The sequence below is a fragment of the Phascolarctos cinereus genome, unplaced genomic scaffold (assembly GCF_003287225.1).
Source record: "Phascolarctos cinereus isolate Bilbo 61053 unplaced genomic scaffold, phaCin_HiC Scaffold_5;HRSCAF=322, whole genome shotgun sequence".
Taxonomy (NCBI): Eukaryota; Metazoa; Chordata; class Mammalia; order Diprotodontia; family Phascolarctidae; genus Phascolarctos; species Phascolarctos cinereus.
In genome coordinates, this window is record NW_027555958.1 from 480,174,688 (window position 1) to 480,246,776 (window position 72,089).

The 72,089-nt window shown below is 41.7% G+C and overlaps 1 protein-coding gene across 2 annotated transcripts; it reads left to right on the plus strand.

The window, feature by feature from the left end:
• Positions 1–16,190: 16,190 nt before the first annotated feature.
• PTGFR (prostaglandin F receptor) lies at positions 16,191–57,109 on the plus strand. 2 transcript variants are annotated; one of them, XM_020968562.2, is made up of 3 exons: positions 16,191–16,464; positions 19,543–20,418; positions 28,290–29,456. In XM_020968562.2, the coding sequence occupies exons 2-3, from the start codon at positions 19,621–19,623 to the stop codon at positions 28,404–28,406; spliced, it is 915 nt and encodes a 304-aa protein (XP_020824221.1). In that variant the 5' UTR covers positions 16,191–16,464; positions 19,543–19,620; the 3' UTR covers positions 28,407–29,456. The 2 variants fall into 2 exon arrangements, with proteins under 2 accessions (XP_020824221.1, XP_020824220.1); XM_020968561.2 differs by lacking the exon at positions 28,290–29,456 and adding an exon at positions 54,069–57,109 and having other exon boundaries at positions 16,192–16,464.
• Positions 57,110–72,089: the final 14,980 nt, after the last annotated feature.

Consider the following 72,089-nt stretch of genomic DNA (forward strand, 5'->3'; position numbering starts at 1 on the left):
ACACAGATGTCCTCTGAGAAATTTGGTCTGGTTGAATTGTTTTCCCCATTTTTGTTCTTTAATGTTATTTGACTCCATCATATTGCATGTTCCACTCTTTCATTAATAAAATGATTTGGTATAGAAATGGTGACTGATCTGTTCCATTTTTTGTCACCTTGTTGTCTTTCCATTTTTGTCTTTAAATGTTGTTGGGACAACTGGATTGACTTCAGTCTCTTGCCAAGCTTTCAGCAAATGTGCTTTTCCTTCCACTGTTCTTTACTGTTTTAGTTGGTGCTACAACTCTGAATTTCCTAGCATTCTCCTCTTTAAGGTTTAGTCAATGACTTCATATTCTAAACTGGTGTTGTACTTGGCTACCATGTCTTCACCTGGCCAGGATGGACAATATTTGTTGGCTCCTTTGGGCTCCTTCTTTAGGTGATTGCCTTTTATCGGTTAAACTTCCTTAGGAAAAGGACATTATCCACATTGATAACTTTTCCACATCCCATTTTCTATTTTTTGATATTAACAATGTATTTGAATAGGTCAGGTTGAGGCTGTTATCATCCTACTCTATATCTTCTTCTCTGAGGATGCTGTAGCTGAATGAGATGGGCCCAGATGTGAATAGGAGGAAGAGAAGAGATAGGATTGGTTTTAGAGAAATGACAGAGTGCTTACAATATCCCAAGCATGTCTCCTAAACATAAATCCATCTTTATAACACTAATCTTCTGGAGACTCTGTGAATTATAGAATGCCACAATCTCTAAATAATCAAAATTATAGAAAATGTGAATACCAATAGAGAGACATATGGTGAGCCCACATAGGCCACAGCAAGTTGTCAATGATAGTTACAAAAAAGTGGCATTGAGTATATCCCCTAGGAGATACAGGATTGGAGAAACAAGGCCAAGAGGTTACTAGGCATTGGCACTAGGTGCCAAGAGCTGCATTGGTACCCCAGATGTTAAAAGAGGTAGAGAAAGATCCTTCTGTGATTTGTGAACCTTCTGTGGAGGTTACAAGAGCCCATGGATGAGAGCTGCAGAGGATCAGAAGTCCTGTTTGTGTTGAGGACCACGAGGAGAAATGTCTGAGCCAGTGAGATCTCATAGTCATCAAAGAATTGAAGGATGATTTTGTGACACATTGTTGAGCTAGTGTCCAGTTTATGAAAATAGATTATTTTCATATGAAACACAAGGACTTGGCAAACACCACGGCTACTTCATGGGCAGTTTTCCATTCCTTGAGCAAACACACACACACGTATATATATAACCATGTGTATTTGTCTACATGCACATGTATGTCCACTAGATCATGACATTCAGTTCAATGGGTTAAGCGGTTCATTGGTTAATCTATCAGTATAAATATCTTCTATAGGAGCTAAGGATAAACAATGACCTGGGACCACAATTGAGAGAAAGAGATTGAGCTGCTTTGGAGAGACAGACTGCAGAGAATCTTCAATGAGCCCATGTTGCCCATTGTTGCAGAACACTGATCTTTTCCAGGTGGAACATGTTCACTTTGGAAGAGTCAAAAATGCAGCTGATCAAAGGAAGAATGAAAAGATTCATGGCAGCAGTGTATTAGCTACTATGTGAAACAAACAATTAGTTATCTCATATTAGTAACCAATCATTAATTGGGATTAAGATTTTCCCTTTTCTATTTCCTCATTCAGAAATAAACCACTGTGGGTTATTTAGCCAAGCCCAAATCCCCTGGATACGTGCTTCTTGCCCCACCCAACTAGAAGAACTTACAAGGAGAATTCTTACCCCATCACCATTCTTTTTTCAGGGACTAGGTGGAGGATGTATCCTTTTGTATAGATTGACCCTGGACCTGAGTAGTCTGGCTTGAGATGAGTATCTCTTTGTCCATGACTGACAGGATCAGAGTCACTTACCTGGTTCCTCATTAGCATAGGTCCACCTCTCATTATAATATTCATTCTCTTATTAATTGTTAACCAATCAGAGTTGATTTCTGCCTGTCAGGAACACCCACTCTTCCAAGGGTATGTAAGTGTCAAGAGGCCATTATGAGGGGTCTTTGATTTATAGGAGAAAGCCAAATGACCTTCCTTTTTGTTAATTACTCACTAGCCATAATTAATAAAATGATTAATTACCATGAAATTGTGTCTCTCAGACTTTTCACACTTCACACATGGTTTGTGCTTAAGAGAGATAAAAAAAACATAACATCAAGGCAAAGATCAGAAAAGGCAATGGGTAGGTCAGATAAGCATGTTGCCTTAGTACTAACATCCCCAGGAAGGCCTTGAGCACTTTGAGAGTGTTCTCCATTGTACAAAAAGACATAGACAAGATCCCCCCAAGCTGCAAAGGCCTGAAGGGGGAGTGACCCAGACCAGGAAAAGGAGTGACTTCATTGTGAGATAGATCCTGGAGTAGTGGAAGCCTGATTGCATTTCTTCTGCAGAAGGATTAATTCTTATTTAATTTCTTGCTCTTGGGTTTATTACAAGCAATTGAAGTATATACATTGTCACCTGAAATGGAGAAACTGAAGCCAAAGCCCAAGGCTTTCACTTTAAAGCCCAAGGTAATTTCAACAGGTTTCCCTGAGAACATCATAGAGTCTTCTGGCGTTTGCACATCAAGTATCTCAGTCCCCATTGGTCACATTGTTATACGACATGCGGAGATTCAATAACATGCTTCCAATGAACATGAATAAGAATTACACACCTGAGTCCACAGATACTTCATGGAGAATTGACCCTCAACTGCTGTTCTATTCCTTAGCTGGATTTTATAGGTCTATTTTAAGGCTTATGAGAAGAAAATTGGGGAATGGAGGGAGAATTGGTTTCAGTTAGAAAGTTCTGGGTTCAAGTCCCACCCTTCACACATACTGCCTGTGGGACCCTGAACAAACTATGGAACCCACCCCACCAGGGGCCCAGGAGACTCTAAGTTGTAGAACAATAGCTGATCTGCTTTGGAAGAAGGAGTTTCCTAATGGGGAGTTCCCAGTTCCAACAAAATCATAGGTTTGAACCCAAATCAAAATAAATTATTTGGGGAAATTATAATTCATGTTTAATCTCAATCAAGCTCTTAGAGGTCAAAAATTAAGAGGAAGTATTTCCCAAGTATTATCATCAATAGTAATGAGAATAATAATTGTTGTTATTTTTTTAATTAACATGGATAAAACACTTCAAGGTTTGCAAAGTGCATCACAAGTCATTTAATTCTCACTGCAACCCTGTGAGTATGTTCTACAGGCATTATTATCATAGCCATTTTACAAATGAGGAAAGAGCCTCACAACTAGCAAGAGTCAGAGAAGGGATAAAAGTGATAAAAGTAAACAACTCTTCTTAGAATCATGAATCTTTTAAAGGACAAGAAGCACTAAATAAAAAAAAAAATTTAGAATAACCATTAGATTTCAGCAGGACATTTTTTCATTTAATTTTTATCTTATTTTTTCTCAATTATATGTAAACAAAAAATTTTAACATTTTTTAAAAATTTGAGTTCCAAGTTCTCTCCCTCCCTTTGTACTCCCCTCCTTGAGAAGGCAAACAATTGATATAGATTATACATGTGTAGTCATGCAGAACATTTTAATATTAACCGTGTTGCAAAAGAAAACACAGACAAAAACATAAAAACAAGAAAGTGAAAAAAAAGTATGTTTCAATCTGCATTTATACACCAACAATTCTTTTTTCGTCATGAGTCTTTTGGGATTATCTTGACTCATTGTAGTGCTGCAAATAATTAAGTCATTCACAGTTCTTCATTATACGATATTGCTGTTACTTGGGTAAAGTGTTTTCCTGGTTCTGCTCATTTAACTTTTCATCAGTTCATGTAAGTCTTTCCAGGTTTTTCTGAAATCATCCTGCTTGTCATTTCTTATAGTACAATAACATTCCTTTAAAACCATATACTAGGGCATCTAGGTGGTGCAGTGGATAGAGCACCGGCCCTGAAGTCATTAGGACCTAAATTCAAATGTGGCCTCAGACCAAACACTTGACACTTACTAGCTGTGTGACCCTGGGCAAGTCACTTAACCACAATTGCCTAAAAAAACCAAAACAAAACAAAACATATACCACAACTTGTTCAGGCATCCTGTTGACTTCCAATTCTTAGCCACCACAAAAAGAGCTACTATAAATATTTTTGTACATATAGGTACTTTTCTTTTTTCTTTGAAATACAGACCTAGTGGTAGTATTGCTGCGTCATAGTGTATGCACAGTTTTTATAGCCCTTTGGGCTATAAAAATTCCCAAATGCTCTCCAGAATGGTTGGATCGGTTGACAATTTCACCAACAGTGCATTAGTGTTCCAATTTTCCCACATCACTTCCAACATTTATCATTTTCCTTTTCTGTCCTATTAGCCAATCTGCTAGGTGTGAGGTGGTACCTCAAGTAATTTTAATTTGCATTTTTCTAATCAACAGTAATTTAGAGCATTTTTCACATGATTATAGCTTTGATTTCTTCTTCTGAAAACTATTTGTTCAAATCCTTTGACATTTATCAATTGGAGAATAGCTTGCATTCTTATAAATTTGACTTAGTTCTCTTTATGTTTGAGAAATGAAATCTGTCAGAGAAACTTGCTGTACAATTCCATATCCCCCTCACCCCCCAGCATCCTGCTTTCCTTCTAATTTTGACTGCATTGATTTTGTTTGTGCAAAGCCTTTTTAATTTAATATAATCAAAATTATCCATTTTACAAGCTGTAATGCTCTCTGTCTCTTTTTTGGTCATAAATTCTTACCTTATCCATAAATGTGACAGCTAAAATATTTCACGGTCCTCTAATTTGCTTATGATATTACCCTTTATGTCTAAATACTGTACCTATTTTGACCTTAAATCAATATACGGTGTGATATATTCTTCAATGCTTCATTTCTGTCAAACTGCTTTTCAGTTTTCCCAGTAATTTTTGTCAAATAGTGTTGTCCCCAACTCTTGGACCTTTGGGTTTGTCAAACACTGGATTATTAGGGTCATTTACTACTGTGCCTTGTACACCTCGTAATCTATTCCAGTGCTCCCCACTCTATTTTTTTAGCCAGTACCAGACTGTTTTGGTGATTATTGCTTTATAACACAGTTTGAGATCTAGCACGACTAAGCCACAGAAAGAGACCTGAAAGATTAGTTGATCCAAACCTTTCACTGATGGGTAAGGAAAGACCTGAGAAGCTGAGTTATTTGTACAAAGTTTAAAGGGATTTGGTGGCAAACCTGGATGGGTTTTTTTTGTGTGTCACAACCTTCCAACCCCAGGGGAAGTTGGGTTACTTTTCTAATTTTATTTTTTCTTTAAAAAAATATGAGCTCTTTTTCAAGGCCCCAACAAAAAAATCAATTCAACAATAATGAACTGAAAACAGATCTGGAAAACTCAAAACTGAGTTTCAAAGTATGAGTAAAGAACAAAGACAAATTAAACAATTTTGAATCCAAGAGTAACGTTTAGAAAATTAGGTATCACTCTGACAATTCAGAGAACCATGTTCTTAGCCATGTTGGGCTTCCCTGGTCTTCCTCAAACTGGCATCTTCTCTCTGAGAGTGTCTCTAATCTACTCTGTCTAGATGTTATCTGTGCATAGTCATTTGCATGTTGTCTCCCCTGCTAGACTGGGAGCTCTTTGAGGACAGTGGCTGCGCTTTTTTTCCCCTTTGTAATCCCCAGCAGGTGGTAAACAAATGCTTGTTGATTGACTCTTTCCACTGGTGCAGATTGCAACCCACAATGTCTGACCATTATGTTCAATTCTTGTCCAAATTCTCCCAGGAATCAGCCAGAAGAGGTCTGCCCAAGGTGGGGGTGGGAATCTTCTCTTTCTTTGGATATTGCCTAGGTAACAATGAAGTTCAGAAACTGTCCATCAGTTATCCCTTTCTGTCACTGTCTGACTGGTCCATCTTTGTTATCAGAATTAAACACTTGCTGGATAGAAAGAAAATCATATATAAATCAAGATAGTTCATTAATTTCTAAAACATAATTTTTATAATAACTCATTTGGGTGGGATGGAGACTGGAAACTGGAGTATTATTGGTGGAAATTGTATTTAGAAATCTTGTGAGATATATCTTCATGTATTTTTAAGTTTGTTCTGCCCTGTAACTTTCCTCAACAGTGGGTCAGACCCCATGACGATCTGTTCATGAGACTGGCTCTACTCTTTGGACCACCCTGGCCAGCCAAAAGCAAGTGACTAACCAGACATACTCAATTCTCCTTTCTTTTTTTGAACTATGAAAGTGTACAAAGAAAACTTTAAGCGTGCGGAGACAGATTATTTAGGCTGTGAGAACAGTCAAAAAAAAAAAAAGAACTGAGAAGCGGGGCCGTTGCCTACCTCCCCTCTGTACCAGCCTTGAGACAGATTTTATGAGATTCTGGTCTTTGCTCAGTCATTCTTGATCTTTTTATTGGGTTTGAGAAGACAGCAATGGAAAGTGAAACCCTGACTTTGGTTAGCTTCCACGAATGGAAGGCTGGGGAGACATAACCAAGAATTTATCCAGCAGAAATGGAAAAGTAGATCCAGTAATTTAGGGGCAGGACTGACAGTTATGGGTGTTTGCCTGCAAGGCCCTCCTTGGCAAGGCAAGAGATCCTGGCAGTGACCAGTGGTCACCATGCACAAGAAGGGGAAAGTGAGTGTTGAAGCTCTTTGGGCCTCCTGGAGAAAACAAACCAAATAAAGACCTGCATATCATCATGATTTTCATAGGATCACAATTATTATAATTATTATAACCATTTGTGGCCAAATGTGTCCATTTTTATCAAAGGGAAATCTGGAGAAGATTTATAGCGTTGCTTGTAATATCAGACCATTCAAAGTAATGGAAAGAGTTCTGGGCATAGAACCAGAACCTCCCCCCCCCCCCCAACAAAACCTGATTTGGATTCCCAGCTCGGACATTTCCTCGCTGTATGCCCTTGGCCCTTGGCTAAGTGTCTGAGCCAGTCTGAGGCTGTCTGAGACCCACCGTCCTTGGTCCTCCAGGAGATGCTCATCTTCTGTTCTTCAGGGCGGTGGTGTCCAGGGTTTGTTGCCATAGAGAAACAACAAAATGTTCATATTAAACTTGACTTTCATGGGCAACCTGAGGTCAGTAAAGGGCCTTTACATTTGCTGAAAGTCATCACGCCTCTGTCTTCTTGTTCAATTCTGTGCCCATCTTGATGCCTACCTGGCTCATACATATCAGACAGACAGACGCTACAATTGAACAAGCTCTCTAGGCTGTTTATCCCAAGGCATGCCAAAGTCTGGGCAACAGACAATCTTTATCCACGTGGTATTTTTGGTGTGGATGGGCAGGCCAGCCCCCTTAGATTAACTAGAGATCTCCATCATTGTGTCTGGCCAGCATATATATCCCTCTGCACTAGGCCTTGCCTAATGTTAATTGTCAGAAGGCCATGGGATAGGGTTATTTATGATACTTCTTAGAACTCTGGATGAGCCTGGGTGATAGAATTTTATTCTACCCAATGGCATGCCTTTAAAAAAATATAAGAGAACACTAAACACACAGAATACCATCTGACATTCCCTCTGTCTTTCAGTTAATTGTGAAATGGAACCTGAATGGGGAAAATGACCACTGAGCTCACTCTATGAGCATGCAGCTTCTCCTATGGAAGAGGCTTGAAGGCCTGCATCCTGGAGATTCATGAAGACAAGGAGGGGAAGTGACTTGGAGTGATATGGGAGCTCACACAGACAGACATTCTGTAGCATCTGCTTATGGAAAGATGCCTCTTTGACTGGCTGAAGCCCTAACCCACCAGAACCTCACCCCTCTTCCTGTGACTTCTTCCAGTGAGAATATAGAGACAAAGCTACATGAGGAGGGCCATGAGGCTTGGGCCCTGCTCGTTGGGTGCTGCCATGTGGCCTGTGAACTCAGGCATCAGGCTTTTGTTCTTTGTTTTAGGTGAATAACATGGGAGGCTATGACCTTGTGAATTTTGAGAGGTCTGAGAGTCAAGTCCGTGTCAGGTTTTATGGACAGCTTTGAGGACCCACCAACTGAGGAGCAACCTTTGGGACCCAGAGCAGCAGTAGCTGAGAGATGCCACATTTGTGCGGCAACTAGCCATGGACTTGGTTGGGCCAAAGTTATATAGAAATAGCATTAAGTCTAGGCCCACAGCACCTAGGGACTGATGTGACATCATGAAAAATGAGCCCTTGATGTGTTTGGACATCTGTTCTTGCTCTATTTTTGAAGTAAATGTCCCTGTGAATAAGTAAATTGATGTTAATCGGGTGAATGTAGCTAGGGTATAATCACTGGTGGTTAACAGTGGGGGGAAACCCATTCTGAATGGGACCTTAAGCTGGCGGCATTAGATGAAGATATCCTGAACCCCTCAGGTATACTCTTAGAAACTGGAGGTACAGATGTCTTCAGCTTCAATCTAGGAGAGTGAGGCGGCACATTATAGAGTAGAGCTGAGCAAATGACTCCTTGTTCTTTATCGCTATCCTCTTCCAAGACAGCCTCTGTTCATTTATAGATGGTTCTCAAAAGATACTGTAGAGATGGTGGAGTAGGCATATAGGTTGGTTGTCACCAAGGTTCTCTTAGCTGCCCTTTTGTGGTATTCACAGAGTCTGAGATTTTCCTGCAACTCTGGTATCTTCCTCTCCTTTTTACATTGTAAATATGGCCCCTGCCACCCTCATAGTTGGATCCTCTCTAACGCTGGCTCTTTTCTCCGTCTCGGCTCTCCCCACTTCTCTTAATTTCTACTTTCTTCAAAACAAATCTGAGATTGTTTTGTGAGGGCCCAGGTATGGTGGCTCCACTTTCTTTATGGAGAAAAAATTTCTTAAAGTATTTTTTGCAAATCTCTTTCCATTTTAATCCCATTTGCAGTCATCCTTCCATATTTGTTCTTTAATATTTGCTCAGCCTGCTCTCAAGTATGATCTTAAAGTTTGCAAATTGCTTGAGATACATTAGGCCATTTGAGCTTCTCAATAACCACATGTAGTAGATATTAGAGGTATTATTAACCCCATTTTACAGATGAGGAAATTGAAGTTCTTCTAGACTAAGTGACTTGCTTGAGGTCATACAGATAGAACAGAACTGAAATGGGCCAACCTCCTCATTTTACATATGAGGACAATGAGGACCAGAGAGTTTAAGAAACTTATAGATAGTAAGTACCTGAGGCAGGATTAGAACCAAATTCCTCTGACCTCAGAGCTAATGCTCTTTTGCTCTGTATCTAAATTCCTGGACTGAAAGAAGATTGAGGGAAAACCAAACAAACAGACCCTCTTATAAAATACCTATGGATATGGAGTCAGAAGAGGAGGGTCAAACCCTGACTCCATCAATGGGGGGGGTAGACCTCTTGCACATGACAAAGATCTGCATGAGGTCCACTGAGTAGGGATCTCTTCTCTACCATGGAATAGTGAGGGCAAGCCTAATTTTGCAAGCTCACTTTTTTGTTGTGAGTGAAGAATTGAGGGAGGACAGAAAAGAGAAAGACACAATGGAATGGATATGACCTCTGGGGTTAGAGGATATGTATTAAAATCCTACTAATGAAATGTACAACTTGCATCATCTTGGGCAGGTACCTTAATCTCCTGGGCTCCAGGGACTAGATGTCCTGTGAGTTATGATTCTTTAGTTGGCAAAGATAATTCTACATTCCCTTCTATTCCAATCCTGAACATTATTGAGCTCTCTGTGAACAAAGTGAAGCATTTCTGATTATTTTATTATTATCAGTGGTATTCTCTCCCCCCTCCCATCCCCAAGAAAACAGGCCTGGCAAATGATGCTGAACTCCCAGGAACAGAGACCTTCATTCCCTACTTCTTGCAAAAGTGCAAGAAGTGCAAGTCATCATCCCGGCTACTGGGCCACTGTCCAACGGGCCGACAGGGAGCCTTCTTCCTAGCACTAAGTGGGCACCATCCAGAAGCACTGAGAGCCTGGGCTTGCTTACTGAGATGAGCTTTACAAAAGGACACAGGGAGAGTTTCCAAAGTGCCTCCACTTGGTCCATGCCAGAAATCATGGAATGGTCTGAGTGATTCTGAGAACTGCCTGGAGAGCCTGCCTTCCCATAATGAGCCCTACTTGGGCCAGTAATCATTGCCCACAAGGTTTTTGTTCAGAGCTGTGCTCTGATTGGAGTAGGGGACTCCTCTAATGCAATGAAGATACTAAGTGAAAATGGCAGAATGTGAGGGACCAAGAAGCCAACTTTCTGAAGATCAGGCCTCTGCTTCATGTAAATTCACCTTTAAAGTCAACAATCAACTGATTAACAAGCACTTACTAGTGAAATGCCTGTGGTGGGCCAGGTCTTACACTGTCAAAGAGTTCAGGATAAGGAACAGTATGATGGGTGGGAGAAGGCAGCATCGGAGAGGAGCCTGGAAGACTCTGCCTCCCTCTCTTCCTTCCTAAGTTTCCTGACTGTGTCTAGCCTAAAATCCCACCTTCTGCTGGAGGCCTTTTCCCTCCTTCTTTTACCCTCTTCTCCCACATCCAGCTGTTCCCTTGCCTCTAAGGCTGCCTTCCATCTGCTCTGTTTATGTCTTTCATGTAAGCAGTTACTTGTCATCCTCTCCCCCATTAGAATGTGAGCCCCTTGAGGACAGGGGCTGTTTCTGCCATTGTATATCCCCAGTGCTTAGCAAAGTGACTGGTACACAGTAAGGGCTTAATAAATCCTTGTTTGCTAAGTGACCCACTGGATGTTATCCCCAAGGTACCTCTGGTTCCAAGCAGAGGATGAAAATGAGGATCAGCCTGAGGTGGAATGATTTCTTCATGAGTCTTTAGAAAGTGAATGTTGCACAGATGATGGTATTCATGTATGTTTTTGTTTTATGTGTGAAACATTGTCAGCCCTTCTTTTGCACATCTCCTCCTTCCATCCATAGGCCCCTAAAAGATAGGATGGGCTCTGCAGTTTAGGGAACTGAGCTCCCATTTGGTTCCCTCAAAGCTCCTTGCCCCACCACCAGTATTCATACAAGAGGAGTAGCCTTGTATGGAGACTAGCCAGAGCTCCAGATAAATTTCATCTTCTGGTCCAGATCATCATCCTTGATGTAGATCATGGAAGGAAGACCCTAGGTTTGTAAAGGGTCAACATTTATCTAGCCTTTCCCACTTGCAAAGGGCTTTCCTCACAACTGCCTTCTCTGGTCCCAGGAAAGTCTTCATGCTCCCATTTTAAAGAAGAGAAAACCAAGACTCAAAAGCTAGTTATGTCCTTCATCATGACCCCATGGACTGCAGCACACCAGGCCCTTCTATCCTTCATTATCTCTCAAAGTCTGTCCAAATTCATGTTCATTGTTTCCATAACACTATCTCTCCATCTCATACTAAGCCTTCCCCTTTTCCTTTTGCCTTCAATCTCTCCAACATCAAAGTCTTTTCCAGTGGGTCCTATCTTCTCATTTTGTGTCCAAAGTATTTAAGCTGCAGCTTCAGTATTTGACTTTCTAATGAATTAATATCTTTAAGTATTGACTGATTTGCTCTCCTTGCTGTGTTCAGCCTGGTGAGTGATGTTATGACTGGCTGTGACTGGCATTCCTCTCCTTTCCTATATACCAGGAGATGTCCCAAAGAATCATTTTCCTAACAATAAAGTTGAAGCATTGCCACACTCCCCAATGATTTTTTTTCAAGAAAAATGAGGGATGAACATTTTAGAATCAACAACAACAACAATAATAAATAATAATAATATTTGATTGGCTGACAATGTTTATACATTGGATTGCAGTAGAGCATGTGTTTATTCTAGATTTCTACAAATTTGTTATTTAATGGCACAAAAATCTTTTTGGTCCCACTAAATATTATTAATGACAATATTTTAGGAAGAAAAGTGTAATTAAATTGTGCTTCATTGCTTTTCTTTTAAAAAAACATTCATTTTTTAAAATTCTGAATTTAATAAGCACTGTGGCTTCACAAAGGCTCCTGTTTTCTCACAGCCTCACCAACAATTGTCATTTTCTTTTTAGTCCTGATCCATGTCAGGTGGAACCTCAGAGTTGCTTCACTGTTCATTTTTAAAATTCTTACTGATGGAGCATTTTGTCCCCCTTGTGCTGCGGGTCACATTGTTTATTTTTCCTTTGAGAAATGCCTGTACATATCCTTTGACTATCTACTGGGAGAAGTAACATTTAAGCAGTTGTTTACATTTTTTCAGGTGAAAAATCAAGTTCCTCTCACTTGTCTTCATTGAATGTTAGAAATATACTACGCATATATATCTGCACATAAGTCTTCAAGCACTTACTTTTCGGACACTTTCTGTTCATTTTGTATATACTTATTTATATATATGTTGTTTTCCCCACATTCACTCCTTAAGGGCAGGAGGTATTTTGGAGGCTAACCCTAATCCTAATTTTTTTTTTTTGTTTCCCTAGTACTTAGCACAGTGCCTGCTACATAGTAGTAAACACTTAACAAATGCTTGTGGACTGATCAATACACTAGAGGATGCAATAAGCTAGAGGGGCATCATTTATCTGGAAGGTTGTTGAGGTTCTAGTTCTTTTAGGAACATAGAATCATAAATCCAGAACTGGAAAAGCTCTCACAAGCCAGTTAGTATAGTTCCCCGATTTTGCAGATGAGAAAATGGAGGTGCTCTATCATCTTGCTCAAGGTCCCGCACTAGGTAATGGGCCAAACTGGGATTTGAACCCAGGTATACACAGCATCACTCTCCCAACCTCAGTCAGTCTCTCTAGGTAGGGGGAAGGTCACTGTGGTCCTTTCTTCATTTCTTACCAATAGTAAAATTGGGACAGCTGACTATACATTTTTACTTGTGGTCTCCAAATCCAGAACAGTGCCTGGCTGATGTGAGTGATGTTTAATCAATGCTTATGATTGATTGCTATATTACAAACAGTTGCCAATCTACATTGGTAGAGGGATCCCCTCTCAATGAAAGAAGAAGTTTCCCACATGGATAAAATCCCAAGTCTGGACAGAAAAAAAAAGATGGCTGCTAACCAGATGGCACTTAACCAGAATATTCCATTACTTGACTCTCCCTGGGTCATACAGGATTCCCTTTATGTATCATGTTGTTTAAAATTTCACCTCAGTCCCTCCTTCAGAGCAGGCTAGTCATCCTTTTAAAAATTAATGAATAATTGAATTTCTCACTTTGGCATTTTATGATTCATTGTAATTTCTAGGAATTTCTAGGCCCTTTGTCATCTTTGAACTGAGATGAGATTTATCTCCATCTGGTATCCCTTCTTCATGTGAGGATGGAGGGATGACAATATTTCACTGAAACTTGGAGAGGGAGGGGCTGTACTTTGTTCCTCTCGTTGTGTAGTCACTTGGTGAAGAGTTTCAGGAATGGGGCAGGAGTTAGATAATTCTACAGGAACCAGGATATACATAGCTATTCTCTTGACAATATTTTACCATTAGCAGCAGCAGCAGCAGCCAGGCCAATATCGAAAGAGGTCAAAGGTAGAATGTAAGCTTCTTGAGGGTAGGGACTCTGTGTGTGTGTTTGTGCCTGACACAGTAGCAGATGTTTAATACATATTAATTGAATTGAATTGAATGACAGCTCTGGGAACAACAGACGCCTTATCAGTTCTCACTAGATTGGGTTGGGTCATTGGAGCCATGATTCACTGTTTTTAATTCCCTGGGGAAGAGGGCACTTGGAAGAGCTTGGGGGAAACTAGCTAGGTCCAAACTGAAAATGAAATGTTGAGATGCCTTTTCACTTCTTCCTGAAGCAAATCATCAAGAATCCCAAAGAAGGTATCTAAGCATCCCCCCTCCCTCTTTTTTTTTATGGCTATCTTTTGCTTTGCACAAATTATATTTCCTAATAAACATCCAAACAGCTCCCCTACATGAAGCACATTCCCCCAAACAGTTCTGCTAAACTGCCAGATAGAGCCAGTGCGGTCAAGAACATGCCCCACTTTTCACTTTTGAAGTTGACCAGTGGTTCACAGAAAGGAAGGGTGCAGGCCAGGGGTGGGGAACCTGCAGCCTCAAGGCCACATGTGGCCCTCTAGGTTCTTAGCCTTTTGACTGAGTCCAAACATTACAGAACAAATCGTTTTATTAAGGGGATTTGTTCTGTGAAGTTTGGATTCACTCAAAAGGCTGCACTTGAGGACCTGGAGGGTCACATGGGGCCTCAAGGCTGCAGGCTCCCCTCTTGTGGTGTAGGAAAAATTTTGGCAGTAAGGTGCCAACCTTGTCCATTATATTTGACCTCAATTCTGTTGTCTCTTTCTGGGGTCTTTTCTACTCTGTGTGGAACATTTCTATTTCCCCTGGTAGTGTAAGCAACTTGAGCTTACAATTGATTCTTTGTTATCCCTGGCACATACTAGAAGCAATAATAAAGCTTTCAATCAATTCATTCATTACATTGTTGCAGCCATGTCTAGCAATTGTTTAAGCTGTTTTTTTCTTCTCATGGTCACTTTATAAAGGTCTGAGCAGATTTCTTCAGATTCTTCATGTTTCTCACTCCTTAATAGACCATAGTACATTCATGCATTCTCCCAACCCAAAGTTGTGAACAGTAGTAAATGTCAGAGGTAGGACTGGAAGGACTTGGATTCAAATTCCACCATTCCTCCCTCCTATTCAAATGCCACCCGTGATTCTTAGTACCTGAGTGAGACTTTTGGGGGGTCACTTTACAGCCATAGTTCTCAGTTTCCTCATTTGTAAAATGAAGGATTGGATTAGATAACCCCTGAGTCTCCTCAGGTTCTCAATTTATGGTTCTGTGATATTTGTGCACAAAATGTTTTTTTCCAGCTTTTTTTTTATCACAAATAACACTTTTTCTTTCTTTCTTTTTTTTTTGTTTTTTTGCATAGTTGGATCGTTATTTGCTCTCAAACATCTCCTTGGAGTGTGGGATGGAGATAGTATCTATAATCCGGTAGAGGCATCCGAGGGTCAAAGAGTACGAACAATTTAGTAACTTTTCTTACATAATTACAAACGATTTTCCTGAACTGCTAACCCACTTACAAGCATTCAAACCAATGCACCAACACGCATTTAAGAAATTCAATTCAACACCAGATCCCACCATGTAGAAGGCACTATGCTAGGTCTGCAGATACATATGTATGTATGTATATTTAAAGAATGTCGTGGGGACTCTCAAGGGTCAGTACATTTCACGATGTCCCAACAGTAACACTCTCCTTTTTGAGTCCTATGCGACAGAATCTGTACCTGTAATTACCTGACTTTCACACACACAGTCTCAAAAGACTTAGTGTAGTTTAAGCTTAATATGGGGTTCCCCCGTACGGATTAGAAGCGATCTTCAACCCGAATGGCATTTCTAAAAACTAGGATGCTACTTACTCCCGTCACTGCTTCCCCCCTGCATTGGTTAGGAACCAATGAACAATGCATTTCACTTTTACGAAGCGCCTTTGCCCAGGTATAATGACAACCCTTATTTTGCCAAACGGTTGCCTGAGCCTTCATGCTCTAGCTGCAGAAGCCAAGGCCAGTTTGTGCTGTTGCCAGGTCCTGCGAGGTGGCTTTAAGCCCTGTCTCCATTCTCTTCAGAAGGGACCAGGGGCGGCATTCTTGAGCCTGGAGGAAGTGACTTCCACTCTGACAATTCACGTCCTTGCCCGAGCAAGGGAGTGAGCATTGGGACGGTTCCAGAGCTGTCTCTCCTACTCCACCTGAGTCCCAGCGAGGATGACATCCGCAGCCTAGGGGTTTCTCTCTGCTGCTCTCCAAAGTCGGACTCTGCAGCCTTCTTGCGCTTTCGCTAACGCCTGGAGACGCCTATGTAGTTTTCCTTGTAACCGCCTGTACCCAGCCAGTTCTGCTGGTGAGCTGCTGCGGGTGGTGTTGTAGCCGCGTCCTCTGGTCCTCATCTTGTCCCACTGTCAAGGAAAAGGCGGCGGAGAGGAGCAGGGGACTTGGTGAGGGAGCGGGTGTCCGAACCATCTATATCCTGGCGCAAGAGCCGCGCTAGGGAGAGAGAGAGAGAGGAGAGAGAGAGAGAGAGAGAGAGAGAGAGAGAGAGAGAAGGAGAAGGAGGAGGAGGAGGAGGAGGAGGAGGAGGAGGAGGAGGAGGAGGAGGAGGAGGAAAAAGAGGGAAAGAAGAAGGAGGGATCTGAGGGCAAGCCTAGGCAGATCTTTCTCTTCTGCAGAGCTGGCGGTGGCAGGCTGCGAGAAGTAGAGAGAGGAGGCGAGGTTAGAAGGACTAGCCGCGGTTCCTGCTTCAGTGCGATCGGAGAAGACAGACCCACGGCTCTGGAGGAGCCAACCCAAGTCAAGAGCCTGGAGCCTGGAGCCGCGATGTGGCCTAGACTGGCGCCATGTGCCTGCGTCCCCGCGGGCTGCGGGGCGCACCCAGGTAATTACTCCCCTGAGGCCAGGGAACCCCTGGACCCCCGCGCTGGGACTGCGGCCTCCAACTCCTCCTCCTCCCTTTCCCGCACCCGCGGCTTCCTCCATAATAGAGTGTCGCGCCGCCGGGATCTCTGCTGACAGAGCCCTTACTCTCGGAGAAGCGCGGCCCGTTTGGCCACCAGGTTTGGGTCAAATTCCAGACGACAGAAGAAGGAAAAGAAGAAGGAAAGAGGAGAGGAGATACGTTGGGGGTGGTCCAGCTTCTGATCTGGCTCCCTCGAGGAAGGAAGGAAATAACCTGCTCTGCTTTCCCCACCCCCTCCACAGTACCCCACCTTTTCTGGATTTCTGTCAGTTAGGTCCACCTTGCACTGCTGCACTCGTTGTCCAGCCCTGGAGCCCCTCTATCCCATTCCCGTGGCTAGTTAGGAATACATCTATCCATTCTCACTTTTGGCAGGCTTGAGCAATCCCAGGCAGCTGGAAAGCAGACGGGGTCGGGGGGGAGGGCGATGTTGCAAGAAATGGCCTGGGGGTAGTGGTGGGAAGTAACGGGTACAGTGAACCAAGTGTGAGTAAGAGCCCAGCTGAGGGCAGAGGGAGGCCCTGGGCGGTCAGGGCCTCGTGGTCGCCACTCCCCGGAGGGTTGCCTCTGGAATTCCCAGCAGCTAGCCAGACTGTCCCGGAAAAGCCAAGCGAACTCATTCCACCCAGGCTCGGTGACCCTGGTGGGACGTTGCGAGATGTAATCCAGTCCTTTCTTAACCATTCTAAGGGGGTGAAATGAGTTGGGGGGCTCGCTATGATCACAGATTTACAGAATCCCTCAATCTCAGAACTCAAGCCACGATTCGGTGTATCCCATCTCCTAGCAGAACTAAAGGCTCAGCGTCTCCGGCAGATGTGGTACAAATACCCATTCTTAACCTTTTCTTCCCTTCCCTTCCCTTTCCCCTCAGCCCCGCTGCTTTCTGCATTGCTGGCGGGGCAAAGAGAAACCCCTCAAATGGGATGCGCGCGTGTGTGCGATTGGTGTGATCTGCCTTAGATTTTAGACAGGTTTCCATGAAACTCTTACGAGCTGTCAGAAGCAGGGCTAAGCAGGTGGTGAGAGGAGCACGAAGGCGGGTCCGGAGTCTGTGACAACTGAGAAGGAGGCTGGGAAGTCTCTTGGCTGTGCAGACTTTAAAGACGGTGCTTGGCACGTGGTCACTTCATCAGAGGAAAAATACAAAACCCCCCCAAAAACCCAAACTCAGCAAATTAAAACAAATCGCCGCCTATCTTTAAGAAGAAACTAACAAATTCCTTGGGCACTTTCTTCTTTTCCGTTTCAGTTAGAAGGAGAGGTTGGTGCAGAGAAATGAGCCTGAGAGGTGGTCTCAGGGAATTTAAGGTTAAATCCTGGCTCTTTCGTTTGCTACTTCGATGCCTTAACTTTTCGGAACCTCCTTTATTTCCTTATCGGCCTAGATGGCCCTTTTTGCTAAGAATCCATAAGGTCATGGCCTCTGGCAAGTCACTCAATTGCACTGAGCCTTATGTAGAGTGTGTGTGTGTGTGTGTGTGTGTTGTGTGTGTGTGTGTGTGTGTGTGTGTAGTGGAGTCCTTGGGCAGTTTGGTGAAGCCTATGGGCCTTCTCAAAATAAAAACTAAAAAAAAAAGTTCCCAATTGTAGGAAATGTCCAATTTCACTTAGAAGTTAGTGATAATAAGAAAAGTACATTTTTTTCCATCCAAGTCACAGACATCCTGAAATCTATCCATAGTTGCCTTGGAGACCTATGGCCCACAGACTAAGAACCTTCTGATTAGATGATTTCTCAGCATCCTTCTCCTTCAGTGAGCACAATTGTTAAACCATAAGGCTATAGAAAAACTAACTAATAATGAACTTGTGTCCCAGAAGGGCTTCACATCTGGTGTCAGGGCCCACCAGGTGCTTTACTAGGCTGATGAACAAACTAGCACAGGTTTCCCATAAAAGCTCCCCCCTCTGCCATCAGCCTTCAGGGAGGTTCTGTGAGGTGTCAGAACTCTCCCATTCAGTACATAAAGCTGTCCATATGTGTTCCTTGCCCGAGGGTTCCAGATCAATTCACTGGAAGGTAAAGTTAATTCATCTGGCTGGGCCAGTTTCTCCATGACCAGACTGGCTGGATAGGGAGGGGTTAGCTCAAGCTGCCCACCATAAGCTGAAATCAGAAAACCTGGGTTTAAATCTTTGCTCTGTTGCCTACTACCTGTGCCACCTTGAGAAAGTCCCTTTTTTTTGGAGCCTCAGTTTCCCCATCTGTAGAATGAAGAGCTCTCCCCAGGTGACCTTTAAGGTCCCTTCTACCTTGAGGTCTATGGTCCCAGAAAGGTTAGGGTTGCTTCCTGTGTTCTGTGTCCTGTGTATTCGGTAATTCCTTTTCAAAGTTTCACTTTTCCTGCTTGGTGTCACCTCCCAAATGAAGGTAAATTTTCTTAAAATCAATCAATCAATCAATCAATCAATCAGCCTTTGTTAGCACCTATTATCTCGAGGGTATTGTGTTAGGTATTGGGAATGAAGAGACAAAGAATGAACTACTCTTGAATGGGACCTTTAGAAGGATGCCAATTCCAACCCCCTCAGTTCACAGATGAGGAAACTGAGGTCTTGCTCAAGGTCATACTAACAAAAAGAGCCAGAATTTGAACCCAGGTCATCCGACTCCATATTTTATTTGTGGCTCCTTTGGCTAATGTCCCTTTTCCATCTGGGGTCAGCTGAGTATCAGAGTGTCATATCTACCAATGTTGGTTCAGCAGGAAAGCATTAAGAGAGACACAATTTGCTGGTGTGGTTGGAAGTTTAACCACACACAGCCTCTCATTTTGGGCAGCGTCCTTTTCTTGCAAAGGAAATGTAGAAGTACGTGCATATGTGCTTTGGGAACATTATGCAACCTTCCCTGTGATTGGCTGGAGGATTCACTTGCTACCGCCAAACTCCCCTGGAAGCTTCTGCTTCAAATGGCAGATGAGCAATGCTCGACGTGCTTTTCCTAACCTGGTGGGATTCTTTTCTTTTCTTTTCTTTTCCTTCATGCTACAGATACCTTCTGACAGCAAGACAGCCCCAGTGTGAGATGGAGATAATGTCTTGAGAGTTCAGTGTATCTTTGTTGTCACCATGTCTATGAACACATCCAAGCAGTCACCTTCTCCTGCTGCAGGGGTCCTTACCAACACCACGTGCCAAACTGAAAACAGGCTCTCAGTCTTTTTCTCCATTGTCTTTATGACAGTAGGAATTCTCTCCAACAGCCTGGCCATTGCCATTCTCATGAAGGCATACCAGCGATTTAGGCAGAAGTCTAAGGCATCTTTCCTGCTCTTTGCCAGTGGCCTGGTGATCACTGACCTTTTTGGCCACCTCATCAATGGAGCCATAGCTGTGTTTGTCTATGCCTCCAACAAGGACTGGATTCGCTTTGATCAGTCGAATGTCCTATGTAGCATTTTTGGAATATGCATGGTATTCTTTGGGCTGTGCCCCCTTTTCCTGGGTAGTGTGATGGCAGTAGAGAGATGCATCGGAGTCACCAAACCCATATTCCACTCCACGAAGATGACATCCAAGCATGTGAAGATGATGCTGGCGGGTGTGTGCCTCTTTGCCATCTTCATTGCCGTGCTACCCATCCTGGGGCTCCGAGCCTATGAGATCCAAGCATCCCGGACCTGGTGTTTCTACAGAACTGAGCATATCCAAGACTGGGAAGACCGATTTTATATCTTGCTCTTTTCTTTTCTGGGGCTGTTAGCCCTGGGCATTTCATTCTTGTGCAATGCCATCACAGGAATCACGCTCCTGAGAGTCAAGTTCAAGAATCAGCAGCACCGACAAGGCAGATCTCATCATTTTGAAATGATCATTCAGCTCTTGGCCATCATGTGTGTCTCTTGTGTTTGCTGGAGCCCGTTTCTGGTAAGACCTACTGTTTGTGTCCATTTGTCCATGTTGGAGGCTGTGTTGGTTTGCTTTTCCACATTTGCTAGCTGTGATGGGAAATACAGTTTTGTCCATTCATTATTCCTGTAAATTGCTTGAAGCTTGTTATTTCAGCTGCCTATGCAGATTTGGGAAGCCAAACCACATAGGACAGTCGTGGTTATTTTCATTTATACCTTGAATGTGCTACAAAACAGTTCTAACCTGAACATCACCCTGGATGTGCTGAGGCTGCAACATGAGGTTTTGAAGCACCTTGGATTTAGCTGAATTTCTGACACATGTGATCTTATGATCACTGTTTAGGTTCTTTTTTTTTTTTATTCCTTTTATTATTCCTAGCACAATGCCTGGCTCAGTCAATGCTGAATAAGTGCTTTGAGTACTGGAAGAAATTAAGAATTGAGAGACTTCACTGAAAGTTGCATGAGCAAATCCACTTGTGTAGGAATCTCCTCCTAATTGTCTGATTCTAAGCATAGAATGACAGGGCCTCTACTTGCCAAGGCAAATGGGAAATTAAATAAAGTCTTGGGGTGAGGCAGGAGAATAAACAGCTTGTGTCTGACGTTTACAACAAATCAAGGCAGAAGCCAGGTTACCAGGGAAGGTGTGGTGATAGGGTCATAGATTTAGAGCTGGAAGGGCCCTTCAGTGTTGGGCAGTCCAACTCTGTCATGTTATAGACATGAAAACTGAGGTCTGGGATCCTAGAATTGGAGCTGGAAGACACATTCAAGGTCACAGAGTCCAACACCCATCATTTTGCAGATGCAGAAACTGAGGCCCATAAAGGTGAAATAGGTCCTGCCATCAGGAAGTGAGAGTCAGGGTTTGGACTCAGAATCCATCACCCTTTCTGTTTTATGATATGCATCTGTCCAGGATCAGTCTGGAAATTAGTGGCTACAGTAAAGTAGTCTTGGACTCACAGGGATAAAGGACACTGGGGAATAAGGGGATTTTCTGCCCTTTGTTATCCACCAAATTCTAGTAGAAGAGGGACTTGTCAGCCTAGTCCTTGGGTCCCTTGGTGGTCTGAAGCATCCTGTGACTACAGCCTTTTTAAGAAAAATAGCAATGTGGAATAAGTACATCCAATTCCAGAGGAACCAACCACAGTCAAAAGGAAGATGTGAATTTTTCCCATCCAAGTTCATGCACACCCAGAAATTAGCCTGGTAGGGGTTTGTGGACCCCAGCTCAGGAACTCTTGCCATCTGGCATTTTTCTGTTTTCTTTTGCCATATGCTGTAGTATTGGTGTAGCTTTTAATGTCTGAAGGGTGACAGCTGAGGTTGAATGTGATAAGTGGAGGTGTATATCTGGACAAAGACAGGCTCCTGTTTCCCTGAAGCTATGGGAATGCCTTATTCTAGCCAGAAAATAGCTCCCGTATTATGTGGTCTTTAGAAGCCTGCTTTCTCAAGAGCTCAGGCTCAGATTCAGGCCACCATAGTCATGGCTAGACTATTAAATTTGGAGTTGGGAAGAACTGAGTTTGAATCTTGCCCCAGACACTTGCTAGCTGTCTGACTCTACGTAAGTCCTCTTAACCACTCTGTGCCTCAGTTTCCTCATCTGTAAAATGGGGATAAAAATAACACCTGCCTCACAAGGTTGTTGTGAGGATCCAATGAAATGATATAATACATATTACATATAAATACATAAATTCTATGCATATACATACACATATACATTATATATGTATCTGTGCATTAACGTGCTATGTAAATGTTGGCTATTTTTATTTAGAAAATCCTTAATTAAAGGAGATGATGTATGCAAAACACTTTGCCAATCTTAGTTACAGGAACATTAGCTGAGAGGCAGTGTGGAAGGTAGCGGCTAGGAAGGCCAGCCTTGGGGTCAGGAAGACCAGGGTTCAAGTCCTTCCTGACATTCACTAGTTGAATGACTCTGGGCAAGTCACAACATTTCCCCTCACAGTTTTCTCAACTGTAAAATGGAGATAGTCATAGCACCTACCTTACAGCATTTTTATGAGGATAAGTTGAAGTTATCTCTATAAAAGTGCTAAACACAGTGTGGGCACAGAGTAGGTACTCAAAAATGTTCGTTGATTAAATGATTGGAGAGTGAGCTAGAATGTTGTTGTTCAGTTGTTTCTGTCATGTCTGACTCTCCATGACCCCATTTTTTTGGGGGGGGGGTTTCTTGGCAGAGATGCTGGAGTGGTTTCCCACCATTTCCTTTGCCAGGCTTCCTGGATTGCCATGCATGAGGCATGTGTTAGTCTGGGGTCTGGTGTCTGCTCTTTGGATGGAGGACAGGAGGAATCTTTAGGAATATACCTGAATTGCCACTGACTTAATAAAGATCAACTTTCCTTCTCATTGTGGAATGATTTTTAGGGATGTCAGAGTTTGCTTCATGGTGTAGTTGAAAGGGGGCTGGGTTTGGAGTCTGAACCACTCCCAGCAGGACTCTGGGCAGGTCTCTTATCCTTCAGAAGCCTAAAGGGGGAGGCCAGCAAAGTCTCCTCTGAATTTAAGCCTGCCTCCACTGAGCTCCCTAGGACTCAGTCTCTGTATCTGTAAGATGGAGCAGTTGGGCTGCCTGGCTTCTGAGGCCTCATTCAGTGCTACATGTAGGATCTGAATAGCTTTTCCCCTGAGGCAATGACATTTTCAGAAAAAAGGAGGTTTTCACAATGAATAAGTTAAATCACAAATGAAATTAATGTAGAACTCAGAAAAGGAAATATGGGTGGGGTGGGGGGAGAACTATGTCAATATTGTCCACAGCTTAAAAATAAAATTGTAGAAAACATCAACACAACAAACTGTCTTTGTTCGTTATATGAGCCCATTTGGATAACTGAGGCCTCAAGCCCAGCCTCTGTTTTCTGTTTGTTTTGAATTAGCTGGGTAATTGCCTTAACTTTCTACTTTGTCTGTTTAGACTATTTATTTTTACCCTCCACTAGAGGAATGAGAGGATTGTCACTTCTGTGTGATTCTAGAAATGAACAGAACTGAACAGGTTCACTGAAGTTGCCCCCTGCTCATTCCAGCGTCCCATTCTCCTTTTCTTTCCGAGTGTTTTGTTTGTTTTTAATTTGAAAGTTGAGACACTGGAATTCATTGTGTTTGTGGACAGCCTGTGACCGTATGAATAGTTCAATAACATCATCCTGTTTCGATGAAGCATTTGTTCCCATGACAATGGTCTCACTTCCATTTGAATTACTGAGAACTCCAATGAAGCTGCTTTATTCTGAACCTTTCTTTCTGGTGAACATACAGGCAGTCCCCTGGCCAGGCCAGAGCAAGTGCTGACTCACTGTTGATGGAGCTGCTCATCCTCCTGGTGGCTTCTCTGGATGAGATCTGGCTTCCTGTCAATTTTTACCCAGGGGAGTGTCTGCCTGAACTTGCTTGTAGTTTTGGTCAAGGTCAAGGTCATCAGGTCCTTCTGCCCTGCTCCTAGTCAGACCAAAGCTTGAGAATGCAAAACCAAAACAAAAATCCAACAACAGCCATACAGTTCCCAAAATAAAGTTTCCTGTGGAGAACTCTTTCCACATTTTTGGGGGGAGCATCTTGTAGGGAAAGGGGGTGGTGGTGCAAAGCAGTTGGTGAAGGAGACCCCAGTTCTTCTTCTGGGTTTGTGTTTTCAAAGCTTTTTAGAATCAGAGCATGAAAACACTCTGGGGCAAAGGACTCATGGGGAAGGGCCCTGCTGATGGAGTCTTTTAGCCAAAAAACGATCTTTTGGTCACCTTGTATTTTCTCCTGTTCTTCAAGTGCCTTGAAGTTTAATGTGTTGGAGAACCTTCTTCCCAGCAGGGCAGAGCTGTGTTCTCACCTTTGTTTATTCAAAAACATGTTTTATTGGGAACTTGATAAACACCAAATAAGATGGGTACTGCCACAGATAGAGTAGAACAATACAAATTCCGTGAATCTCTCTGATGTGCAGCTTGTTTTCAAAACATATGATATATTCCATATAACCTTCAAAGCTCTCCTGCTTATCTATGGTTCCTTCTGGCTTTTCTTTTGTTCTCTTTTCTACACTAAAAATAGGGCTCTTTCTTCCTTTCCCCCCCTTTTTCCCTCCCTCCCTCCCTCCCTCCCTTCCCCCTCCTCCCTCCTTCCTCCTCCTCCTCCTTCCTTCCTTCTTCCTTCCTTCCTTCCTTCCTTCCTTCCTTCCTCCTTCCTTTCCTTCCTTCCTTCCTTCCCTCCTTCCTTCACTCCTTCCCTCCCTCCTTCCTTCCCTCCTTCTTTTCTTTCTTTCTTCTTTCTTTCTTTCTTTCTTTCTTTCTTTCTTTCTTTCTTTCTTTCTTTCTTTCTTTCTTTCTTTCTTTTCTTCTTTCTTCTTTCTTCTTTCTTTCTTTCTTTCTCTCTTTCTCTCTCTCTCTCTCTCTCTCTTTCTCTCTCTCTCTCTCTTTCGCCAACCTCTCCCTGGCTTCTTTCTTCTCCCCACACCCTCCCCACAAGAAAAGAACAAAGTCCTTGTATACATATATATATATATATATATCTACTCCTCAACATACACAATGAAATTTTTATTAGCAAATATAGAAGATGTTTATAATAGCCCTACTGGATTTCCTTTGGTTACTATACAAATCATAGGGTCAAGGGGTTGGAGGTGAGAGAGACTACAGAAGTCATCTAGTTTGAGACTTTTGTTTTACAAATGGGGAAAATGGGGCCCAAAGCAGTGAAGTAATTTGTTTCAGTTCACACTGGGTAGAGCTAAGATTTGAGCTCAGATTTTCTGACTCTAAGCACGGTATTCTTTCTTTTAAAAATTATTTTATTTTGAACTTAATATGGCAGAATAGAGGAAAAAGATGATTGTCCATGAAACCACAAATCTATTATATACAACTTGCTATTCCTTTTAAATATATATTAAAGTCATCATGTAACTTTCTTCCCCCTCCCCCCTACCATGGCTACTATTAAACACAAATATGTGTATGTCTATAAAATCATTCTATACACACTTCAAGTTATCAATTCCTTTTCTGGAGGTGGATAGCATCCTTCATAAGTCCTCTGTAGTTGATTTGAGTATTTATAAAACTCAAAATGACTTAGTTCTTAAAAGAATATTGCTGTTATTCTACATAACGTTCTCTTGGTTCTGCTCACTTTATTCTTTGTTGTTTTATGCAAGTCTACCCATGTTTTTCTTTTTCTTTTTTCAGTTAGGCAATTGGGGTTAAGCGACTTGTCCAGGGTCACACAGCTAGTAAGTGTCAAGTGTTTGGTCTGAGACCAGATTTGAACTCAGGTCCTCCTGACTTCAGGGCTGGTGCTCTATCCACTATGCCACCCAGCTGCCCCAACCCATTTTTTTCCCCCTAAACTCATTGAGCTCATTATTTCTTACAGCACAGCAGTATTACATCACAATCACCTACCACAACTTGTTCAGCCATTCCCCAACTGAAGGGCATCCCTACAATTTCTAGTTCTTTGACACCACAAATGAGCTGGTATAAACATTTCAGAATATATAGGTTCTTTTCCTTTTTCCCTAATCATCTTTGGGAACAGACCTAGTAGTGGTATTGCTGGGTCAAAGGGTATAGGGAGTTTAATAACTCTTTGAGCATAATAGTTCTATATTGTTCTCCAAAATGATTGCATCAGTTTACAATTCCACTAATAGTGAATTTGTGTCCCAATTTTTCCTTATCCCCTCCAACATTTGTTGCTTTCCCCTTCATTCATTTTAGCTAATCTGATAGGTATAAAATGATTATCTCAAGGTTGTTTTAATTTATATTTTTCAAATCAATAATGATTCAGAGCATCTTTACATGACTATAAATTGTTTTTATTTCTTCATTGGAAAACTTTCTGTTCATATCCTTTGACCATTTATCATTTGGGGCATGACTCATATTCTTATAGATTTGACAAAATTCTTTATATATTTTAGACGAGACCTTTATTTAAGAAACTGCCTACAAAATCCCCCACTCCCCCAATTTTCTGCTTTCCTTCTGATCTTGACTACATTTGTTTTATTTGCAGAAAAGCTTTTTAAATTTAATATAATTGAAATAATACATTTTATATCTCACTTTGCTTGTTTACAAGCAAACAGTCTCTTGTTTCTTCATAAATTATTTACCTATCTATAAGTCTGATAAGTAGTATGTTGCATGTTCTTTTTTTTTTGTAATATCTCTCTTTATGTGTTCATTTTTACTTTATCTTGGTAAATGGGGTAAGATATTGGTGTATGCTCAATTTCTGCCAGACTGCTTTCTAGCTTTTCTGACAATTTTTTTAACCAAACAATGAATTCTTATTTCCAAAACTTAAGTCTTTATACTTATCGAACACAAAGTTACTATAGTTATCTGCTGCTGTAAATTGTGTGTCTATTCTGTTCCACTGATCAACCTATTTCTTAGCCAGTACCAGATAGTTTTGATAGTAATAGCCTTATAATATAGTTTACAATCTGGTACTGCTTAACCTCTTTCCTTTACTTTATTCCCCCATGAGTTCTTTTGATATTTTTGACTTTTTGTTTTTCCTAATAAATTTTATTATTTTTTTCTAATTAAGTATTTTTTTTTGGTAATTTAATTGAGATGGCATTGAATATATAAATCTGTTTAGGTAGAATTGCCATTTTCATTATATTGGCCCTGCGTAACCATGAACACTTCATATTTCTCCAAATATTTAAACCTGATTTTATTTGTATAAATTTTTAAAAAAAAATAATTTTCTTCATATAATTTCTTGCTTTTACAGGTATACTCCCAGATTTTTTTATACTTTCTAGAGTTATTTTAAATGGAGTATCTCTTACTATCTCTTCCTGCAGCATTTTGTTTGTGATATATAGGAATGCTGGTGATTTATGTGGATTTATTTTATATCTTGTTACTTTGCTAAAATTAATAATTGTTTCAAATAACTTTTTAGTTAAGCCTGGGATTTTCCAAGTATATCATCGTAATCTCTGCAAAAAGAGATAATTTTATTACCTCATTTCCTATTCTGATTCCAATTCCTTTATTTTCAGTGTTTTGGAAAACATATGCCTCATTCTGCACCTGGAGTCCATAGGGATGGGTTCTTATGTATAGGTATGCTGTACTATTTTCCTTAAGGATTTGCTAAATATCAATTAATGGATTCTTTTTTATTGTGAAGCTGCCCACCCACGGGATTTAGAAACCTGCATTTTACCAATCAACCAATCACAAAGCATTTATAAAGCACCTACTCAGTGCCATTTAAGGTGCTAGGAATACAAATACAAAAGTGAGAGTGTATTCAAAGAGCTCACATCCATCTATCTGTCTATTTACCTGTTTAATTTATCATCTATATTTGTCCATCTATCATCTACCTACCTACCAATGAGCAACCTATCATCTATTTATAACCCTAACTCTGATTCTGCCTATTATCTATCTATCTGTTTGTCTGTCTGACTGTCTATCCATCATCTATCATCTATCTCCATACCTATCTTTTGATCTATCTACTATCAGATATATACTTTGAAACCTAATGATCATATAAATGTGAATTGACAGGAAAAGAACAGAGACAGAAGTAGATATTTTAGCAATATGTAAGTATAGCTTATAACTAAGCTTATTATTTAGCTTATTTATCATTTAAAACATGCTCATTGAGTTCTCTTCTTTTTCCATCACCGTTATTTCCTTTTTTTTTTAAGGCAATTGGGGCTAAGTGGCTTGCCCAGGGTCACGCAGCTACTGTCAATGTTTGGTCTGAGGCCAGACTATCCACTGCATCACCTAGCTACCCCTCGTTACCGTTATTTCCAAATATAACTCCTGTTCTGTTTCTCTCACTGCTCAGAGAGTCACTCCTGGTGAAAATGGACAAAAACGAGAAGAAGGAAAGAGCAGCTCGTTTGGTCAAAGCCACCCCCAAGCTGCGGCCCCAACTATCTCTCCAGCCACGGGAGGGAGGTAGCCGGACTGGACCGTTCTCAATCCCCAGGGATCAGCTTCATGCTTTGGTTGATGGCTCAGTCTTTTCTAGTTCCGTTGTTATAGTCGTTGTTGTCTTGTGTTCCAGGTTGTTTGTTTTGTTTCATCAGCCCGTGGTAAGTTGTCCCAAACTTCCACACGTTCTTCATATTCCTCGTTTCTTTGAGGACAGTAACATGATATCGCGTGCTGGTGCTGTGCCACAATGTATCTAATCCTGATTCTCCCCTCAGTGGGCAGCTACTCTAGTTTTTTACCACTCCAAAGAGTTCTGGCTTCATTTCTGAAAAGTCCACCTGCTTTTTTCTCAGCTCCCGTGAGTAGGCGCTGCTCTTGATTTCATAAAATTTAGCTTGTGTCGCTGATTTATGTCCAAGATAAAAATGACCTTGGAGAATTTTTAAGTGAACATGGTTCAATTTTCTTTATAGAAACTTAACATTTGGTGAAATAATGAAATTTAGAAATGTAGCTAATTCATAATATTACTTTTAAAAGAGAATATGACATTTTTTTCTGCTCTCTCTTTTTTTCGGACAGGGCAGAAGCTCCCTCCATTGGTACAGCCTTGCAATTCATTTTTAATTAATCATCTTGTAGAGTTGTCTTGTGACATCAACAATCACTTAGCCAGAGTCATATAGCTAGGATGTGTCTGAGGGCATTTTAAATCAAGTGGCTGAGGCAGTGGCGTATAGTGGCTGGAAAGCAGATCCGATCTAGAAAGACCTGTGTGAGTCTGGACAAATTACTTAACCTTTTCGAATTCTAGACAGCGCTCTAAGACTCTGTGTTTCAGAGAAGATGCCCACCGGTGTTGGGAGAGGGACTTTTCTCATTGGGGATCAATGAAATCACAGGTCTAGGCTCTAACCCTGTCCTTGACCTCAAAGCTGGTGCCATATCCACTAACTCAGGCTGCTTCCTTTGGAATATGGGCTTCTTGGGGGCACAGAGCTTGTTCATTCTGTGGTCTTTGTATGCCTGCGCCAAAGGAAGTGCTTAATAAATGCTTATTAAATTTTTTAAACAATTTTTTTCTTTTCTCTTTTTCTTTCTCTTTTTTCTTAATTTATTTTGATTTATCAATAATAACTTCCATGTGCTTTTGAGTTTAAAATTTTTCTTCCCCTTCCTCCCCACCACACTCCCCAAGATGGCGCACAATCTGATATGGACTATACATTTACATTCCTATTAAACATATTTTCACATTAGTGATGTTGTAATTAAAAATTAAAACCAATAGGAGGAACCACAAGAAACAGGAAATGAAACTCAACAGAAGAGAAAAAAAATTAGTAATTCAACTTGCATAGTTCGTTCTTTGGGTGTGGACAGCATTTTCCATCATGAAGCCTTTGGAGATATCTTAGATCCTTGTAATGCTGAGAAGGGTTAAGTTTATCAATATTAGTCATCACAGAAAGTGGCTGCTATTGTGCACAACATTCTCTTGGTTCTGCTCACTTCACTGATCATCAGATGAAACAAGTCTTTCCAGGTTTTTCTGAAGTCAGCCTGTTCATCATTTCTTATAGCACAGTAGTATTCCATTACATTCATATACCACAACTTGCTCAGCCATTCCCCAATTGATGGGCATCCTCTCAATTTCCAATTCTTTGCCACCACAGAAAGAGTTGCTATGAATATTTTTGTACATGTGGGTCCTTTTCCCATTTGTATGATCTCTCTGGAATATAGGCCTAGAAGTGCTATTGCTGGGTCAAAGGGTATGCACTTTTTTTTTTAGCTCTTTGGGCATGCTTCCAAATTGCTCTCCGAAATGGTTGGCTTATTTCACAACTCCACCAACAATGCATTAGTGTTCCAATTTTCCCACATCTTCTCCAACATTTATTATTTTCCTGTTTTGTCATGTTGGCCAATCTGATAGGTGTGATGTGGGTACCTAGAGGTGTTTTGATTTGCATTTCTCTAAGCGATAGTGATTTAGAGCATTTTTTCATATGACTATAGATGGCTTTAATTTCTTCATCTGAGAACTGTCTGTTCATATCCTTTGACCATTATCAATTGGGAATGGCTTGTATTCTTATAAATTTGACTTAATTCTCTATATATTTTAGAAATGAGGCTCTTATCAGAGAGACTGGTGGTAAAAATTCTTTCCCAATTTTCTACCTTCCTTCTAATCTTAGTTGCATCATTGGCTTTGTTTGTGCAAAAATTTTTCTATTTAATGTAATCAAATTATCCATTTTGCTTTTGTAATTCTCTATCTCCTGTTTGGTCATGAATTCTTCTGTTCTCCATAGATCTGATAGGTAAACTATTCCTTGTTCTCCCAGTTTACTTATGGTATCAGCCTTTATATCTAAGTCATGAACCCATTTTGACTTTATTTTGGTATACGGTGTGAGATTTAGGTCTATGCCTAGTTTCTGCCATACTCTTTTCCAGTTTTCCCAGCATTTTTTTTTCAAAGAGTGGGCTCTTATCCCAGAAGCTGGGTCTTTGGGTTTATCAAATAATAGATTACTATAGTCATTGACTACTGTGTCTTGCATATTTAACCTATTCCACTGATCCACCTCCTATTTCTTAGCCAGTACCAAGCAGTTTTGATGATTGCTGCTTTATAATACAATTTAAGATCTGGAATTGCTAGGCCACCTTCCCTTGCATTTCTTTTCATTAGTTGCCTCGATATTCTGGACCTTTTATTCTTTCAAATGAATCTTGTTATTATTTTTTCTAACTCCATAAAATAATTTTTTGGTAGTTTGATTGGTATGACACTGAATAAATAAATTAGCTTAGGTAGAATTGGCATTTTTATTATATTAGTTCAGCCTACCCATGAGCAATTATGGGATGTTTTTCCAATTATTTAGACCTGACTTCATTTGTATGAAAAGTGTTTTGTAATTGTGTTCATAGAGGTCCTGGGTTTGTTTTGGGAGGTAGACTCCCAAATATTTCATAATGTCTACAGTGAGTTTAAATGGAATTTCTCTTTTTATCTCTTGCTGTTGGGCTTTGTTGGTATTATGTAGAAATGCCAGTGATTTATGTGGGTTTATTTTATGACCTGCAACTTTGCTAAAGTTGTTTATTATTTCAAATAGCTTTTTGCTTGATTTTCTAGGATTCTCTAAGTATATCATCATGTCATCTGTAAAGAGGGATGGATTTGTTTCTTTGCCTATTCTAATACCTTCAATTACTTTTTCTTCTCTTATTGCTTGCTAAAGCTAACATTTCCAGTACAATACTGAATAACAGTGGTAGTAATGGACATCCTTGTTTCACCCCTATCTTATTGGAAATGCTTCTAGCTTGTCTCCACTACATATTATGCTTGCTGAAGGTTTTAGATAGATGCTATTTATTGTTTTAAGGAAGAGTCCATTTATACCTGTGCTTTCTAGTGTTTTTAATAGGAATGGATGTTGTATTTTGTTGAAAGCTTTTTCTGCATCTATTGAGATGATCATGTGGTTTCTGTTAGTGTTGGTGTTGATGTGCTCAATTATGTTGATAGTTTTCCTAATATTGAACCAGCTCTGCATTCCAGGTATAAATCCTATCTGGTCATAGTATATTATTCTTGTGATAAGTTGCTGTAATCTATTTGCTAATATTTTGTTTAAAATTTTTGCATCTATATTCATTAGAGAAATTGGTCTATAATTTTCTTTCTCTGTTTTGACTCTTCCTGGTTTAGGTATCAGCACCATATTTGTATCATAAAAAGAATTTGGTAAGACTCCTTCTTCACCTATTTTCCCAAATAGTCTATATAGTATTGGAATTAATTGTTCTTTAAATGTTTGATAGAATTCGCATGTAAATCCATCTGGCCCTGGAGATTTTTTCCTAGGGAGTTCATCAATGTCGTGTTCAATTTCTTTTTCTGAGATGGGGTTATTTAAGTATTTTACTTTCTTTGTTAATCTGGGCAATTTATATTTTGTAAATATGTATCCATTTCACTAAGATTGTCAAATTTGTTGGCATACAGTTGGGCAAAATAATTCCTAATTATTGTTTTAATTTCCTCTTCCTTGGTGGTAGCTTCACCCTTTTCATTCTTGATACTAGTAATTTGGTTTTCTTCTTTCTTTTTTTAATTAAATTAACCAAAGGTTTATCTATTTTGTTGGTTTTTTCATAAAACCAGATCTTAGTTTTATTTCTTATTTTATTTATTATTATTTATTATAGTTTTCTTAATTTCAATTTTAATAATTTTTCCTTTGGTTTTCAATATTTCTAATTTGGTGCTTAATTGAGGATTGTTAATTTGTTCTTTTTCTAGTTTTTTTAGTTGTATGCCCAATTCATTGATCTCCTCTTTTTCTATTTTATTTATGTAAGCATTTAGAGATATAAAACTTCCCCTAAGAACTGCTTTCACTGCATCCCATAAGTTTTGGTATGTTGTCTCATTATTGTCATTCTCTGAAATGAAGTTGTTGATTGTTTCTATGATTTGTTGTTTGACCCAAGCAGAAGTGGATGCTCCCCTAAATTCTTAAATAAATACTTGCTTGTTATGCCTTACCTTAACTGAATTTAATAGTTTTAAATGTGCCTCTCTTGGCTACATTCACTCAATTAGATCACCTTATTGGAGCACATGAGAAAATCTGGTCTTCATTACTTTAGAATTTACTTCAGTAACAAGCATCTCTGTTATTTGAACAATTCCAGACTTGCTTCTTTGCCCTGTTGATTCACTTTCTCTGTATAAATAAATCTTAAAATCATTCTTATGATGTTTCTATGATGAGAGAAAAAAACATCAAGACATTTACTTGAGATTTCAAACCAAACATTCTGTGCGTGCTCTCCATGTATCTATCATATCTGACCTGCATGCATAGCATAGGGTGGACTTCATGACTTTGGCTAATGGCAGCACTCAGTGCACCAGCTCAGACAGGTTGAGTGCAACTGCAGTCCTAGAAACAAATGTTAAAGGATGAGACAAGGTCTTACCAGCTAGTGAGCCAAAGTCTTATGTGCATGATGGTGAGTGAGACCAGGAAAGGCCAGATATGGGGCCTTGTTTTTTTCTCAAGTCAGAAGTGGCAGGATACAACTCCATTCAATCTGACAAGTATTTATTAAACACTTACTATGTCCCAGGCACCGTGCTAGAGGGAACAAGAAATGCTCCAAACACCTTCACAAAATGGGGAATGTCTGAAGTGGAAGGAGTCAATAACAACTGGACAAAGCTGTGGTTCTTGGCCATTTGGTGGGTCATGGTGGAACCTCACCCTTCACCCTCCCCACCCTCAGAGATAACACTTCTGAATATGTCCACTAAAATAAATAGAGTTATAAAGGAAATCAATTGTATTGAAACAAGTTATCAAACAAATAAACGAACAAACGACCAGTTCATGGATTCTTGAATTAGAGGAAACATGAAAGGCCTGTAGATTCCTGTCAGATCAGGGCCTGACTTGTGATTTCATTAATGTACATAATTCCCTGGATGAGAAAATGGCCTCTGGCAATGCATGTTGGTGCTCACTCTGATCTGAGAGCATAGTCTGGAGCCCAGAAAAGGGAAAGGACTTACTCAGGATCACATAGCCAGGATGGCTCCGAGGTGGCATGTGGCCCAGCTCTCCCCAGCTTGGACACTGGCTCGCTCTCTATGATTCCCATTCTTTATAGTGGCTGTGGCATTTTCCCTGGAGGTAAAGTGTTGGTTTCTCTTTCATGCCAAGGACAGATGTGTGGAGATGGATGTCTCAGTGTGAATTCATGCTCTATTATCGCTGGTTTTATCAAAAGATCAGAGCTCTTGCCTGTCACTGGGGGTGAGTCCAGGCTCACAATGTCCAGTTGGTGCAGTCTGGTTACTTTATTTCAAGAATTCATCATTCTGACATTTGGCATTTTTGTATGATGTTGAGCTTCATGTAGATGGAGCGTCAGAGCCACAGATGGATGGCATTGCTGGAACTTTTGGCTGGTATCTCAGATTGAAGTCTATGGAGGTTGACCATGCATGGCGGAAAGAGAGTGGTCCTTAGAGTCTAGAAGAACTGAGTTCAAATCCTGTGTCAGCACACACCAGGCAGTGGCCTTGTGGATAGTCTCTTATCAGGCTCAATCTGGAGTCAGAAGAACTGAGTTCAAAACCAGCCCACAGACACTTACTAGCTGTGTTACCTTGGACAAATCACTTAACCTCTGTCTGTCTCAGTTTCTTCATCTGTAAAATGGGGATAATAATAGCACCTTACTCCCAGTGTTGGGAGGATCAAATGAAATTGTATTTGCAAAGCACTTTGCAAACCTTAAGATACTATAGAAATGTGTGCTATTATTATTCTGTCTTAACCTCTCCAAGTTCATCCTGACAATTAGTGGAGGGAGTTTCTGTACCAGGGAGTTCACTACCCAGATGACATCTAGGTCAGGAGCAAAAGCCAAAAGCCACCCCCTCCCCCACAACACTTCTCCTCAAAGATCCTTGACCTCAACATTCCATCTCCTATGGGTGACTATTTGGGGATGGTCTTGAGGGTGACAGTGTAAGGCTATAATTATATTAAGTCTCGGAAGCTATCATATCATAAATAGTATTTAAGCCCATTGGTAAGTACTGTTTCTGCTGATGTGGCTGACAGATGGGTCTAACCTTCATCTCTCCTGATCCAAGTGCCTGCCCTTGAGATTCTGGTGTGAACAAAACTGGCTTTGGTTTGACCAAAGCTCATGTTGATTGTTGGATATTTGGGTTTTTACAGAGAATCTTAAGGTCTTCTTGACACAATGTAAGGTATAATGTAGGGCTGAACTCTCTGAAGCCAGGGCTCTTTCATGTTCATCTGCTTGCAGCCAGTACCTTGGACAAGACAAAATCGAGCTTCAATATGGATCATTCTGGGTACTCGCAGACTCCCTGTTGCTCCTTGACAAGAGGCTTGCTCATCCCATTGTTATTGTTTGAAGGTCATGCAAAGTTGGATCCTGTCATTTTGGGTTTGGGCCAGACAAACCACTGAATTCCTATGGCTGCATTTGCATGTGTGGCTTGAATGAAAAATCAGGTACATTTTGGTCTAGTCTTTTCATCACAGAGTTTGAACTCCAAAAATGATGCCATGGGTCTTCCGGGTTATAATTGCTACAGGAGTCAGGGTTAGGATGGATTTTTGGGCCTATTTAGATCCCTTTCTAAGACCCTTATTTGACAGATATGAAAACTGAGGCTCCTGGAGTGAGATTATGTGCCCCCAGTTACAGGGGTCATCAATAGTAGAGCTGGGAATAGAGCCCAAGATCAGGCTTATACCACCATACCATACTAGCCTTTAGAGGTTTTACAAGTAATAACCCAGGGAAGCAGCTGGCATAAATATGATAATTCCCATTTTGCAGATGAGAGCACATATAGTTGTAGCTGGAGGGCTAGAATTGGAGTCAGGAAGTCCTGGATTCAAATCCCACCTCAGAAATCTATAATCTGTGTGACCCTGAACTAATGAGCAGACCTCTAGGCATTGGGCAATATCCTAGGACTCAGCCACGAAGGCCCCGACAGACTGTTGTGTGTTTGTAAGTGTTCCTTAGGGTTAGAGTTTCTGGAAGGGACCTCAAAGGCTGGCTAGTCCAACCCCCTCATTGTACAGATGAGGGAACTGAGCCCCAAGAAGGTGAAGTCACTGGCCACCCTAATGTTAATGCTAAATAAGCTGAATCTGAGAATGCTGGCCCCATTGAACTGTTGTGACTCTTTGTGGAATGTATGGCAATCACCTGGATTTAATACTGTGCTCTGTACTTTTAGGATTGTAGGAACATAAACCTGGAGTTGGAAGGGCCTATAAACCTTTGGGGTGAAATTGGTCTAGAAATCATGCCTTGATTAAGGAGGAGATGCCTCTGAGAGCACACACAGAATTCATAGATTTGGGTTGGTAACCCAAAATGGAATCACTCAGTGTTTTAATATTACTTAATTCTGGCACTAGACATCATCCTGTTTTTAAGGAGAAAAATATAAAAAGGCCTAAAACTGCCTTAGACATTGAGACAGCTGTTACAAAACAGCATTCAATGATTTAAGTGTAAATGAATCAAGGCCACATGGAGTCCATTTCCCCTAAAATACACAAGGGTATAAAATTAAGAGAAAAGCTCTGGTTGAATACATCGGGCATTTTTATTAGACCTCAAGAATCTGAAGAGTAGTCTAGGATTGTGGCTCTGTCCAAAGCCTAGCTAAAGCTCACTCCTTCTAATTTTAGTTAGTGAGGAGTCTCAAAATGCATTCCATGTATATTTGTAAGAAAGTGACTTATGTCTGTGCAAATTTTGCTAGGGAACATTAAGGAAGTTTTAGAAAGAAGAAGGCTATAAGCTATTTATTAAGTGCCTACTATGTGCCAGGCACTGTGCTAAGCCCTGGGGATACAATTAATAAAAAGAAAGATAATCCCTGCTCTCCAGGAAATTATAATCTAATGGAGAAGGAGATAACCCTCAGAAAGAGGCAGGAAAGCAGGGAGTAGGGAACCACTAGGGACACTCGACATGAGGGTGAGTTGAAACCAGGCAATGCATGAAATGAAGAGAGAGGGGAGTGAGTGATGACATCATGTGGCCTCAAAGAACTTCATTCAGTAGATAAATAGTTTAAAAATTAGTTTTAAAAAATCATACTAGTGAAACAATTGTTCAGGAAATCGACTAAAGAAGTATTACAAGGAAGGACATGATTAATATTGGAAGGGCCTTGGTTCTGGAGACAGATGACTGGGGCTCAGTCAAGTCTCAACTCAGACACTGCTCATGTGACCCAGAGTGACAATTGAGCCACATGAGTGACCATCTGCCAGGGCCCCAGTTTTCTTATCTGCCAAGTGAAGTGAATTTGACTCAGTGACTTCTGAGGTCATTTCCAGTTCTGGCTGTAGGATCCCATAACTCTAAGTGAGGTTGGAAGCACCATTCTCAGCCATGAGGGTGAAGGGTGTGGGGGTCATGGGAGGCTCCTTAAGGGATGAAAAGGTTGGGAACAGTTGAGTCCTGAGTGGGATGCTGAATCAATTGGATGGCCATCAAAGAATTGCCTTGATGCAGTGCTGGCCTAGTTGAGATTACATAACATACATTGTAATGATCAACATGGTTTTATGAATTTTTCTGACTCTGGTCAGCAGCACATAAGTAGAATTGAGGGCAACCCTCACCTATGGTTGGGGCTTGGCAAGGCAATTTTGGTGGCAGTATAAGAAGGCAAGGGACTTGAGGGGAGAATGGAACTGGTTCATCCAAGGGATGAGATGGGGAAGGAAGAAGAATGGAGCCAATGCAGGTGTGATGATCTGAGAAAGATCTGAGGGATAGAGGGGCTGGAGTTCACAGGGAGGACAAAGAGTAGGGTAAAGAGATGTAAAAGAAAGGAATCAGCTGCCAAAATGATTTTCCTCAAGCCCATGTCAGACCTCTGCTTCCCTATAAACTCCTTTGGCTTTGAAAGCTTATACAACCTGGCCATAACCTCAATTTCCAGCATCATTCTCCATCCCTCCATTCCTCACTGCAGCCCAATTGGTCTTCTCCCCAGTTTTCACACATGAAAATCTCTCTCCCGTTTCAGTGCTGTGAGTGTAGGCAGACCCCCATGCCTACAATCCCTCCCTCACCCAGTCACCTTCTTCCTGAGGCTGCCCCAGCAGCTAAAATCTCTCCCAAACTACCTTGAATTTGACTGTGTGTATCTATTTGTATTTAATAACTTTGTTAATGAAATATACATTTTCTCTATTTTTGCACACTTTGAATTGCATGTTCCACTGGTACATCATACTCCATATGTCCAAAACAGACTGAGGATCACGTGTCTTTGCTGCCTGAACCCTTGGAAAAGTCAGTGAGTGAAAGCAAGCTGATGTCTTCATTGGCGTGCTTCCTTTTCTTCTTGCCAGGTCTGGCATTTCATCAATGTGGGAGATGCTGGGGAGGAACTCCCTCCACTAGTACAGATCTGCATCTGGACCTGTCAGAGTCTTAGGAAGGAGCTGGGTCTGAATCCCAGCTCTTGCACTTACTTCTTGTTCACACCTTCTCATTCTGGACACTCACTCCCTCTTAAGTTTTGGAGGCCCTTCTTTCTCCAAGCTCTCTTCCTTCCCACCTGGCTGCTCCATCTCAGTCACCTTTTCTGGACCCTTCTACTTTCTCACTTAGTGATGTCATCAGCTCATGTGAGTTCAATGATCATCAGGCTGGGGCCAGAGTTAGTCCTTTCTGCCTTTTGAGCATCTCTTTGACATGTCTGCTCTGCTCCCCTCACACAGCTACTACCTCTCTCTTGGGTCTTCCCATCTCCACTCTGTCCCCCTCCAGTCCATCCTTGCCTTTTCCTAAAACACCCTTGCACTCACTAAACCCAAATGCTTCCCTGTCACATCCAGGATTATGTGTATATGCCTCAGTTTGGAATTTACAGCCTCTTCACACATTGTCTACCTTCACATTCCCCACATTCCAGTAAAACCAGCCTCCGTCTAGGAGCCCCTGAAAGCTTCCTGTGGCATCGAGGGCATAAGTGACTTGCTCAGGGTTACAAAGCCAGGCAGTGTCAGAGATGTGACTTGAACCTGGGTTTTCTTGGTTCCCAAGTCAGCCCCTCTTGTTGGTTTTGTGTGGGCCAAAAAATGGGGCAACAGCTGTTTGTGTGAAAAGTTTTACCTGTGTTTTTATCAGCCGTTTGTCTTTCCTAGATTAAAACTCAAGGAAGCATGGACAGAGCCTGCCACAAAAAGCCATCACTATTAACAACAGAGCAATGATTTTCCCTTAAACATAAATTCAGCTATCAACAGATAACACAGTTATCCCACATAGCTTGCAAAAGTGCATGGCTTTTGCAATCAAACCCTTATTGTTTGCAAGTAGCAACTATCTTTCGCTCAGTGGTTTGGGTCATGAGAGGGTTATATTGAGACAGGATAGAATCCCAGATTGGAAGAGCTAAAAACATTTATTGAGCATTTACTACATACTAGGCAATGGTAATACAAATAGAACATTAAGACAGTCCATGCACACCTTCTAGTTTGGAGAGACAACATATAAATGAAAGCTGGTGTTGGCGTTGAGTTCATGGCAGGCAGATGCAAAGGCCTGGAGGATCTTGGGGCATAATGCAGCAAGAGCCTCAATTGCAGCATGAACTCAAAGGTGAGAGCAGAGTGGGACTATGGAGTCAGGCAGGGTTCAAACACTACACAAATATGGGTAAATTCTATTCTTTCTGAGTCGCAATGTCCTCACTGGTCAAATAGGATTCATTAATGCCTGTAGCATTTACCTAATAACATGGATAGGGTATTCCTAGGTTTATAGCTGGGAAGGAGCTCAGAGGTCATCATGCATAATCCCCTCATTATCTGGTTTTGGAAATTGAGGCCCAGAGGGATTAAGTGCCTTAGAATCAAGAGATCATTGCTCTGGGAGCACCTGGGAGACACCTCAGAAACTCCCTCTCATTTTATACTCAAGAAAACTGACGGGGGTGGGGTGCTGTCAAATGTCACCTAGATAAGAAATCTTAGAGGCTGGATTTCAATCCAATGCTCTCATTTCAGAGCCAGGCTCCTTCTACTGTATTTCTTGCCCAATGCCACATAGTATTGAGTGACAGAGCTGGGGTCTAAGCCCTCTGTGGCTTTAGATAATTCACTTAGCTTTCCTGAGTGACAGGTTCCTTATCTTTATTTTTCTTTTCATTTAATCCATGCCAGTTCCTTCATCTGCCTATTTTCCCATAGACCCCCTGGCATCTGTCCTTTGGGGTCATCTTTGCCAATGGCAGGGGGGAGTTTGAGGTGATATTGCTACTCCTTACTAGAGTAAAGACCTCAGCTCTAAAGGTACCAAAAAATCGTTGCTTTTCAACTTCAGCTTTGCAGTTTGATTTTTGGGTTACTTAAATATTTTTAATTTGGAAATATTTTCATTTATCAGGACTTGAGCTTATGACGGGAAAATAAATTACTTAGAGGATTAGATCTTCCATGACAAAGGAAAAAAAGTAAAAGTTCATCTCTTTCTGACTCAACCCCATCATCTTAAAAAATCAAATACTAAAAAATAAACTAGTGGAAAACAGCTAGTTCTCACCTCTTAGGTCCATCTGGAAAAAAATAGCCTTCAAAACTCTTTCAGCCCTTGGTAAGTGATTCATTTGTATGAAATGATAGAGTTTGGAAATAAGGCCTTCATCTAACTCAAAGAAGCTTCAGTAGCTGTTATTGATGGAGCTCTGAGCTAAGCTCAGAGTTTAGTTCAGAGGGGATCTCTGCTGTCATGTAGTTTACAAAGCCAGAATACAGAATTATACATGATGGGTGTGTTAGAGAGGTGCTTGGAGGGGGGAGGGGAGTGCTAATGGGGAAAGGGTCATTACCTACCCTAATTAGTGTTAGGGAAGGATTCAAACAAGGGATTTTTTTTAAAGAACAGGAATTGAGAAAAGACCACCTGGATTGGCATGTAGGGCATCATGGGTAATTTTGGAGAGGGCAATTTCAGTTGAGTGACAAGAAGAGAATGAGAGGTGAGGAGGCACTGAGTGTACATGGCTTTTTAGAAGGCATTTGGCTGAGGAAGGGAGGAGAAATTCATATGATAGGTAATGGGTAGGGCTAGGGACTAAGGAGACATTTGCAGAAATCCAGGAGACATGGGTGTGATTGTAGGCAATCAGAAAGGGCCTAGTAGATAAGAAAAGATTGAATAGAGGATAATAAAGGCTAAATCCTTTGGAGAAGGTAGGAAGGGATAGGATCAAATATGGGAGGTGAGTTTTGCCACGTTTTCAAAAAGCAGCAGAGGAAGTGAGGAAACAATGAAGGATGAAGTCAAAGAGTTGTGGGAGGGAATATAAGATAAGAGGATAAGAACCAGGGGAGCTCTCAGAAAATTGCTTTGATTTCCTCCATACAGTACATGGCAAAGACATCAGCCAAGACGGTGAATTTCATGGGAAACTTGAGGAGAGAAGAGGTTCAGAATTGCCATTATGGTGAGTGTAATAGAGAAGCAATTTTTGAAGAGTGGAAAGATTGTCTTGCTGAAGCGAGGGCCTAGTTGAGATAGATGATGATGATGATGATGATGATGATGATGATGGCGATGTTCAGTCATTTTTCAGCCATTTCTGACTCTCCTCCACCCCATTTGGGGTTTTCTTGGCAAAGATACAGGAGTGGCTTGCCATTTCCTTCTCTAGCTCATTTCATAGATGATTAAACCGAGGCAAGTGGGATGAAGTGACTTGCCTAGGGTCACACAGCTAGTAAGTGTCTGAAACCAAATTTGAACTCAAATCCTCTGGACTCCAGGGCCAGCACTCTATCCATGGTGCCACCTCGTTGCCCTGGTTCAGATTAGATAACGCAAATTTGTGATGGACTTGCCAATCTGATCATATGACTTCTTCTAGTTTAGCTCAGTAGCATGAGTTAGAGCAGGGGAAGCAGATGGAGAATAAATCTCCATTAAGGTTTGGTTTTTGGCAAGACACAATCAAGGGAGCAAAAACCTGGAAGGTAGAGGCTTGTAGAGTTGAATTTGTTCACTAGGGACTTGAGACTTTGAAGAAAGGAAAATGTAGCCTCTAGAGTAAGTGATGATCTGGAAAAGTAACTGAAAGGTGGAGAGCTTGACATCATGCTGAGATGAGGAATAGGGGGCAGGCTAGGAGGAAGGCATAGACAAAGATGAAAGGAGAGGAAACTATGATCAAATGAAAGAATTTCAGAGTTCTTTATTGTGAAGGCAAAACACCTAAAAGTGAGAGCAAGAGCAAAGAGGAGTATCTGGCCATGGGAGTTGAGACAGTTGAGCAAGTCTTAACTAGTGGGTCTAAATGAGAGAAGGTACAGCCAGTCCTGGAAAAGATAGCCAAAAAGCAGTGTCATTCAAGGTGGGTGGAACCTTGCTGAGAACCAGAAGATGGAGAAGCATGGAGAGCGGAGGTATAAAATGACTTGAAATGTGAGGCTTCTAGAGCAGAATTTACTGGAAGGAGGAGGCAGATATGGAGTTGGACATGGTGGAGGGAGGCTTGAGGTGGATGGGGGTTAGGGAATGGGCAGCAGGAGTTAGGGAGTCAGCTTGATCTTTGACAATTGCAGATTCAATATCACAAAAATCAGGCTAGCAGACTTTAGGGTTATCTTTCATTCCTCTCTCATACTTACAACACATTTCCAGTCAGTTATCAAATATTGCCTTTTCTGCCTCCTCAACATCTTTCACATGCATTTCCATTTCTCCTTCTCTCCACTCCCACAGCCTACCACCATAGTTCAGGTGTTGCAAGACAGAATTAGGCAGCAGTTTGGAACTGTGGTATGAGTGCAAGTTAGTAGTTGAGGGTGACACTTAGTTGTGAGCCTGGTGGTCCTGTCAACAGGAATTGAAAAGTTGGTAGGAGGAGAGAAGATGAATTCTGTGTTGGCTGTATTGAACTTTAGATAACCTTCAGACATCCAGTTCAAAATGTCTAATAGGCAGTTGGTAATGTGGGAGGTCATGAGAGAGGTTAGGGCAATATAAATATAATCCTTAGGTGTTTAATAAATGCTAGTTAAAATGAAATGAGTCTGAATATTCATCAATTGACCTATTACAAAATTCACTCCTTATACCATGTGATTACTTTCTGAAAGAATATAATATACACTACTCTATTATACACTGTATATTATACACTGTAGGTATAATAAATGCTGTGTATTATACACTGTAGGTATAATATACGCTGTATATTATACAGTGATGAGAAGTCCTATTTATATAATATCTACATTTCTAGAGTCCTTTGAGATTTACATGATCAGTTCCTCTTAATAACCCTGTAAAGTTATTATTGTTCCAAGCCATCATTATCCCCATTTTGCAGATGAGAAAGCTGAAGCTCAAAGACAGTGAATGACTTGCCTAAAGTGGCAAGGTCAAGTTGGAAAGGACAGCCTGGGACATCTCATCCAAACCTCCACTTTAAAAGTGATTCTTGTTTGCAGCATTCCATACAGGTAGCCATCTGGCCCCTATTGCTGTGAAGCCATTCCCTCTTGTGGAAGACTAGGAAGTGTTTCCTTGGGTGAGTTTCAATGTATATCTTCACCCACTGCTCCTGGCTCTGCCCTCTGTGGTCAAATAGGACAAATCCAGCCCTGCTTTGATCTGATAGATCTCCCCTGCTTTGTGCCTTCCTTCTTTAGACTCAACATATCTGGGTCTGCCAATGGACCCAAAGGGCATGGACGTGAGCCATTTTAGACTTCTTGTTGTGTTTCGTTTGGGCACTTTTTGAGCTTATTAATGACTTTCCTCAACTGTGTTGCTCAGTATTGAAGCCCAAACTCTGGATATGGGCTGAGCAGAGCAGAGAACCCTCTTTGCTCTTCTTAGTCATGGAGGTGATACCTCTCCAGGCAGTCTAAGATCCAGGTCATTGTCTGACTGCTGTGGTACTGTTTACTTGCATTGAACTTGGCCCTGCTAAAACCACCAGATCTCTTCCCTCAATACGTAAATTCCTACTACCCCACATCCCTACCGGCTGCCAACTGTTTTCTTGGAACAATGCATTTTGTAGCAGATCCCCATGAATACCCATCATCTACTATTAGGAATTAGGAGTGAAACCCAAGTGTCCTATATGGGAATGTTCATGGATTCAGGAGCCAACTCTAGAATGAATAGACTGTAATCTGTCATCATGGTGATCAGGGTGAGCTTTTCCCCTTAGGGCTAAACATAGGGACTCCATCATCTCATTGCTTTAATGGATGTTTGTTCAAAAAAAAGAAGAGATGCTCATTTAGGGGTGTCTTATTTCAATGCCACAAGCCCCTTAAACATCTGTTGATTTTGACTCTTTAGCTCATTTTATGAAAAGAAACAACAACAATCGGGGGTGATATTGTATACTTTATGGAGCCTCTGAAGGCATTCCAAGTACTCACCTGCCTCTCTCTTAATTGCCCCCATGTGGATGGGCTGATCGTTAGAGAAGCCCATTCTCATGGTCAGGCTGCCTTGCCAGCCAGGGCTGTGGTCCAGCTCCCAGCCACTGGAGAGATGGCCAGCATTGTGACTAGACTGGGTGGGGCCCTAGTGCTATTGAGGAAATGGGGAAGCTTGGAAAAGGGCTGGTTTTGAGAGGAGGGATAATGAGCTTTATTTGGCATGCCTCCATCAATTCTGGGACTCCTAATAGAAAGCTGGAGGTCTAGAAGAACTAGAGATCAGGGAGCTATAGTCAGGTGTGTTGATATGGGAATCAGTTGCTTAGCATATAAAATTAAACCATGAGAACTGATATCATCACATGAGGGCATAGAGACAGCTGATGATGGTACAGCAACAGAGACTGAAAAGAAGGGTCAGAGAGGTAGGAGAAGCCAAAGAGAAATGTGGCTTCAAAATCCATAGGAGATGACATAAGAGAAGAAAGGCATTGATAGTGTCAGATGCTCCAGAGAGGTCAAGAAGGGTAAGAGCTGAGAAGTGAGTCAGGGATTGGGCAGGGCAGGGCCAGGAAAGAAATGTCCCCATTGCTAGCTTACTGTTCTAATGAATTATTCCTGCTACCTAGGGTTTACTCTGCACTGCATTCATTTGCAGAAGGACTAACATCTTGTGGTTGAAAGAAAACTGGTTTGGGGTCAGAAAACCCGAATTCAAACCCTGTCTCTGTCATTTCTTACTTTGAACAAGTCACTTAATCTTCTGGGCCTCAGTTTCCTCACCTATAAAATGAAGGACTAGAACTAGAATGTCCTCTTATGTCCCTTCTGGCTGAAATCTATGATCCTGTCACTTCAAGTGCTCTCAAGCACCCTCTAAACTCATTCCACTGGGGCAAAGCCCTGAGATTCCCTACCCTAATTTTGTCTTAGAAGAGAGGTCCCTCCTAGTCCTGAATTCATTCATCAAGTCATTGATCTGAGTGTGAAGTCTCTTCCCCTTTGTTTCTCAAAGGTGTTTATTTCTTTTTGCTTATTTCTAGGCAAAATCATACTATTGTAAGTGAGATGATTTCTCTGGTGTTGTTTTAAGAAATTTGTGAATACAATGTCTCCTGTGTAACCACAGGGCTTTGTGGAGCTGGTATTTGGATGGAAAATGACATGAGTTTCCCTGGCAGAGGGAAGGTGCCAGGATGGGTGTCTTCCTTCTGAGTGGGGCAGACGCTGAGTCTCCCCCTTCCATTGTGAATTTCCTTCCATCTTATTTTCACTATTTTCTTTCTCAGCTCTCTTTTTACCCTATCCTTGTTACCTCATCTTCTCCCCCAACCCTGCCACCCCCACGTCACCCACCCCTCCAAGAGGGTGAACCACCTCATAGTACACAGGTCAGCCCCAACTTTTCTTGCAAACTACCTTAGTAATGATGACAGTTTTAAGAATATAAGAATACTGAGAACCTTTTCATATATATAATAAGTAAACAGTTTGATTTTAATGAGTGCCTTGTAGCTAGTCTCTAATGTTTTCCTCATATTTCTTCTGGATCTTTTATATTCCATTTTCCATTGAGCCTGGTTTTTGTGTGTGTGTGTGTGTGTGTGTGTGTGTGTGTGTGCATGTTACAAAGATCTGAAAATCTTTCACTTCATCAACTATCCATTTTTTCCCCTTCAGGATGATAATCAACTTTTCTGGGTAAGTTATTCTTGGATGCAATCTCAGCTCTTTTGCTCTTTGAAATATGATATTCCATGGCCTACAGTTAGCAAACATTTATTAAGTGCTTACTGAATGCCAGCTTTTGTGCCAAGAGGAAGCTGAGAATGTCACAGTGCACAAAGCTCTTGACCTGGAGTCAGGAAAAGCTCAGTTCAAATCCAGTCTCAGACACTTCTTAGAAGTGTGACCCTGGGCAAGTCATTTAACCTCTGCCTCAGTTTCCTCTACTGTACAATAGGGATAATAGCAGCACCTGCCTCACAGGGTTGTTGGGAGACTCAAGACAATATTTGCCAAGTGCTTAGCTTGAGGCCTGGCATACAGTAGATACTTTATAAATACTTATTTCCTTCTCTTCTTCCTACCTCCTCTTAAGGACGGGAAGGGTACCCAGAACAGTAAAAATGTGATTTATGCCCTCAGTGAGATTATCCTCTAATGTTGTTCTTTGTCCTTTGTTCTGTGACATCAGGGAGGTGATGCCATGACCTGCAAATGAATTGGATTTAAGTGAGGGAGAGCTGTGCAATGTACATGAGCAGAACTAGAAGAACAGTGTACACAGTAACAGCAATATTGTATGATGAAGAACTATGAATGACTTAGTTATTCATAGCAATACAATGATTCAAGACAATCCCAAAGGACTTATTATGAAAAATGCCATCTGCTTCCAGAGAAAAATGTGATACCAGCTGAATACAGACTGAAGCATACTATTTTTCTTTCTTTCTTTCTTCCTTTCTTTCTCTTTTGAGTTTTCTTGCAGAAAATGTTTTGCATGATTGAACATGTATAACCTATATCTGCCCTCAGTTTCTTAGAAACTTCCCTCAGTTTCCCAGAGAGGGCAGGAACCCTAAAGCTCTGGCCATGAAGGGCCCTTGTGTATTGTCAGCAGCCTCACTCTCTCCTCCAGAGCCCTCCAGGTCCAGTGGCAAGATATAGTTGAGGATGAATGGTGATGACCCTCTCATCCTCTAATGGGATACACAGCAGGCCAACAACTAGCTACATACAGTGTGTGTGTGTGTGTGTGTGTGTGTGTGTATGTGTGTGTGTGTATGTGTGTGTGTGTGTGTGTGTGTGTGTGTGTGTGTCTGTGTATGAGAATGTATCTACAACGGAAGGCCCTCAGGGGAGAGGAAGACTGGGAAAGGTCTCCAACAGAAGCAGGGATTTGAACCCAGAAAGCCAGGAGGTGGGAGGTAAGGGGGGAAACCTTACAGTCTTGGGGTACAGCCCGTGAAAAGTCCTGGAGTTGGGAGATGGACCAGCCAGGAGGCTGGCATCATGGGATCATAGAGCATATGGGGAAAATTACATGTCAGAAGATGGCAAAGGTAGGGAGAGGTTGGAAAAGTCTTTTAACTGCTGCTGGATGACCTTAGGGTAGCCTGTCCCTAATGAGAGATATTAGGTTCTCTTTTCTCACCTTTATAGGTGTCACATGGAAAGCATCATGAAATATGGGATTTATTACCCAGGATATGGTGAGATTTCTGGGGGAGGCTGCTGTTGGAGAGACCATTGGATGTTGGGTGACAGTGAATATGGGGGGGGGATTCCCCTGGGATGCTTCCATGAAGGAGAGAGGAAGTGAGTGTGCTTTTGGCTACCTATTTTAACTCTTCCCTCATAACTAAATGTTAGCTCATTTGTGTAGAAGGACTTCCAGTGCTGCCAGAGCTCTGAATATTGGCACCCTTTGATAAATCTCTAGTTACCCCACACTAGCTACAGCTCTGCTACAGATTAAGGGATAAGAACATGAACCTGAGTGGTGGTGGGGAAACGGAAAGAAAGGATGAAGCCCAAAGACTGTATTATGACGACATGTCCCATCCGCCCTCAATGACAGAGTTTGGCAGTGAGAATGCTCCATACTTGGTATAGTACCCATAGGGCGGTGACTTAAAGGGCATTGCATGAAGCCAGAGGTGGCCAAAAGACCAACGTGAAGGCAGCCCTTGGTTATGTGAGTTTTTATGGGATGTCTGTGGTTGGTCCTGTGACCCTGGGGTTGGGTTGTCTTTGCAGAGTGAAAAGTATGCTGCTCCACCTTGAAGTCAGGATAGATCTGGGTTCAAATGCCACTACAGGCATTCACTGACTGTGGGACCCTGTGCAAGTCAATGTAACTTCTTAGGGCCTCAGTTTCCTCACCTGTAAATGGGAATCATTATAACAATGATAATGATAATAAATAATAATACTCATCCTTCTTACCTAGAAGGTTGTTGTAAGGAAAGTACTTGGCAGACCTTGAAGGGCTATAGAGACATTAATACCCTTAATGAGGTGGGGGCTTTTTCAGGCTACTTCCAGAATTTTATTCACACACATGTATACATGTGCACACACATATGCATATGCACAAGAACATGTATATACACATATAAATGCATGTTTGTATATTCCCTCTCCCCCATCATACCACCAGTGGAGTGGACTTTGGATGACATACTTTAGGAAGGCATATGTGCACATACATAACACACACACATATATGTGAGCAAATGCATATGTGTATATATATATGTTTATGTGTGTGTGTGTGTGTATGGCCCCCTCCATCAGCCACCAGTGGGTACCACACTTTAGGAAGGTATATGTGCACATACATAACACATGTATATGAGCAAATACATATGTGTATATATACCTTTATATGTGTATGTGTGTGTATATGGCCCCTCCCCCATGAGCCACCAGTGGGTGCCACACTTTAGGAAGACACATGCTCAGAGGAAGGGGACCAAGATGATGAGGGGATTTGAAACCACATCCTGTGAGGAAAAGCTGAGGGAGCATGGGGTAAAGAAGGGGACATGGGATCAAAAATTTAGAGCTGGGAGGGATCTTAGAGGCTATTCTAAAGATGAAGAAACTGAGGGACAAGGAAGTTAATGGATTTGCTCAAGGTCACAGAGATAGTGTCTGAGACAGGATTTGAACCCAGGTCTTCTTGACTCCAGTGCTCTAGCTAATATATCTCTTAACCCTAACCCTACCCTTCAAATGTGCCTAAGAAAGAGGACATGTTTAATGACTGTAGAGGACAGTGGTTATCCTTCAGATAAGGAAACTGAGGCCAAGTGAGGTTAAGCGACTTGCGTAAAGTCATACAACTAATAAATGGGAAAGTTAGAATTTGAACTCAGGTCCTTTGATTTCTCATTCAGTGTTCTTTCTACCCCACTGCACTGACTCATTAAAGAAATGTATCCTTGTGACCCTAGACACATGGTCATAATTTAAACTTTCTGAGCCTCAGTTTTCTCATCTGTAAAATGAAGGTGATGACAACACAGGGGTATTGACCTTAGAGGGTTCATGAAAATGATATATGTAAATAAAGCCCTGTACCAACTTTAAATTATGAGGTAAAGGCAAGCTGTTCTGAACAATCTGATAACATAATGCCCACATTGATGCCTCGCACAAAGTGGACTTGGCATAAAAGCTTGTGGGTGAGAACACCCCACAGCCTCAGCACACTCTCTCTATCACCCTTTGGATGGTTCATTGGGAATGGGGTATTCCATGTCTGACGGCCCTAGGGCACCATTGGAAGAATACTGGGGTCTCAAAGATGTGTTTTTGTGTCTGGAGTGTGCTTGGGGCAAAGAGGAACAAGGGCCCTTTGTGTCCAGAGCTTTGGGGTTCCTGCCCTCTCTGGGGAACTGAGGAAGTTTCTGAAAAACTGAGGGAAGATATAGGTTATACATGTGCAATCATGCAAAACATTTTGTGCAAGAAAACTCAAAAGAGAAAGAAATGAATGAAGGAAAGAAGAAAGATAGTATGCTTCAGTCTGTATTCAGCTGATACCAGTTTTTTCTCTGGAAGCACATGGCATTTTTCATCATGAGTCCTTTGAGATTGTCTTGAATTGCTATGAATAACTAAGTCATTCAAAGTTCATCATACAATATTTTGTTACTGTGTACAGTGTTCTTCTGGTTCTGCACACTTCACTTTGCATCAGTTCATGTAAGTCCAGGTTTTTCTTAAATCATACTGTTTGTCATTTCTTATAGCACAATGGTATCCATTACAATCCTATACCACAACTTTATCAGCCATTCCCCAATTGATGACCATCCCCTCAATTTCTAATTATTTGCTCCTACAAAAAAAGCTTCTTCAAATATTTTTGTACAAGTAGGTTCTTTTTTCTTTTTTGATCTCTTTGGGATACAGACCTAGTGGTGGTATTGCAGGATCAAAGGGTAGGCATAACTTTATAGCCCTTTGGGCATAGTTCCAAATTGCTCTCCAGAATGCCTGGATAAGTTCACAACTCCACCAACAGTGTGTTAGTGTCCCAGTTTTCCCACATCTCCGCCAGCATTTAGCAATTTCCTTCTGTCACAGTCACCAAAGTGATGGGTGTGGTCACTTCCTATTTCTACTCTTTATGTATCATCTATACATAGATGGCTGTTTGTGTGTGGAGTCTCCCAATAAGTCTGGGCTCTTTTTGCCTTTCTTGGTATCCTTATTGATTAGCTCTATGTACATATATGGAAAGTGCTCAGTGAATGTTTGCTGAGTGATAAATATTTATATAGCATTTTCAGATTTCCCAGGGCTAGATATCTAACATCTCGTTGGGTACTGACCACAATCCTGGAGTGTGGAGACCATTATCATCCCCATTTTAGAGCTGACTCCAAGGCCATCCCTTCAACCCACTCATGTTGAATGACTTATCCGAGGTCACACAGGCAACAGGTGGCAGAAGGATTCTCTGAATCTGAGTCCTTTGACTCTAGTCAGCTTTCTTCTCACTGAATCCTGCCAACTCCTTAGTAATGGTGTGCTTTGAGGTCCAAGTGTTTAAAGGGCCTCTCTCTCAGCTTGTTCTGTTTAGCCCCCAAGAGCAGAATAAGGAGCAATGTCTGTGGGTGGGAGCAGGGGCTGGGGGTAGCTGCAAAGAGGCACCAGTTTAAGCTCAATGTTAGGAAACATTTCCTAATGATTAAGGTTGTCCTAAGTGGGATGGGCTGATGACCACTTGTCAGGTACATTATGGTGGGTATCCCTTCACATATGGCTTGGGCTAGATGGCTGCTCTCCAATTCTGGCTCTTTGTGATTTAAATGGTGCTTCCTTAAGATATGCAAAGAGCATGTGTATCTATATTGATATCTAGTCTATATCTGTATAATCTGCTTCTAATCCTGCTTCTAACTCTATAACTCTCTTTTTCTGTCTTTCTCCATCCATCCATCCATCCATCCATCCCTCCATCCATCCATCCATCCATTCATCCAGTCTCACTTGATCCTCACAAAAAGTTTGTGATTACTCTTATTTCAGAGATGGGGAAACTGAGGATCAAAGAAGTTAAATGAACCTGTATTCCTGGACGTCATGCTTCTTTCCATTAGAAATATCCATTATGAATAAAATGAACATCTTGTTTCTCTATCTTCATATCAAAAGTATCACCATCTAAATGTTCCGTTAATGAAGTTAAGCAATGTTCTGCTCTTGTTTCTTCTAGTCTAGGTTCTGTTTGTGTGCTAGGTTGGCTTGGCCTGTGTTTGGGTGGTCTGTTTCTCCCTTCATTTCTGCTGTTTGTTCTTTAAATTGTGTGTTTTTAGAAGGAACTTGAGAAGGGTTTCTCTTTTCTGCATTGATTTGTTTCTGAAGCTGCTTAGTTTACCTCATGTGCATCTGCTTCTTTTTCCAAATCTGAGCTTCACCCATTTCTCACTGATTAGACTTTTCCCCTTTCTTTCACATGGATGGCAAGGCTACCCAGGCACTTTTTGTTTCTTCAGGTCAATCTCTTTGCTCATGACAGTGGACATGAAATGACCATTGGGACCAGATCTTTTCATTGCTTACTAATGGCAGCATCCTAAAAGTCTAGTGTGCTGGGTAAAGTCCAACAAATGCTGAAAAAATTATCGTGTTTGGGCTAAAGTCATAGAAATGCATTGTATTCCTTACCTAGAAGCTCATTCTCATATTAAGGGTGAAGGGTGAGAGAGAATGAGAGGGAAAGTGTCACGAATAGGTCGGCATCATTTAAATTAACAAACATTTATTTGTCAAAAAGATGGTGCTAGAACATAAGGCTGCCCACACACCCTTCTGTTTCTGCTTTGAATTCAGGAGGTGCTCTATTGGACTTGTTCTGCTCTGGAGTCTCAGTGAAGAAAGTGACTGGTCATAAGGTCTGGTATCCCACAACTCATGCTTTTAAAATATACCTGCTCATGCTGCTTCATGTTCTTATAAATTATCTCTCTCTTGTACTTAGGAAATTTAAAGAATGAACTGTAGAATCAGGGGACCTAGGTTCAGATTCTGCCTCTGATATATGGATACATATACACATATGTATACATGCACATTCACACATGTACACACACATATGTGTGTGTATATATATATATATATACATATGTGCACATCTACATTTTATACACACATATAAATTTCTTGAGAGTAGAGATTATTTCATTCTTTGATATGTCCCCCAGTACTTAGCACAATGCCTAGTATATAGTAGGTGCTTAATAAATTCTTGTTGATTGTTTACTGTATGACCCTGGGTAAGTCACTTAAACTCTTAGTGCCCCAAGTGACATTTTAAGACCCTTCGACGGAGTTCACAAAGTCAAAACTATTTTCATAATTATACTAAGACATCTTAATCTCTAATACAACAAATATGAACAGATATAACCCACATAAACAAAAGTTCTTTGGGAAGTCTTCAATATTTTTAAAGAGTGTATAGGGTCCTGAGACCAGCAGCTTTGAGAATGGCTGCTCTAAGGCTCAGGATTACAGGTGACTCACTGTTTTACATCAACGGAGAGAGTTTCTATCTGCAGATTTCCCTACATGGATGAACTCATTCCTGGACCACAATCATAACACATGTGTGTATATAACACCTCAGAGAGAGCAGATGGAAAGCTGGCTCCCAGGTCAGAAGACCTGGGTTCAAGTCCCCACTTTGACACATGTCTGTATAATCTCAAAACCCACCCACCAACCCACCCAAAGTCTCTAAGACTTATAAATTGCAGATTTTCCTTGAGAAAGGCAGTTCTTCACTTGGCTTCCTGGGCCAAGGAAATCGTAGGTCACATACACATACATGTATACATAGATAATTATATATATATATGTGTGTGTGTGTGTGTGTGTGTGTAAATACAGATACACAAACATATACACATGTATATATGCACATGGAGAACTTGATGGCTTATAAAGCATTTTCTCATAACAACCCTGAGAGGTAATTAGTGTGCTATTTTTTCTGTCTTCAAGATGAGGAAACAGACTTTGAGAGGCTGAAGATTTTTACTAAGGTCAGACAACTAGTGAGAGTCAGAGTCAGGACTTGAACTGAGATCCCTTCTGCCTCCAAGTGCAGAGTACCTGCCTCTCACTTACCTCCCATCCAGAGACAATGGGCTCTAAGCTGCTGCTGGCACGTGGCACCCCAGCTCCCATCCCTCTGCCTTTTCCTAACAGTTGTCCTTGCCTGGAATAAATCTTCTTCCTCCCCTCTGCCTCCTGCCTTCCCTGTCTTCCTTTAGATTCCAGCTCAAATCCCATCTTCTACAAGTTTTTCCTGATCTCCTTCAATGCTGATGCCTTCCCTCAGAGATCACCTCCAATTTCATCTTTTGTTGTACTGAGTTGTTTGTATGTTGTTTCCCCTGTTAGAACATGAGCTCCTTGAGGGCAGGGACTGTCTTATGCCTCTCTATGTATCCTCAGCACTTAGCCTAGAGCCTGGTACACAGCAGGCACTTAATGAATACTTGCTGATTTGCCTTTTTATGTCCACATGCCTTGAGGAGCCCAACATTCCACTGGGTTCACAAAAATCTGCAGTCCAGACTTCACTTTTCCTCCCGCCCTCATGTCCAAGGTCTCTTCTCTCCTAGGTGACCATGGCCAGCACTGGAATCAATGGAGGAGAGTCACTGGAAACCTGTGAGAGGGTCCTCTTTGCTCTCCGCATGGCCACGTGGAATCAGATTTTGGATCCCTGGGTGTACATCTTGCTGAGGAGAGCTGTCCTCAAGAACCTCTACAAGGTCGCCCAGCAGTGCTGTGGAGCTCGAGCCATCATCAGCTTTCATGCCTGGGAGCTCAGCTCCATTAAGAATTCCTTAAAGGTTGCAGCTATTTCAGAGAGCCCCTCTACTGAGAAAACAAGCTCACAGCCACCCACCCTCATGGGGCAATGAGCCCATGGAGGTGCAGTAAAGATGAGAAGAGGCTGAGGCCATTATCCTGTTCATCCGATAATTACAGCCTGCAGGTTTGAGGGCTGGGGCTGTCATAGCTGACATGGTTGTATATAGTCATTGAATTAACTGGATAATTGCAAATCTTTGCTTTGCTTTGTGTAGACACAGCCTCAAGGCAAAGTGTGTGATGAAATGACATGAGGGCCATAGACTGAGGTCAACTTTGTGGTTGACTGTGTTGGTGACTAGGTGCATTCTCCAAGGTTGACCCAGGAGCCCACAAATGAGCACTTAGATACCCTATCTAGAGCTGAGCTGGAGGGGGGCTCAGATACCATCATTATACAGATAAGGGAACCGGGGCCAAGGGAGCCTATTGACTTACCTAGGACCACATGGAACAAAATGTGAAAGGTGGCCTGGGGAATCCACATGGCTCCATCTGGCTGGCTGGTCCCCAGCTCTGTCAGGAGGCCCATGAGGCACACTTGGTGGGTTGATGTTGCTGCATGTTTCTGGTCTGGTCTGATCTCTCAGTGATTGTGGAGGCCATCCTAGGCCAAGTCACAGAATTATAGAATTTCAGAGTGGGAAGGGGCCATCTTGTATGACCCAAACCTGAAAAGAATCCCCATTACAGGTTAGCTGGCAAGAGATCCTTAGTCTGGAGACCTCTGGGCAGTCCAAGGTACTTCTGCCCCAGCCCATTAATTTCCTATTCTGAGGTACGTTTAGGATACATGAACATTGTGTGTGTGTGTATGTGTGTAGTCAGTCTATACATTTCTTAACAGTCAGTGTACAAAACCTCAGATTGGGCTTATGGAGATTATCAACCTAAGAAGTAGGCACCAAAGCTGTATCCAATTGAAATCTATTCTGTAGGACTTTATCGAGGACGTACTATGTGCCAGATACTGTGCTGGGAAGTGAGGATAGACACCAAACTAGAACAGTCCCTGCCTTCAAGGTGGTAGGTGAGGGGATGGGCATGGACATAACATGTATACAGGTGACTGAACCCAAAAGGTCCACAAAGTCTTTATGGGTAGCATGAACAATGGGGTGCATTGGGAAATTTTGCGTATCTTGTAGGAGGTAGCCTTTATTCTGAGCCCTCACCAATTTAGATTTCTTTGGCAAGGCCTCTATACCACCAGAGCTGGTTGGTTGCAGCCCTCCAAGGCCACCACCTAAATGTGATCTGTATCAGTGGATGGACTACTCACATGGAGGATATCACAGTTCCTGGAAATGGTCAAGTCAGGAAATGAGAGTTGGTGGGCTTTCACTAGGGGAATCACCAAAGAGGAGCTTTTCACCTGAATGATGTCGGGGGCATCAGTCTTATCCAGGGAAGCTAAAATTGAAGGAGCAGCCCCATTAATGGTCACCCTTCAGAATTTCCATCCTGTCCATGCAGGGCTCAGCAATGTAATTGAGTAATAATTAATTTCATTGAAAGCATAGGGAAATGTGGGACCTCAGAGCGTGCCATGATTAACTTCCTCATTTTACAGATGAGGAACTCAGGGCCGGAGAGGTTCAATGACTGACTGTATTAAGTAGCAAAGCAAAGCTTCAGAAGAGTTCCATGAGTCCCAAGCTAGATTTTCCCACCTTCCCAACATTGTCTAGTGGAGTCATGTTGAGTTCCCTTAGAAGCATCACCTGAGTGAACATCAGAGCTGCTGATAGTTCCTTTCTCTCTGTGGAAGGTGGTGATATCTAGGTGGTTGTGTTTAAGAAGACCAGATGATAAGGATTTGATCCCAGTTGTACTAAGGGAGTGACCTAGAAATCTGAGCTTCTGGGGCCCATAAATTGTCCAAGCAATTTCTCAGCTGTGAGGCATTTTCAGTGTTGGATCTTGTGCTTGTCTTAGGATAAAGACCTTATGCAGATTTCCACGACTCACCTGAGCCCCCCACATATTCAGTTTCAAAATCTGATGGCAAGTGCAGCCCACGTTGACCCCACTGTCTGCTTTGCTGTTTTCTGTTCCCATTAGAATATAAGCCGCTGAAGGGCAGGGACTGCCTTATTTGCCCACATTTAATCCCTAGTGTTCAATACATGGTAAATGCTTAATCAATGTTTGATCATTTCATTCATTCATTCATTTGGAGAGACAGTTGGATGGAAGCAAACCTGAAATATGAGCTTGCTTACAGGTAGAAAGTTACATCTTCTCATAGTCAGTGCAAATATGCCAAATGGAACATGCCTAAAGCTTATGTTACCTCTCCATGCAATGTAGTAAGCAGTCTTGCCTGGTGCCTGTATTTCCAAGTGTGTGGCTATTAGAACTCCCAGGGAGGGTCTGCTTTTGGTACGAACAGAGTTGTTTTTGGTAAAATCTGTCAATGACTTTCTCTGCCACATCATTGCTGCTTCCCCTTAGGGAACTGGATGGGAAGGATGTAAATATTCTACATATCATTGCTTAATCCATTATTTGGGTGTCACAGTCCAAGGTAACAGCTGCCAAGTAATGTGGGACACTTCCAAGTGACCATCTGTTTACTCTGCCATTGTAATGGTGTGCTAAATGCATGCACTGCCTTGGACTTTATGAAGTGAATTATCATGTGTTCTCTGTCCTGGCTGACATGTAGAAAAGGTTCCACAGTGATGTGTATATTTGGTTGCTTGTAGTCTATGTACCAGTATAGTAATGAATGTAATGCTTCATTAAATGTAAAAATTTAAATAAAATGTTTGTTTCACAAGTTGAGCATACCAGCATTTTCAAAGTAGGGACTGGCACTTTTGGAAAGCCAGAGGGGAAGGTCCAGGGGTCATTGGAGGGGAACTGGGACTCACTATTAACCTCTGGACACATTGTGATTGGGTGACCTTGGTTCATGGAGAAAGTGCTGACTTGCATCCACCATCCAGGAGTTCTCCTTCTTAGAGAAATCACAGGTCCAGTCCCAAGCCTTCCTCTTATCATCATCATCACCATCATCATCATCCCATTATGATATGTCAGACTCTATGCAAGCCTAAAGATCTGGGTTACAAAGAACACTGTGGATCAAAATGGGAAATTTAAGGAGACTCCAACATATAGCCTCGAAGGCATTTTCATTCTCTAGGAGCTCCTCAGGGAACATTTGGCCTCTTCTGGCTGCACCCTTTCCTCCATTCCCTCTTGGTGGTGGTGGTGGTGATGGATATGAGTGTTCAGTACCTTGCTTGGTGGTCTGGTCCGGACCATGGTGGCTTAGCCTCTGGTTATACACTGGTTAGAATTGGCAAGTATTTCACCATCTGTAAAATGAAATGGTTGGGTTAGATGCTCTCTAAATTCCTTCTAGCCTTAAACTCAGTAGGATCCTAGGAACCTACCCTTAAAGTGTGGGGTCATTCCTGAGGACTAGAATGTAAACAGGAAGATACACAAAGGCAATGAACTTTGGCTAAGATTACATGTTGGCAACAGCATGCGGTGAAATGGGCTGCTCAAAGAGGTGCTCTGAAAGGGGCTGAAGGTAATCATGGACTTCTGGCTGAATTAGCCTTCAGGCATGCTCAGTAGCCATGAAGCAATATTGGGCTAGAAAATTAAGGTGAGGTCACAGGATCTCACATTCACCTCAAAAGAGCTCAGCACAAGGTGAGAGAGAATCCTATGTGTTTATTGCTGTTGCATTTTGATCTGGTCATTTAAGTCACTGGGAGAATGAAAATGGCAGTACCCTTGGTTCTTTAAGCTGAATGAAGGCAGGATCATTTAATATCTCAGGGAAAATTTTCATTTCCATTGAGAAGAAATGAATTTTGGCTGTTCAGTTCCAACCTTCACCAGCTCAAGGGATCAGGGACCAATCTGGCTCACCAGCCATCCATTTTCACTGTAACACCAATGTTGTAAGGACTGGGTTATCATTGGAAGGAATACTGGAGGTCGTCTCAATTCTTCTAGAGATTCCAGTTGTTGGACCTATGATGGTTCTTTCTACCTTTTGACATTCACCAGGTCATGACCTGGTCCACTCTGTCTCCCATATTGTCATCTAAGATCAAAGATAAATAAACAAAACAGAGACAGAAACAATGGTGCCATGTGTGTTTATGGCCACATGGCAGCCCAGTTGTAAAGAGAAGCGGTAGCCTGTGATGCCTCTGCTACTGCATTTCTCTACACCTGAAAGTTTCTGGCATTTCTTCTTCTTCCCCTTGAAAGTCACCAAAGAAGAGTGTTATTTTGCCTGATTATGCCTTTTGTATCACATGCTCAGTGACAGTTCAGCAACCAGTTAAAAGCTGATGGGAAGCTGCCATAGGTCATACATGCATGCTTGAAATTGGGAGGAAAAGGCCCCCAATCAGTGCACCATCCAGCAGTAGGCTCACCAGTTATTCATTTTCATTGGTATCAGGTGTACATTGGCATGTTCTAAGGACTGGTTTTCACTGGCAAGTCCCCTCCATTGGATGGAGAAGCAAATGTAAAATGGTGCAAAATAATCTCAAAAGGTCAAGAATGCCTTGGAGGCTTCAGGAAAAGGCTCATGGAGAAATTCACACCTGATGAGAGGGATCTGCCCAATTTTGCCAATGGTAATCTCATTCTTTTTCCAACTGTTTGTGCACTGTCCTGTATAAAGCCCAGTCATTCCATGTTGCTTCTAGGGTTAAATACAAACTCCTCTATTTAGCATTTAAAGACTTTCACAACCTAGCTTCAACTTATGTTGCCAGCCTTAGAGGCAGGTAGATGGTGCAGTGTATGGAGCACTGGGCCTGAAATAAGGAAAACCTGAGTTCAAACCCAGCCTTGGTCACTTGCTAGCTATGTGACAAATCACTTAACTTCTGTCTTCCTGAATTTCCTCAACTGTAAAATGAGGAGAACAATACATCTATCTCTCAGGGTTGTTGTGTGGATTGAATCAGACAGGGAGCATCACAATGTACAATAAACAAGAAAAAAGAGTAATGTGTGAAAAGATATGGCATTTGATTAAAATTTAACCCCAAATTATTTAAACAAACTATTAAAAGTAAAAATTGGAAATGGAAAACAGAAATGCCATCAAAGTTGACTACAATAATTTCATCCAAAAGCTAACCAATGTAAAAAAGCTGCTACAAGGAGATTAAAGAAGTCAGCAGACTTTTTACTTACATGCTAAACAGAGAGAGAGATGGATGCTAAAGGCAATACTGGGTTATAATATAAACATTTCTATAAAATCTCATGAAGAAGGATGATAGATGATTATGAGCAACTTAATCTCATAGAGCAGAAAAGGGTATTAGGAGGTAAAACCAGTCTTTAAAAAGTTTGACAAAATAGTCAAATAATTATTCCAAAGGCGTTCAGGAATGAAAATGGAAAGAGGAGTAGAAAAAGGAGAAAAATAGAAAAGAATTGTTCAAAAGAATTACACAAACTATTTTCTCCCATCAAGGAGAGTGGATGTACCATAATTGGACCCTCATATACGAGTCTCTGAGATGCTTTTAGAGGAAGTAAAAATGGCATTTAAGAAAGCAAAGGCAGGAAGAGCAGCTAGTGCAGGGACAGAGGGCAAAAAAAAAACCATTGGTGCTGAAGGACCAGTTTACAAGGTATCAGGGTGAGGGTTAGGGTTAGGAATGGAAAAAATCCTGGACCTTATTGATTCTAAAAATGGCTCTCTCTACTGAATATGTTGGAATGTTATCTATCTATGCGTTGGGGCATTTTTGATGACAGTATTAGGAGGGCTGAAATTTTTTTGCAAATGATATTCTGGACCACCTTTTTACTATTTTATAATTGACAGAAAGAAGCCTAAAATGTAAGATTTCACTGCACGTATTGTATATTGAGTAAGAAAAAGAAAAGCATTTGACACTGCCTTGCAGGTTATTTTCCAATAAGGTTTGTCCCATTCATATATCAAGATTATTAAAGATTCCTTGGAAGTTGTTACATTAGAAGTAACTCTATTCAATGACCCTCTGAGAATAAACATTGGTTGAGCCATAAAATAAGGAGATGCATATAATGATATGTATAGATACATATATTTGTATACATACATACATACATATATAAGTACATATACATATATACATACATGTATATATACATATTATGTACAACTACATAGACATAGTTATATACAGACTGAGAGATAGATGATTGATAGAGATACGGTGTTCAAAATATCTTAGTCTTTTTGAAACACCTTGCATTTCTATATGTGCACATACAATTTCATATACATATATGTATATATATCTACACACATCTGCTAATCACCTCTTTGTCAGGAAGCAAGTAGTGTGTTTCATCATGAGTTTTCTGGAAGCCTGGTTGGGAACTGTATTCATTAGAATTTTTAAGTCTTTCAAAGCTGTTGTCTTTACACTGTTGTTGATATTGTAGAAACCATCCTCCTGGTCCTGCTCACTTCACTCTGCATCAGCTCATACAAAGATACCCATCATTCCACCTTATTGACAAAGAGATCAGGGTCTTCCAATTACTTTCTTTGCACAACTGTCCAAATCTCACCTGAAAGCTATGTTTCTTCATATGTATATTTTAGCAGTGTTTATTAAAACACAGTTCTTTTGTCTATTAGTATTGGGTATCAAAATGTTTATTCATAACTAGAAATATCTTACATCTTTTGATAACATAAATCTCTTCACACAAAAGCTTTTCCCCTCATCCTTTTCATTATTAAATTTAGTATGCCTCAGATGGATATAGAAGAATGGAGTTGGACTAGATGATTTCAAGGGCTCTTTCAGAGACAAGTCTATGATCCCATGATCTTTCTGTCTTTGATCTCCTTGTAACTGACCTAGGAACCAGGAAGACCGTGTTTGCCACAGGGGAGCTGTGTGGTCATGACCAGGCACTTAACATCTCAGAATGGCAGCTCTCTCACTGTTCTCTAAGGCTGTAAGAAACAGGCAAGTGACTGATCGGGATAAGGGAAGGGAGTTTCCATCCTGAGGGTTTGCTGTCAGACTGAAATTACAGGTCTGGACAAAATGGTGAGTGGGAAGGAACAAGCATTTATGAAGTGCCTACTGTGTGTCAAGCACTGTGCTAAGTGACTTACAAATATTATCTCTTTTGATCTTTACAGCAACCCTGTGAGGTAAATGCTCTTACGCTGCCAATTTTAAAGTTGAAGGCAAATGGAGCTTAAGTGATTTTGCCAGGGTCACACAGCTGCTAAGTGTCCAAGGTCAGAGTTAAACTCAGAGCTTCGACTCCAGGCGTAGCACTAGTGCCACCTAGTGGCCAATAAGACTCACACAAAAGAGACATACACTTGTGTAACGATGGAAAGCAAAATATTCAGGAAAGATGTTGGAGTGATTTGGATATAATGTTTGCTGTTGCAGAATAAGGTAATGTCTACACCCCCAGATTGGTTCCGTTGTTTTAACTGCTTTGGTTGGTCAAGCTGATAATGATTCTAGTCCTCAGCCAAAGGATCTATGGATGGAGGCCCAGCCTCCAACTCCTTCCCTTTGGGAGGCAGAAAGATGCACAGAATCGTTTGGAGTTCATGGGGACAAGTATGGGTGTGCTGCAACTCCAGCCTAGATTTTTTTTAGAGGAATTCCAGAACCTCTTGACCCACGAGACATTTTCCTTCCTGGAAGGAGGGAAGCCTAAAAGGCTCCAACTTTTATCATCTTTGATATTGTAAATCAATATGTAATCAGGCATTGGCTTTCCAGGGCCACTGAAAATAATGTCTCATTTTCCAGGTGGAAACATGGCTCTGACACATTTTATCCAGGCCATGGGAGGGGCTGCCATGGGTTTACTGAAAATACTGAGATGCCTGACCTATCTAGAATTCCTGGGAATATGATTTACTATCACTACCAAGGCATGAACAACAGGGCTATCAGTGAACACACACAAGAAAGAGGGATCCTTAGGAGAAGAAGCAAACTTCTACAGAAGGGAGAACTAGAACTTGGTCCCTTTGGTAAGGCAGTTGTTTCTTTCTAAAATGGCAGTCCTCTTTAAAGGCAAAGGGTAATAATAATAATGACATTTATGTGTTAAAGCACTTCGTATATGATCTCATCTGACCTTCACAGTAACCCTGTCATGTACCTATGATGAGTAGTATACCCCATGTGAACACTTGGGGTAGATTCTCTAAATTTGCACATATCAAGTTTCTTTTGAGGTGCTTTGGTTCTGCTTTGCTCATAGAGCACAGCACCTTCTCTGATGAAGGCACACCATGCTGGGCAGTCCTGTGCCAGTGTCTCCCATGTCATGCAATGAATTCCCAAGTTCTTAAGAGAGACCTTGAGAGTATCCTTGTATTGCTTCTTCTGGGGCCACCACGTGAGCCCTTGCCTTCTGACTACCGCATAAGTGTTTGCCACAAAACAGTTTTTTAGACAATGGTACCTTTGGCATTTGCACAATGTGGCCAGCCACTAGAAGTCGCGCCTTCTGCAGTAGAGTTTGAATGCCTGGCAGTTTGGTTCAAGAGAGGACCTCGGTGTCTGGTATCTTATCCTGCCAGGTGATCTTCAGAATCTTCCTAAGACAATTCAAATGGAAGTGATTCCATTTCCTGGCATGGTGCTTTTAGACTGTCCAGGTTTCACAGGCATACAACAATGAGGTCAGCACAACAGCTCTGTAGACCTTCAGTTTGGCAGTTACTGTAATACCTCTTCTCTCCCACACTTTCCTTAGGAGCCTCACAAACACTGAGCTAGCTGTGGCAACGCGTGTGTCAACCTCATCATCTATGTATATCTCTGTGGAAAGTACACTGCCAAGCTAAGTGAACTTACCACAGCATTCAAAACTTCTCCATTTGCTGTAGCCGATGGTTCCATGTATGGGTGGTGTGGTGCTGGCTGGTGGAGCACCTGTGTGTTCTAGGTGTTAATTGTCAGGCCAAAATTAGCACAGGTAGCAGAGAATTGATCCGTACATGGTGGCATCTTGGCGTCAGAAGCTGCATTGAGTACACAGCCAGTAAACATCAGTTAGCAGCATGTGAATCTCATGCTTTCTGTGAGCCGTGCCATGATCCTTGATACCTGGAGAATACTTAATTTTTTTCAAATTGAATTGGCCCCCTTTTCCTTTTTTCACAGAGGACGAGAATTCCTTTCAGGCATACCTGAGGCCAGGAGAGAGAGATAGAATGCTCTAGAACTTGTGGAGAATCCCTCTCTTCTTCCTTTACCCCTAGCAGCATCACTCCAAGCTAAACTGGGTACTACTGGGACAGACCAAGTCTAAGTCTTGTTCAAGGTAAGTGCAACTCCTACTCTGTGGAACCGATCCTCCACATGTCAGGCTTGCTGGAGAAACAGTTGTTATTCCCATTTTACAAATGAGAAAACTGAGGCTCACTAAGGTTAAGTGACTGACCTATGATCACACTCTCTGGACACTTAGTTCAACACTCCTTCCCATACCCTATCACCTCAGGGGCAGGAAATGGTAAATTACAAGTGTCATTTCATGGCTGCTTATAGAAAGGTTCAGTTATCTCAGTATTGACTCCATGTGTTTAAAATGGCAGTCAGACCATCTTCTCAGAGGGTCTCAGATTTGCCTTCACTCTTGGCAAGGCCAGTGATTTCAGGTCTGTGAAGATTAAAACACAGACATTTATGAAGCACCTAGAACATGCAAACTTTTGCATGTTCTGGGGATACAGATGCAAGACAAGACCTGTCCTGATCTTTCAGGAGCTTACACTCTCTTGTGGGGGTGGGGATGTATGCATTGGGAGTGATAGATACAGGAGGGGCTCTAGGAACATCTGAAGAGGATATAGTCAGCTTAGGGGAGCAAGGAAGGCTGCATGGAGGAGGAAGCTCCAGGGCTTGTTCTTCAAAGAAGAGACAAATCCTGAAAGAGGGAGTGGAAGAGGAGGTTATATTCTCCACTGGAGATCTCCTCCTTCATGGAGGTGGGGGATGAATGAAAGCCAAAAACATGGCCTGGGGCAGAAACCTGTTTTGGAGGCTGGTTACAGAGTGCCTGAAATGTGAGCCTGAGGAATTGCTAAATATAATCTAAGTTCCTTGGGGAGGGGGCAGGATCCAGATTGTTTCTTTTCCTGTTACTACCTTACACAGAACCAGGAACAACAGGAGGCACGGATTTAATTTCATTTCATTTATGAAGTGGCAGCAAAGTGCACAGAGCTCTGGGCCTGGAGTCAGGAAGACCTGAGTTCAAATCCAGCCTCAGATACACAATAGCTGTGTGACTCTGGGTAAGTCATTTCACCTCTGTTTGGCTCCATTTTATCAACTGTAAAATGGGGATAATAACAGCACCTGCTTTCCAGGGTTGTTATGAGGCTCAAATGAGAAAATATTTGTAAAAAGCACTTAGCAAAGTGCCTGGCACATAGGAGGTGCTATACTCTTCCTTTCCATTTTTATAGAAACAGAGTTAAGTAATGACAGATACAAAACACTGTTGTTTGGTCCCAAATATATACAAAATAAATCTGAGACTTGGGGAGAGGGCCGGCAGTGGTAGGGGTTATGAAAGGCATCATGTCTAAGGTAGAGAAGAGAAAGGAACACATTCCAGTTATGGAGCACAGTCAATGCAAAGACACAGAGGTGGGAGATGAAGCTTTGTTCCTCCAGCAAGTGAGCCAACATGACCATGCCCATAGCAGGTGTGGAGGGGGAGTGATATGTTGGGAGGGTAGGAAGAAATGTGAGAAGGGGGATGTTTGGGAAGAGTTTTAAATCAAGCCAGACAGGGGTATTGGGGATCCCCTGTAATCTGAGACAGTGAAGGACTGGTCATCTACTGTGGAGGCTGGATGGGGGAGGGGGAAGAAAGACAAGACTGCTGCCATTTGAGTCCCGGATAGAGGTGGTGGGGCTTGAGCCCCAGGCCATGTGTGGATGTGAAGGGAAGGAAGGTTCTGAGAGATGTGCCAATGGCAGAGGGGGAATGAGAAGGGGAAGAAGGCCTGTGCCACTGAGCAGGTACTAGAGACAGAGGGAAGCTTCAGAGGGAGCATTTGGGTGGGGGAGGGGAGAAACACAGAGTTCTCTTTTGGACAATTTGAGTCTGTGGTGCTTGGGGACATCAACTACCAAATGCTCCTTAGTATTTAAGAGAGGTGGCCTCAAAGTCAGGATGCCCTGAGTTCAAATAATGCCTCTGAGCCATCTTGATTGTGTGACTCTGGGTGAGTCACTTGAACACTCAGTGCTCCAGGCAACTCACTCAGACTGTCAGCCACAGAGAAGGTGCCAGCCTGCATATGTGGAGGGAGTTTCCTCCAGTGGGAGTTCCTTCCATATCAAATAAATTGTGGGTAGAATCCTGCTCCTTGTGACAATCTAAAGGGAATGCCTTGTGTTTCATGTGAGTAGGAGGCTCGATGGTAATTTAAAGGAGAAGCCAAGATGGTGGAGTAAGAAGGTAGTCACTCTCACCCTCCCCTATCAACGTTTGAAAACCCAGAAAATATCACCCCAGATAAAACCCTGGAAGAGATGAACTAGATGAAAGACAGGGAGCAGCAGTGCAGTAGCCTAGGTAGCTTGAGGGATTAATGGGAAAGGCCCGTCCTACCCTGGGGGAAGGGAAGCAGTATGGAACAGGAGGTACTCCAGCCAGCTAGCAGAAAGCCAAACTTTAGCACACCAGGAGGTGTGCCTTGGCATTCTAGAGCAAATGGGTCTCCCAGTGCCTCAGCAAAAATAAGGTAAGCAGCACTACAAAGGGCCCCAGGTAGATAAGCACCCTGCAGCATTCATCTGAAAGGAGCTGAAGAAAGCATCCTAGAGTCTCCCTAAAGTTCCAGCCTTGCTGACTCCAGCCCTACACCAGGTAAGCTGTCAGAACCTTACAACTTCCAACTGCCAACCAGGAGGAGATCCTGAAGCCCAGGTGGTAGATCAGGCAAATACCAACACCTGGACCTCCAAGTGCCTCACTGGAGGTGGGGGAACCAGTGGAAAACAGCTCAGAAAACCACTAGGTGCCTTGGCACTCTACCGCAAAGGAATCTCCCAGTGCATTAGCAGAAATAAGGGAGGCAGTACTGCAAGGGGCCCCAGGCAGATAAATACCCTGCAGCACCCATCTGAAAGGAGCTGAAGAAAGCTAAAGGAAAGGAAAAGCAGGCAACCTAGAATTGCCTGAAAGTTCCAGCCTTGCTGATTCCAGCCCAACACTAGGTAAGCTGCCAGAATCCTGCAGCCTCCAATTGCCACCATAAGAGGCCCCAGTACACAAAGCCAGTAACCAAGACCTAGGCCCCCAATACAAGAAGCTTGGGTCAGTGCCCTCTGCTCCCCAACAGGAGAGCTTAATCTCTTTAAAGGCCAGGGAATAAAGAGACACCATTAGTAAAAAAAAATGTACCATAAGTTCATATTATGAGAAGAGTGAAGATCAGGACAGAAATTCTGAAGAGGATAACATTGTCAACAAACCTACATCTGCAATATCAAAAGGGAATATTAACTAGTCTGAAGAGCTCAAGAAGGATTTTAAAAGTCAAATGAGAGAGGTAGAAGAGTCCTTAAAAAATACAATTGGCCAACTGGAAAAAAAAGTACAATGAAGAAAACAAATCCCGTAAAAATACAATTTGCTAATTGGAGAAGGAAGTACAAAAACTAACAGAAGAAAACAATCTGTTTAAAAACTAGAATTGGGTGCAGCCAAGATGGTGGCATGAAAGCAGTGACTTGCTTGAGCTGTCCCCCAAATCCCTCGAAATACCTGTATAAAAATGGCTCTAAACAAATTCTAAAGCAGCAGAACCCAAAAAAAGAAAAAGTAAAACACATTTCCAGCCCAAGACAGCCTGGATGGTTGATCAGAAAGGTATATCATGCTGGGCTGGAAGCTGAAGGCATGGGTGTACAGGCTGCAGGAAACCTGGAGTAGGCCTCAGAGGAATGAATCACAGGCAGCTGTGGCAATTTCCAGACTCCTCAGTCCACGAATGCTGAAGACAACTCAGAAGGTCAGTGGGAAAAGTCTGTTTCTGTGGTGTTGAGAGAGGAACTAGGTCAGGCCCAGCTCCAGAGCATGGGTGCTGGGGCAGTGGCTGCGTTCTGAGCTACCAGCCCACAGACTGAGGGGGGAATTGAGTGGCTGACCAGAGGGGGATTGCAGGGATCTCTTTTCCAGTGCTGAGGCAGGAATCTCTTGCTTTGCCTGTGCTTGGATCTGGTTGGTGGTCCAGGGGTGAAGAGGAGTACTGATGTGGTGGAGCTTGTAGTAGCTGTGGAGAGGAAACCCTCCTCACAATTCCAAGAGAGAAAAGGCTGCTTGTGGCTGGTCACTCAAAGACCAGAGCACAGGCCAGGAAAAGAGTAAACACCTTGACCCTTATCATACCACCTTGGAAGAACTGAAAATTTACAGGTCTCTAGAAGTATCTCTGAAAACAGCTGTACAAACCCCCAAAGCTTGGGACAGTCATTCTCCACATTGGAAGCAGACTCTTACCTTAACAAAGAGTTTAAGACTCAAGTAGTTGGCTGGGATCATGAGCAAACCTTGTAAAAAGAGTCAGACTGTATTATCTTACTTTGGTGACAAAGAAGATCAAAACATACAACCAAGAAGAAACAAAAAGTCAAAGCTCCCACATCCAAAGCCTCCAAGAAAAATATGAATGTTCCAGGCCTTGGAAGAGCTCAAAAGGATTTTGAGAAGCAAGTAAGAGAAGTAGAGGAAAAACTGGGAAGAGAAATGAAAGTGATGCAAGAAAATCATGAAAAACAAGTCAACAGCTTGCTAAAGGAGACCCAAAAAATACTGAAGAAAATAACACCTTAAAAAATAGCCTAACCAAATGGCAAAAGAGGTCCAAAAAGCCAATGAGGAGAAGAATGCCCTAAAAAGAAAATTGGCCAAATGGAAAAGGAAGTCCAAAAGCTTACTGAAGAAAATACTTCCTTAAAAATTAGAATAGAGCAATTGGACTAGTGACTTTATGAGAAATCAAGACACAGTAAAACAAATCCAAAAGAATGAAAAATTAGAAAAATGTGAAATATCTCATTGGAAAAACAACTGACTTGGAAAATAGATCCAGGAGGGAGAATTTAAAATTTATTGGACTATCTGAAAGCCATGATCAAAAAAAGAGGCTAGACATCATCTTTCAAGAAATTATCAAGGAAAACTGCCCTGATATTTTAGAACCAGAGGGTAAAATAGAAATTGAAAGAATCCACCGATCTCCTCCTGAAAGAGATCCCTAAAGGAAAACTCCTAGGAATATTGTAGCCAAATTCCAGAGTTCCCAGATCAAGAAAAAAAAATTGCAAGCTGCTAGAAAGAAACAATTCAAGTATGGTGGAAACACAATCAGGATAACACAAGATTTAGTAGCTTCTACATTAAAGGACCGCAGGGCATGGAATATAATATTCCAGAGGGCAAAGAAGATAGGATTACAACCAAGAATCACCTACCCAGCAAAACTGAGTGTAATCCTTCAGGGGAAAGAAATGATCATTCAGTGAAATAAAGAAGTTTCAAGCATTCTTGATGAAGAGACCAGAGCTGAATAGAAAATTTGACTTTCAAATGCAAGACTCAAGTGCAACATGAAGAGGTAAACAGGAAAGAGAAATCATAAGACCCTTATTAAGGCTGGATTGTTCACATTCCTGCATGGAAAGATGATATTTGTAACTCATGAGACCTTTGTGAGTATTAGGGTAGTGGGAGGGGAAAAAATTGTGTGTATGTATAGATAGGTGGATAGATAGATAGATAGATAGATAGATAGATAGATAGATAGATAGAGGGCACAGGGTGAGTTGAAGATGAAGGGGTGATATCTGGAGAATGGAATTAAGGGGTGAGAGAGGATTATACTGGGAGAGGGAGAAAGGGAGAGGTAGAATGGGGTACATTATCTCACACAGAACAGACAAGAAAGGGTTCTTGCAGTGGAAGGGAAGTGGAGGAAGGTGAGAGGAAATGAGGGAATCTTATTCTCATGGGATTTGGCTTGGGGAGGGAATAACATACACACTCAATTGGGTATGGAAATCTGTCTTACCCTACAGGAAAATAGGGGAGGAAGGGGACAAGAGAGCAGGGTGATGATAGAGAGAAGGGCAGATTGGGAAAGGGGTAATCAGAAGGAAGTACTTCTGAGGAGGGGCAGGGTCAAAAAAAAAGAATAGAATAGATGGGGGGGCAGGATAGGATTAAGAGAAATAGAGTTAGTTTTTCACAACATGTCTACTATGGAAGTGTTTTGCATAATTGCACATATAAGGCCTGTATTGAGTTGCTTGCCTTTTCAATGAGGGTAGTTGGGTTGGGAGGAAGGGAGAAAGTTTGGAACCCAGAATTTTAGAAAAAGATGTTAAAAAAATTGTTTTCCCATGCAGCTGGGAAATAAGAAATACAGGAGATGAGGTACAGAAATCTATGCTGCCCTGCAGGAAAGTGGAAGGGGAAAGGGATAAGAGAAGGGGGGGGGAGAGATAGAAGGGAGAGCAGAGTGGGGGTAGGGGTATTCAGAATGCATGCCGTCTTGGGGTGGGGGAGGGGCAAGATGGGGTTAAAATTTGGAATTCAAAATCTTTTGGAAGTAAATCTTGAAAACTAAAAATAAATAAACTTATATAGAAAAAAACTAGAATTGGACAAATGGAAACTAATGACTCTATGAGAGAGCAAGAATCAGTCAAACAGAAACAAAAAAATGAAAAAAAAAGATGAAAACATAAAATTCCTTATGGGTGAAACAACTGATCTGGAAAATCGATCCAGGAGAGACAATTTAAAAATTATTGGAGTAACTGAAAATCATGATGAAAAAAAGAGCCTGGATAGTATCTTTCAGGAAATCATAAAGGAAAACTGCCCTGAAGTCCTAGAACCAGAAGGTAAATACCATAGAAAGAGTCCACCACTCACCGCGTGAAAGAGATCCCAAATTGAAAATGCCAAGGAATATAATAGCAAAATTCAAAAATTACCAGATGAAAGAGAAGGTGCTGCAAGCAGCCAGAAAGAAACAGTTCAAATATCATGGAACCATAGTCAGGATTACACAGGACCTTGCAGCTTCTACATTAAAAGACTGCAGTGCATGGAACATGATATTCTATAAGGCAAAGGAGCTTGGATTGCATGCAAGGATCAACTACCCTGCAAAAATGAGCATGATTTTTCAAGGAAGGAGATAGATGTTCAGTGAAATAGGGGCTTCCAAACCTTCCTGATAAAAAGACCAGAGCTCAACAAAACATTTGATCTTCAAGTACAAGATGCAAGAAAGACATAAAAAGGTAAATGGGACAGAAAGATACAGTATGTTGTTAATAAGGGTGGACTGTTTACATCCCTACAAGGGAAGATGACACTTGCAACTCTTGAGAACTGTATTGTTATTACACCATGTTAAAGGAGTATACATAAAGGGGGTGGATATTAGTTGACTTTGATGTAATGATAAAAAAAAATCTAATCAAGCGGGTTAAATGTATCCAAGTAAGTGGAATAGTCTGATCTAAAGAAAATGTACTGAGAAAGGAGGAGGCAGAGAAGGGTAAATTACATTACAGGAAAAGACACAAAATCCTATTACAGCAGAGGGAAAGAAGGGAGGGGGATGAGCATTCTTGGAATCTTACTCTCATCAGATTTGGCTCAAGAAGGGAAGAACATAATCAGTTATGTATAGAAATATAACTTGCCGATAGGCAGTAGGAAGGGAAAGGTGAAAGAAAAGGGAGGAGGGATAGAAGGGAGGGAAGAAGCAGTAAGGGTAAAGGGGAAGAAAAGAGAAAGGGCTAATAGAAGGTAGGAGGGACTGAAGGAGGTGGTGGTCAAAAGCAAAACAGTAGTGGAGGGAGGGGGAAGGAGAAAGGAGAAAGAAAACCATAAACGGGGGGAAGGTGGAGAAAAAGACACAGTAATCATAACTGTGAATGTGAATGGGATGAACTCTCCCATAAAATGGAAGCAGACAGCAGAATGGATTAAAAACCATAATCCTACAATATGTTGTTTACAGGACGTACATTTGAAAAAGAATGACACATACAAGGTATATTATGCTTCAGCTGAAGTAAAAAAAAAAAAAACAGGGGTGGTAATCCTGATCTCAGACAAAGCAAAAGCAAAAATAGATCTTATCAAAAGAGATGAGGAAGGAAACTACATGCTGCTAAAAGGCACATAGACAATGAAGTAATATCATTACTAAACATATATGTACCAAATGGTATAGCATCCAGATTCTTAGAGGAGAAGTTCAGGGAGTTGCAGGAAGAAATAGACAGCAAAACTATACTAGCGGGGGACCTCAATCTCTCCCTTTTTGAACTAGATAAATCTAACCACAAAATAAACAAGAAAGAAATTTAAGGAGGTGAATAGAACATTGGAAAAGTTAGGTATGATAGACTTGTGGAGAAAACTGAATGAGGATCGAAAGGAATATACTTTTGTCTCATCAGTACATGGCACATACACAAAAATTGACCATGTACTAGGGCATAAAAACCTCACATTCCAATGCAGAAAGGCAGAAATGTTAAATGCATCCTTTTCAGATCCTTTCCGTGATGCAATAAAAATTATATGTAATAAAGGGCCATGGAAAGATACACTAAAAAATTATTAGAAATTAAATAATCTAATCCTAAAAATGAATGGGTAAATTAAAGAAGGATGTTGCAAACAACTGGCTGTTTCATTCCCCCTTGAGTTCAGTGAGT

Excerpts from the sequence above, each read along its gene's own strand:
- PTGFR (XM_020968561.2), top strand. The coding sequence starts at position 19,621 with ATGTCTATGAACACATCCAAGCAGTCACCTTCTCCTGCTGCAGGGGTC. Across the intron at positions 20,419-54,068 it reads TTTGCTGGAGCCCGTTTCTG|GTGACCATGGCCAGCACTGG; the intron begins GTAAGACCTACT and ends CTTCTCTCCTAG.